Below are 68,015 nucleotides of genomic sequence, written 5' to 3'. Positions count from 1 at the left end.
ATTGGGCAACAATCAACGGTGAATGGGCTAAGTTTAAAACTATCGCTCGAACCAATCCTGGTACTTTAATCGGTGGACCTTCAATTGAACCATCGACATCTAATCCAATCGATTTTGAGACAAACTTAAAGGTTACCAAAGGGATACAAATTTTACAGAAAACTGGAGCGTCTTTAACTCGAGCTCAAATGATTGCCAAAGAAAGTGAGAACATTGGAACTGAGGTGATCGCAGAATTAGGCCAACAACGGGAAACATTAACTCGAGCCAGAGAACGACTTGATGAAACTGGCTACCAATTGAAAAGAGTCCATGTAATCCTAAGAAGTATTAATCGACGAGTGATCACTAATAAGTGTCTCTTAATTGTTATAATTGCCATCGAGATGGCGATATTAGCTTGCCTTATTTTTTGGAAATTTTTTAGATAATTTAGACTCAAAATCAATCAGATTGATACTGATCAATTTTCCGTTACTAATTCAACTTTCCAATTGTGATCTCAATCAAATATTTACATACATATTTAACCAAATGTTATATTTTATCATCAACTGATTGCTGTCACAAAACAATCAAGAAACAGATTATGATTATATTTCAAATTATCTGCTATTTACATTCAAAAACAAAAAAGATTGAAACTTTTGTTTAATTGTTGAGATGACCATTAACTAATCAATTTATATTTACACTTATTAATTCACAACTTTCTTAACCAACTTGTGATTAAATAATCGACAAAATCAATGATTTAATAAATCAATTGAAAAATTAAACTTACCTTGAATCTTAATTATTAGTTTGTTTCTATGGATACAAAGACGTACGAGTGAGATTTGAATGTTGATTAACTCTTTAAATATAGTAACCAGTTTTAAATTGTTACCTGTTAGATTGATTGTAAATTGTTAGTGATTTGTGTTAACCAAAATTTAGATGTTAAGTGTTAGTTAAATGATAATCATGTCCGAACGTGAATTCGACTTCATCATTTTCGGTGCCAATGGAAATACAGGTAAACATGTATTGAGAAATTTGGTTAAATGGTTGGAATTGGAAAAGAAACCTCGTTGGATAGCGATCGCTGGACACCACAAATCGCAATTAAAAGTGGCCTTAACTCAAGTGGCCATTCAAATGGACCGTAATCTAAACGATGTTAGTCTAATTGTGGTTGATTTTAATGACGAATCAAATTTAACAACAATTTGTGCCCGATCAAAGGTGATCCTTAATGCTTATGGTCAACTTAACTTACTCGAGAGGGAAAAACTTGCCAAAGCTTGTATTGAGGTGAGTTGATTTACTAATTGTTATCATTAACTAATCAACATATCGTAGTAATCAAAATCCATCCTAATACTTACAATTAGGTCAAATGATAATATTGGAAATTAACTGATTAATAATCTTTGATCATGATTCCAGTACGATTAGTTTATTACCTTGGATGTTGTTGGTTAGATTTATCATTTTGATTGATGATCAATTTTAATTGTTAAATGTAAACATTGATTGTTAATCTATACTTTAAATTAATCAACAATTTCCTCCTATTTTTGTTGATTAATTTGTCTTTTTTTTTACAATTTTTCCCTCTAACAAATTAAAGTAATTTAATTAATAAAAAGTTAAACACTTTCTCTCTGTTGATGATAACATTTAACTAATAGGAATTATTAATTCAGTGTTTTGATTAATTTAACAATTAGTGTCAAAGTCCTTGAGGGTAATTAGCCAACGTTGATTATATCAATTATCTTTGTATTCCCCAAACAATTTAAATTGTCCCCATCAGGTAGTGAATCATTTATTACAATCAAATATTGGATATAATTTACCTTACAATTAACATTAGAAGACACATTTTAACATCAACACCGAACAACAATTAACAAAGCAACAATTTAATTGCTTACCAATATCACACAAATCAATTCAATTGGTAATCAATAAAATGTCAACAAACAAAAATTGTCAACCGAAAACCAGAAAACTCAAAAAAAAAGGATTAGAGTTAAATAAAAAATTGTAATAACTAAATTAATCTTAATTACTACTCAGCTAATTGACTATTTAATCGTTGATTAAAATATTGAATCATATGGAAATTGCAATGTTTTTATCACTTAGTCGATTGATGATTGACAGTAATTGATGATTTAATGATTGGCCAATAAAATTAATTTCCATTGTAAAGATAATTGTGACTAGAAAAAAGTAATTTGTTTAATTGTGCTGATTAGGTAATTGTGATTAGAGTGAGTTTTTTTTTTGGTCTGTTAGCCTGGAAAGCTACAGATTTTGTTTAATTGTTTAAGCAAAAAGAGTTCACATAATGTTTGTCATTTCATAATTAAAGTACATAGTTTGATTTTTGTATATAATAGTAGTTATTAAATTGTTACCAATTAAGTCTCTTGATCAACTTTGATATAATGTAGATGATTAAGACGGCGGAAGAAGATAAACTAATTAAATTGTTTTGCATTTGATTATTTGAGAAAAAAGAAAGAAAGAGTTTGAGATAAACCTTTGTAAATGATTTAGATCATTTAAATCATTCGTTGGCTCATTGAGTTAGTCTCTAACTTTCTTGATTGATGATTATAATTAAAAGAGAAATATTGAGAAAACAAAAGAAAAAGTATTAATCACTTTCGTAGTTGCTGATTTACAACTAACACATAAAAGATAAAAAGAAAACTTCTAACTATTAAAAATTACTTAATGAGTGTTTAGACCCTTATGGTGTCTTTTAATGGCTGGAAAGATGCATTAGTATTAAGTGAAACTAATCATGATTAACTTGGACGATGGCTTCATAGCAACACACAATTAAAAGCTTCGAATCGTTAAATCTTAATTGCCAACGGTTTCAAATTGTCAGTTAAGGATTGGCTGAGATAGATGATCGCCAATAGTTGATTCCATTGATTGAAAATCTTGATTAACGAGGTCAGGATTATCGGATTCAGATTTTTGTTGCTGCTTTTTGTGGATTTTGATATGCTGTTGATAGATAGAGCAAAATTTGAGATGAAATTTTGATTAATGAGTAAAATTTAATGAATATTATTTAACTAACCTTGTAGCAGGCCGACATTTCCGAGAATTTTTTATGACAAATGTCACAATTATATGGCTTCAAACCAAGGTGGCGATTTGAGTGTTCATTGAGTGATTGTTGTCGAGTAAAAGTTTTACCACAAAGTGGACAAACATAAGGTCGCTCTCCAGTGTGTATACGGAAATGTCGCTCCAGGTCACCTTTAGTCAGAAATTTAGCCGCACAATTGGAGCAATCCCATTTTTTAACACCCTCGTGTCGAAGTACATGTAACCGAAGCTGAGATCGTTGTCGAAACGCTTTGCCACACATCTCACAGAGATATTTCCTTTCGTCCAAATGAAGAGCCATGTGAGTTTGAAGTACTCCAGTTTGGGAGAAGGCTTTGTTACACACTGTACATTTATAAGGTCGTTCTCCAGTGTGACGACGCATATGCACCTAAATTAGGGTTACATGAAACAAGAAAAGTTAAAAAAAACCAGGGAGCAAGAAAGAGAGACAAGATTAATAACTTGGAAAAGAAAGAAGCATAAAAATGTAATGAATTTTTTTCTTCTAATTAAAAACTCACCTTGAGACTTTTCTTCTCTGTGAACTTTGATCCACAGACTTCGCATTTCCATGATCTTTCACCGCTATGAGCTTTAATATGTCGTCGTAAATTTCCCTTGGTTGAAAATATGGCTGGACATTTGTCACAAGCGAAAGGCTTCTCGCCGGTGTGTCGACGCTGATGGACCAGAAGATTACCCTTGGTGGAAAATTTTGCTCCACATTCGTCACAAGTAAAAGATTTAGTGTGAGTCCATTTATGACTCGTGTGAGCAGAATGACTGTTGGATATTTTTCCACAGACATCGCAGGTATACTGTTTATCATCATCATCGTTCACCTTGAGAGAAACATTTCCATTCGATTGGATAGAATTTGATCGATCTAAAATCTTATTATTGTCAACTGTTGTCGCCATTAGGCCATTCGTGGTCGATTGGTTAACCATAAGTGTTTCAAGTGAATTAGTATCAGTTTCCATTTCTAATGAAACGTGAGAGACACCAAATCGATCTATATTTAGACTTTCTCCACTTTCACTGATGAAACTACTCTCACTTTCCGCTCCAAGATTTTCTCCCAGACTCGAGTTACTGTCTTGAATGGATGATTCAACAGTCGTATTATTGTTGAAATGTTGTTTAGGTGATGTTGATTGGATTACATTGGCTCGATCAGTTGATTCCAAACCATATAAGACATTTGCATCTGTACTTATATTGGTTAGATCACCAATTTGAGTTTCATCAACATTACCAGCAGAAAAGTGAAGAGATTCATTTTCCATTACTGATAATTGATCAACATCAATCTCGCAATCGTTTGATTCATTTAGATTTCCATTCATAGAAAGAGTATCATTTGCATCTGTGTCAACAAGTGATCGTGAGTGTGGTGGAGTAGATTGAATATTAGTTGTCCCAGTTGGTGATTGTTCAGAGCTGGATAAATTTAACGATAATGTTGGATCGTTAACTCTAGCATCTGATAAACTGTCTGCTGGTGAATCTAAACCTGTATCCGATAGATTAGTCGACGCAATATCAGGAAAATCGAGTGATTCATCTTCAGGCTGAGCAGTCAAACTTGTTCCACTGGTCAAGCTTGAATCAAAATCAAAATTTTTACTATTTTCAATGGTTTCTACCAATTCTTTCGTCTCTTTATTTAAATCATCATCCCCAAATTCATCAGGTATAAGCGCATTAATGTCAGCAGCACTGTCATTAACAATTCCCTGCAATTTTTCAGAGACAACATTCCAAAATTGTACAGCTCTAAGCTTTTCTTCAGCTGTCATGTCCGGAACCAAGGCCACGGCATCATCAATCTATTTAAAAACAAATGGAATAGAAAATGAATTAAAAATCACAATAAACAAAAGGCAAAATTATCAATTGAACTCAAAGAGAGAGAGAGAGAGAGAGAGAGAGAAACAGGCTGAGTAAATAGATCAAACTCTGCAAGTGTAAACAAAGGTATTAACACAGGATAGAGTTTGAAACCTCTCAGTCAAAATGAGAAGTAAACGAGAAGAAAAAAATGAAGTAAATTGAAAAAGAACAGAAAATGAGGTTACCTTTGTCTTGAAGCCTAACAGCCGAGAGCTGAGGCCTAAATCATCCATGGCCAGTAAATTGGGTAATTTTGTATTTTGAGCCAGGTGATATAATTTAATAATTAAGGCTCTAATTAACTTTTATGACACTGGAAACAGAAGATAAACGTTTTTTAAGGAATATGAAGACCAGTGACATATTTATTGATTGTTTATTGTAGAGTTGAATAGAGAAAAAAACGATAACAACAAGAGTCAGAAAATCATAGCTTATCAATTGAACAGACAAAAAAAGAACAGGAAAAGAAAGGAGAGAAAAAGATAGAAAAGTGAAAATTTAGACTTTGGTAATTGGTAATTTAGAGCCCAAATTTAGACTCTAAACAATTTTCACAGGTTAAGTAAGTGATAAGGTATAAATTAATTGTGAAAAATTAATAAAAGAGAAAAAGAATTTAAATTAGTTTAACCGTAAAGAACAATTAATTTACAATTCCAATCAAATACAAACCAAACCAAAAAACCAAGTGAACAAAAAATCTCAAAACCAACACCAGGCAAGAATAATGATCGATACATCGATTAACCGATTCGATTGTTAAATGTTTTCTTTTAAACGATCAACATATGAGTTTAATTGTTGGAGAAAATTTTGCCTCTTAATTAGTTAATTTCGATACTAATTAAAGTTTATTACAAGTTTAATTTAATTTAGAATGAGAATTAATTTTCTTCTCTCTATTTGGAAACTTGAAATTCTATGACGTTGACACTTGTTTATCTTTTGTATTGGCCATGTCAAAGGTGACCACCTAATATGTTACACTCTTGGTAAGTATTGAGAAAATTTTCTATTCTCTTTTTTTATTTTCTTTTCTCTTTTTGCTTCCATTTTGTTTTTAGTTGCGGTTTTGCGATTAAAAGAATTTTTTTTCTCTTTTTAATTCTCTTTAGGTTAGTATTGATGTTAAGATGATCGATTTGGTTGGACAACAATTTTGTCATCGTAAGTTGAGACAAGAATTCGTGTTGTCATGTAAAATTGTCTTTCTCAGTATTTCAATTTATAATCTCGGTTTTTAATTCGCCATTTTTTTTCTCACTTCCAACATTTTTCTTATTATTACATGTATGTTTCTTTCTTTACTTATGTATTATTATTTTTTTCTAAAGGTTTTAAGGATTAGTGGAGAGAGAAGTTTTTATTGGTTCCAATTAATCAAATGTTCTAAAAATTTTTTTTGATTCGCTGATCTTGGAAGGTAAATTTGACTTGACAATTGTAATTAGAGCCATTAAATGTGTTCTCAGGTAAACGACCTCCGTATGACCTTTAAGTGTTATTTTAAGAATGACCTTTGATTTTTTTTCATCTCTAATGGATTAGATTTAACAAAATCTTGAAAAATGACTTTCGACAAGTTGAATGGACAATTTAGCAATTTCACCAAACGGTTACGATTTAAATCAACATCGATATGGTTTAGTCTATCAAATGAATAATCTAATCGAATCAAGAAGAAATTTAAGATATGGATTGTTTCCAATTAATTTCAACTCTTAATTTGACGACGAACACGAAGAGTCCAAATGTTCATTTTCTTTCTCTTAAGGTTGTCGATGCAATTAAAATTGAAACCTATTATGATTTACCTTTTGATTGGTCGGAAAAATTAATCATGTAAGTCCACAATTATCATGACAATCAAATTAATTCACTTGTCACCTGATAATCATCTTAATTGTTGTTGTTTTTTTTTGTTTTTCTAGTACATGTTTCATTATATTAGGTTTACTATTGATCATCTCGACGTTACTTGATTTGTATCATTTGCCTTTTGAGAAAATCATTGAAACTAATTGTAAATTAACCACTAATTGGGATCATTTAATTGCTTGGTTAGTTTATTGTTTCTCAATTCGTCGCAATTTCACAATTGTACTTCAAAATAAATCGTCAAAAGATGAGATTAGTTGTCTTAATGGTTGGCGAACCCTTTCAATCGTAATCGTTATCTTAGGCCATGTTTGTATGGTCGCCGCTGTTTTTAATTCAGGTACGAATTTTAAATTGTTACCTGACACAATTAACTCAATCTCTATGTTATTTAATCGTCTAGTTAATAGTGAAAATTTTGAATCATTTATTGGTTCCCGATGGTTTCAAATATTTTTATTCTGTGAAAGAAAAAATTACCAATCGATTGAGACAAAGAATAAGTATGTAATCTATTAGTTGATCTGTTTTCTCTTTCATCTCTTCTTCTATTATTTTATAAGAGTTTAAATTAATCCACATTAATTATTTACTTTAATTCTCTTAGGTGAAGGAGTTTTGAATAATATGTTCACCGAAGGTGATCGAATATTAGATTCAATGAAAAGGGAAGTTGATCAATCACCAAGTCTAGTAAAAACTGAGATGAACTCTAATTGGGCAACAATCAACGGTGAATGGGCTAAGTTTAAAACTATCGCTCGAACCAATCCTGGTACTTTAATCGGTGGACCTTCAATTTAACCATCGACATCTAATCCAATCGATTTTGAGACAAACTTAAAGGTTACCAAAGGGATACAAATCAATTGTCATATTACAATATCAAGGTCATTCCGGTCATTTTGTTAGGATACGGTTTCAAGGTCATTTGATGGTCATAATCGATTCAAATTTAAAAAACTAACATGTACCTAAATGATAATGATTTCTCGACTCTCATGCTCTTTGATACGAGCAAATTAATGAAAGTTTAATGAAAAGGATTCTGCCTCAAAAACGCTATATCTCAGCAACTAAAAATGTCCACAAGTTGTAAACTCGTTAGGAGCCTCATGATTGCAAGTTAGTTATATTGTGACCATCAAATGACCGGAATGACCTTGATATTTTAATATGACAATTGAGTATCGCCTAAACTACCATAACTCGAGTCTAGGGTCTGAACACTCAAAAACAAAAAAGTTATTCAAAAAAACCTTGTTGTTGGAAACTTGGTGAAATGCCCTGTAGTTGAACAAGCAAAGATGACTAATAATCTCAACAGCTTTTTATTGGTCAAATCTGAGAAAGAATTAAATCAAACACAAAAGTTGATCATTGATTTTTCTTGACTCTAAAGGTGGACATCTCTTTTTTTGTATCTTTCAATAATGTTGTTCAACTCAGCCAATTCTATTTTTAATGAATAGCAACAAGAAATAATGTGTCGTGAGATCGAAAAACATAAGTCTATGAAAACTGTTCCAGTCCAGCGAACTTATTAATCCAGCGAATTAATTGCAATTCTCATGCCCATCTCATGGAAATGATAAAGATGATTATCGATTAGTTATCATCGGCTCATCTAAAGTGGGTAAAACGGCGATAATCAAACGATTCTTATATGATTCTTTTCTGAATGAACATAATCCAACAGTTGAAGAGCTCCACAAAGTGAATATGAGATTAAAGAGGTTGGAACGGTTTCCGTTGAGATATTGGATGAGTGGAACATTTTCATTTCCAGCGATGAGAAGACTCGCAATTAACTCTGGAGTGCGTTCATCTTAGTTTATGCCATTAACGGCAAAGAATCATTCGAAGAGGTGACACAATTAAGAGAAATGATATCAAAGGCAAAAGGTTCATCTGCAACACAAACAACAACAACATTCAAAATTCATCACCAATTAATGATTAACAAATTAACAACAAGTTACAGACTAATCAGCCCATTCAAGTACCAATTGTAATCGCTGGTAATAAGATTGATCTTACCGAAAGTCGAGTTATATCAAAAGAAATGGTTGAATTTGAGTATTAATCGACGAGTGATCACTAATAAGTGTCTCTTAATTGTTATAATTGCCATTGAGATGGCGATATTAGCTTGCCTTATTTTTTGGAAGTTTTTTAGATAATTTAGACTCAAAATCAATCAGTTTGATATTGATCAATTTTCTGTTACTAATTCAACTTTCCAATTGTGATCTCAATCAAATATTTACATACATATTTAACCAAATGTTATATTTTATCATCAACTGATTGCTGTCACAAAACAATCAAGAAACAGATTATGATATTTCAAATTATCTGCTATTTACATTCAAAACAAAAGATTGAAACTTTGTTTAATTGTTGAGATTAAACAAAAACAAAGATGACCATTAACTAATCAATTTATATTTACACTTATTGAATAATCGACAAAATCAATGATTTAATAAATCAATTGAAAATTAAACTTAATTAAAATTACCTTGAATCTTAATTGCGTGTAACGTAAATTTTGGTCTCTTAATTCATCATAATTACAAACCCGTACAAGGATAAATCCGTTCATTATAACAATTAACCCTTATTTAGGATTACTTCCTTCCATAACCAATGATTACAATTACTTTATTTGGATCATAATCTCAATTACTAATCAATCTAAACTTTATTACTAACCGACAAAGATGAATAACACACGTGACACTCGTGATCTCGATGATCTTGTATAAACCAGATCACCTACTAATAGAATGTTCACTTCTTTAGAATCAACATAACATTCAAGTTAAAACATTCTAATAGATTTCATCTTGTCATCATCTTTAATCAAGTTAACCTTCAATAATCTGTGTAATTCATTACAATCATTTAATCAACAATTGGATAATAAAGTTCATTTATATTAGTTAAAGTTCTTCTAATAACGTTTCTACATTATTTAATTCGTTCATCACTCATTCGTAACTTTTCACGTTACAATTGGTGGCAGCGGTGGATCCGCAATTTTCAACAATGAGTGAAACTAATCAGATTTCGTACACTTTAGAAGACTTTACCAAGACAATGAACCGAACCTTCCAAACTCATACAAATTCATCCGTTTGTAGGTCCTCATTCATGAATGTTCATGGTGGCTATCTACGAAAACCAAACAACACAGTCTAATTGGGTGATGACGATCGATTCAATAAAATCGGTTGTTTTAGGACCCGACCTACAAGCATGGTTGGAAGAGACCAAGAAAGTGAAATTCGGACCTGGCAAGCTTTCAAACAAGTTTTGATACAATGCTTCCTCCCAAAGAACATCAAGATTACAAATTTCCTTTACAATACGAAACAAGGAATGAACGAAGATCCAGTTGCTTACTGCAACAAGATGTACAATTATGCTTTGAAGACGAAAACACCCTTCAATGAGTTCCTCAACACATGTGAATGGATGGACATTAATATCAGTTATGAAATCAAAGATAGATACAGTATCAAAATCATCTTGAACTTATCACGCGAATAAGAAGAGCCGAAAGAAGCCGAATTGAGAAAACGCGGGCTCGAAATGACTCAGAACAAACTTCCTAGTTATTACGACGTATCGTGTTTACCGCTGTAACCCCAACAAGCGTTAAAAATGAAGTTCGCACTTCAAATCTGAAATCAAAGAACTAATTGAATTAGTCAAAACATATTAATTTACAAATGAGTCAAATGAACAAATCGAGACAGGACCCAAATCACGTGTTTATACTGTAAAAAGTAGGGCACATTGCAAGGGATTGTCGTGCAAAATGAGATCAGCGATCTCAGAACTCACGTAGAGGATCGAACCAGTACTCAAAATAATGAAGTACAACAGGCACAACCCAATATGAACAATATTGGACAACCCAACAACAACAACAACAACCACCATCCTTTTCTCAACAACAATCGACAACACAAAATTTGCCTCCTCAGTCTCATAACACTAATGTACAAACTTATTGTACCACCAGTGATTTACATCAAAAAACAAATAATCATATAAATGATCCTTCAGCGCCATTTACAATTGTTTCGCTCAATTCTGAAAGTTTAAGTGACACCAAATTAACAGGACCATTGATTCAAGTAAATGCTAAACTTAATGGACACGAAGTTGCAGGAGTAATTGATACTGGTTCGCAAATAACCATAGTTACTAAACTGGTTGCTGAGAAACTAAACACTCCAATGGAAGCCTACGTTGGACCTTCAATATCTGGTGTTGCTTCTACCAACATAACTCCTGTTGGCCAATTTGATTATGACTTAGGTCTAGAAATAGATAACGTCATTCGAACCATGAGAGCAACCGTTGTTGTTGAAACTCTACCTGCTAATATCCAACTCCTCATTGGACAAAATCAAACACCTCTATTGGCATCTTGGTCGATCCTCGAGGCCGATTGATCCTTAAAGAACTCGATGGTAATTTATATCTAAAAAAAGATCTAGTTTTACCTCCAAGAACAAGAGTTTTAACTACAGCCACTGCATCTAATAAGCGACATTTACCAAAAGGTACTTATATGGTATCCACTAATGACTCAACTTTTACAAAAAACAACATAAGTGTTGCTAATACAATCACTAACATTATTGGTGGTGAAACAATTGTTCAATTATGTAACTTTACCCCATCTACCGTCAATTTAACCGGCGGAACTACAATCGGAAACTTTGAGAGCAAACATCCTGAAGATATCATTGAGATACCGGATGAGAAAACTGATGAAAACAAAGGAATCAAAGCTCAGCAAAACTTTAAAAAAGATTCCACTCTCACTGAAGAAATGGCTTATTCTGACGGAAAAATTAAAATTGGTAAACAACTTGACGATAAACAACGTGAAACCTTAATCGCTTTACTCAAGAACTATCGTCAAGCATTTGCATTCAAACCTGAAGAAGTTGGATTAACCAATAAATTTGTTCATGAAATCGACACTGGAACACACAAACCAATCTCAGTGGCACCTTATCGAGTATCTCCCGAGAAACGAAAAATAACTAACCAATTAGTTCAAGAGCTTGTCGATACATCAATCATAAAACCATCATGTTCACCATGGGCTTCACCTATCGTGTTAGTTAAAAAGAAAACCGGAGATTGGCGTTTTTGTATTGATTATCGAAAACTTAACACCATCACCAAGAAAGATCATTACCCTCTACCAAATATTAATGATGCTCTCGATTATCTTTGTGGCGCCAATATCTTTACAGTTTAGATCTGAAGTCAGGATACTACCAAATTGGTATTAAAGAAGAAGATAAGGAAAAAACAGCTTTCACAGTCATGGATGGACTTTATCAATTTGACGTGATGCCCTTCGGATTAACAAATGCTCCAGCCACATTCCAACGATGTATGGATGTCGTTCTATCCGGATTAAAATATAATTCATGTCTAGTATATCTTGATGATGTACTAATTTTCAGTAAAAATTTCGATGATCATATCGAAAGTCTTCGTCAAGTTTTAGACCGAATCATCGATGCTGGTTTAAAACTAAATCCGTCTAAGAGCATGTTTGCCATCCCAGAAGTTACTTACCTTGGTTACAAAATTACTAAGGATGGACAATACCCAGAAGATACCAAGATTGAAGCTGTCAAGAAATTCCCTGTACCTAAGTGTGTTCGGGATGTTAAATCGTTCGTAGCCTTTTGCGGTTATTATCGTAAGTTCATCAAAAATTTTGCTACCATCGCCAAGCCCTTAACTTACTTAACAAAACAAGATGTTAATTTCGATTGGGGTCACGATCAACAAATGGCCTTCGAAACTCTAAGAGATGCAATGATCAATGCTCCAGTTTTGGCTCATTACCAATCTGATTTACCAATTGAAGTTAGAACTGACGCTTCTGGGACTGGAATTGGCGCTGCTCTCTTACAGAAACATGGTGACAATTGGAGACCAGTAGCCTTTGCCAGTAGACAAATGAATTCCCATGAATTGAATTACCCAATCTCAGAGAAAGAGTGTCTCGCAATCATTTTTGCTATTGAAAAATTCAAAATTTATCTGGACCAAAAGACATTCAAAGTAGTGACAGATCATTGTGCACTTTCATTTCTACAATCTAAAAGGAAACTTCCACCCAGATTGACTCGTTGGGCTTTGCTTCTACAAGAATTCGACATGACTATCGAATATAAAAGTGGTAAACATCATGCCGATGTCGACTGTCTAAGTAGATACCCAACAGGCGAACCCGAAGAAACTGCTGAATACGAAGATCGAGTACATGCTTTCACTGTACAATTAGAATTAAATTTAGAAAAATTTAGAGAAGAACAATCAAAAGATCAATTCTGTGTTCGAATAATGGAAAGTGTCAAAAATCATGATTCACTTTCTAACAAGAGAAAAAAGAAGTTGGAGAAATTTTTAATCAAGGACGCGCTATTGTACAGGAAGATTTGGAAAAATCAAGAATCCTTTAATTTATTGGTCGTTCCAAAATCGTTAAGAAAAGAAATCTGCCAAATCCACCATGATTCCGTTTATGCTGGTCACCAAGGAATAACTAAAACTTATGAAAAAATTCGTAGTAAATATTATTGGTCGGGAATGACGAGTTATATTAATAATTATGTTGCAACTTGCTTCCTTTGTCAAACAAAAAAACACCCACGAGAAAGAGAAGCAGGATTGTTGAAACCTCTCGCCGCTACCTATCCATTCGAACGAGTACACATAGACATTCTTGGACCACTTAATAAAGCTCATGGCAAAAAATATATAATTGTCGCTGTTGACGCTTTCACCAAATACATGGAAACCGCCGCAATTGCATCACCATCTTCGCAGAATACAGCCAAATTTATTAAACAACAAATTTTCTGTCGCCATGGTGCTCCCACGTTCCTCGTTTCAGATAATGGAACAAATTTCACGAGCAAACTGATCAAGGAACTGGCTGATAATCACAACATCAAACACTGTTTCACTACACCTTATCATCCTCAATCAAATGGTCAAGTTGAGCGTGTAAATTCTAATTTAGCTTCAATGCTATCCATGTATGTCAACGAATATCATAGTGACTGGGATGAATATTTACCTTATGTCACTTTCGCTTATAACATCTCAACTCATTCCAGTACAAGAATGTCACCTTTTGAACTTTTATATGGAAGAAAAGCTCTTACCCCTGACGAAGCTAATATTCCCGTTGACACACCAACATATGAAGAAGAAGAAAGAGTTGAATTTATCAAAAATACCTGGCCAAAATTAAGAGAGTTTGTCTTAAATAACATGGAAGAATCTCGCTCAAAGAATCTTGACGATTATAATTCAAGACATGAGAACAAAGAGTTCAAAATTGGAGATCTCGTTCTTGTGTATTATCCAAATCCAGTTACTACCGGACTAGTCAAAAAATTACTTCATAAATATCATGGTCCTTACGTTATCATCGAGAAACCATCGTCTTTAGTCTACGTTGTTCAAGAAATTGGTACACAAAAGAGACAAACTGTTAACATAAAACGATTAAAACATTATCAACAAAGAGATGAAAGCTACGACCATGAATCACACGGGACCACTCCAATCACCATCAGGCCTAACCTTTCATTTAACTTTAGTCGAAATCAACTAATAAGTAATCAAGATCTGTCACAATCATCAAATGATAGCTGGCATGATACTTGTGACTTTGCAGAGACACGAACAGGACCAACTTGCAGTACGCCCGCAAATAACCGGACATTCACAGTACAAAACCCAAAAAGAATCATTTTTGATAATTCTTTCTCAACCGATCCATCTACAGATAATGATAATTCAATTGATAGTAGAGAAAACTGTCCTCTTTGCAGTGAGTTATCTCAAGAAGTTCAAACTCCAAAAGAAAAAACAACTACCCCTGTACCAAAAAGAGTACGATTTTACGACGAACTAACCGACGAAGAACATCTCCTCCAAGAAAATCGCAACATGATCCTGATTTTTCACCTCCTAAGACTTCAGCAAGAAACTATCAAACTGATAGAAGAGTCACCCGATCGAAAAGCGCCGGATTAACAGGACTCGTCTTCACCTTAGCTTGTCTAATTCCACTTCAAACTAACGCTGATTTCAATGTCATGAATCCTCTCTTATGGCAAAAATCAAACAAACCTGTCATCGATATGGAAGGAGAAATTTTATCTGAAATTTCACTAATCAACACATGTCCCTTCCTTTCGAAATCACTTAAGCTTCCAGAGCAAAAACGAAAAGATTTCCGAGATTGGTGTAATAATCAGTACCAGGAAAGTACGATAAAAACTATCGTAAAATATTGTGATACCCGAGTGATAAGACCTAAACGAGAAATTATATTAACTGCTTCAACTCTGGTGTTTGTAGGAATATCTGCTTTCGCAATTATAAAAAGCTTTTCAGACAAGACAAAGAAGCTAGAATCAGAAATTGATAATACAAAGATAAATATGGCAAAATTAGAAAGCAAGGTAAACGAACTCAGTGCTGCGATAGACAAAGCTATCGCACGTATCAATAATAACACAATGCGAATCGATGAATTAGAAAACTCGATATTACCAACCATCTTATCAGCTACAGGAATAGCAAATTATTTTACCACACTCAAAATACAATTGGTTGATATATTTAAAGAAATGCAACAATCTAAAGTAAGTCCTCAAATGTTTAATTTACTTAATATCTCCATCGAGGACGAATTCAGATACCCCGTTGAGTTGATGACAGTACAATAATATTCTACTAATATCTATATGATGGACCCATTTCAAATAATTGGTGTAATGAACAGAATCAGACTCTGATTCATGGAAAACTTGTGATGTAAAACACTTTCACCGATTTACAAATCAAATCCACTTCAAATGGCAGGTACATCTACTGCTTTGGTCACAAAATCACAATAGCTGGCAAAGAATTCGATTGTCCTAATTGGGTCTTTTCCTTCCCAAAAGATGTTAAACTTGTTATCGACGGTGAAACCCACGAGTTCTTTAAACTTCATTTCAAGTACAAGGCTGGTTTTCAACAATCTGACTTGGATGCTATAAATCACTTCTTTTCAGCCGGCCAAGTACACACTCAACTCCTCGAAAAACTCGAATTCAAAAATGAAACATTCAGTGTTATTTTGAGTGATAATCCTACCTATTTAACATCGTTAATTATCTCCATCATCATTATTTTGTCTATCATCACTTTCCTCATTTATCGTTACATCTATCCAACAATCAGAGCTCTCTATCTTCGTCCCCCAACTATAACATCAACTAATGACACAAACGATCACCAAGAAGAATTAGCTCTAGATAATCTTGAAACCGAACAAGATTCAACAAAAGTAACCGATAAAAAACCAGTCATTTTATTCAAATTTTGATAAACATTATCATCATCATCATTATCATCATCATCATCATCATCACCATAATTACAATATAAGTCAATCCGATAAATTTCAATTCAACTAAAAATAAAAAGGAATGATTATTTCAATTTAAAGTTTAAACTTTAATTTTCGACCAATTAAATTAATAATTAAGGTTTAACGGTACCTTCAGGATAAATAATTCCGCGGCCATAAGATGGACACATAAGTCTAACATAGAAATTTTCATAAACTTCAACTCCCTCGATTTCGTCCAGATAACTTTTAACCTCCTCGAAACCTTTATCCTGATTTGGAAAAAGACATCCCGTTAGTTCATTCCATTTCTTGATCAGGCAACCAATAGAAACATGTTCTTTTTCCCAACTAGCATTCCATTCCAGAGTAGAAATACACAGTCGAATAGCGTCATCTAAACAAAACACAAAACACAATAACAAAAAATGAAAAAATGAAAGAACGAAATTCGATTAACACATTGAATAGAAAAGGTAAAAACACTAACCCATGGTGATAAAATCAAAGTTACAATGATGCGAAAGGAGAAGCACGAAATTAAGATAAAAGTTTAACAAATTTTCAAGTTGTTGCTCTAATGATTTTACAATAAATGTGAAATTACAGACAACAACAACTTTCATTATCATCACCTTAAGAATTGCGCAGAAAAAAGCATAGCCAAATTAAGAATTAAATTCTCTTCCCATAAAAAAAAACGATTAGAGAAAATAATAGCTTTTATTATTTCCGGTAATAAAATAGTAATTAAAAATAATGATAGTCTAAACAATTAATAGCTTCCAATTCAAAAAATTACACAAAAAGTAAAAGAAACAAAAAACAAATAATTGAGAATATATAAGTTATGTCTTTTAATCATAACTTTTCGAAATATAGAGTTAGCATTTTTTTGCATTTTATATAAACTAAATGGACTTAGCTGAATACGAATATGAAATCAGTTTTCATTTTTTTACTGTCCCTTTCTGTCCCTATCAGTTTTTTTTTTTCAAATATAAAATATATCATATAAAATAATCATCACGATGTTTTATCGTTTCCTTGGCCTACCACGAGATGGTGTTCGTCTTTCATCGACCATCTCAGTATCCCATTGATCTTGAATATTTTTCGGAATCTCGAAGTCATGTTCTACGTTTCCGGTCACGGGGTCCAGCCGAGGTATGAATTTTCTTGGGTCGGTGCAAACAATATAAGCCCAAGGGAATTTCAACGGGCGAGTAGTAGTACCTATTGCATTTGGATTAGATATTTTATCATCACGAATACGAGCCAAACAACTCACTTCCAAATAACGTTGGTCGCCACTTCTCAGTCTACCCACTGTGTGTTTTTTGAGCTCCTTTAAGGTCGATTTTCTGGTTTCGCAATACGCACATTCAAAACAAACGGGATTCTCGTCCGCAAATTTCTTAGCAGCTTCCTCTTGCTTATCAATATGCTTATCCTCACCCCCTGCCCATGCGACTAATTCTGCTTCCGTAACCTTTGTTAATTTGGAAAGATCCTTAGCGTTCATGAAACGACTATTTGGAGCCATCGAACGCTCATATTCAACTCCTCTGATTGGCTCTCCATCAATAACTGCATAAATATCCGACTTACAGGGGTGATAAACCATTTTTTCAGATATTCCAATCATTTGCTGACCAGAAGGACCTGCTTGACTTTCATCCAATGGATCTACCTCTTCTTGAGACTCTGAAGATGGACTTGGAGGTTGTTGTTCCAGTCGCTCAATCTCTGTCCGAGGTGCACGTTTCCGGGAACTAGCACGTTTCCTTTTTGGTTTTCTTATTATTGGAAGAGTATTCCTGGTAAGCCCCTGAGTTTCAACATCATCCTGACCACCACCAGAATCTTCATTTCTCTGCTGTTGTTCCCGTCGAATCCTAATTTGCTCATTTATTTCCGAAGTACTTAACACTTCCCGATCAGTTAAACTAGAATAATCAGGATCCTCCTCAAGCTGGTCACCTGGTGCAGTCTCGTCACGTCCTAAAAGTCGCCCAAAGGTCCGATACCTTGAAGTTACTCTCTCTCCATTTTCTAAAAAGGCTTCAAGGTTTGGAATATTTCCTGAAGCAGGAAACTGACGTCTTTCCTGTGGAACACAGGCTAAATAAGGAAAACGGAAAGAATAAAAAACAAATGAGTTAATACTAAACCAATCAAAATAAGAATAAACAAACACTAAAAAGGAAAAACTGAAAATTTTACTTACATGTAGTAAAAAGACCCAAAATGATACACGAAATAAGAATTAACTTAAGCAACATTTTATTTTTAGTCGATAAATAATTTTCTCAATGAAATCAAATTGAAATTGAGAACAAAACCAGGTAAAACCAAACTAATACAACGTGAAATAATGTTATTCACATAGGAAATACTTAATTAAGCTAAAATGGCTGACAACAACAACATCCGTTCCATAATATTATGCTGCCACCTGTCCTGACTAAGCAAAACCATTTCCGCCAATTTTAAATACCAAAAATGGAATTAGAAACACAATGATCCATATAAGGTATTTCCGATTGAAATGTCGCAGGATAATTTATTTTCCACATAAAAACGGTCGATTATTAATCAAACTCATCACTCAACCTGAATCCACAACCCAGTTAACATCAATATCACTTCAAATATTAAAAAGTTTAACATCAATCCTACATCAAATCATAATTATTAGTGATCATCTTCATTTAATATAATCATTAACTCAGTTTTCGTTCATCTCTAAAACCAAAACAATTCACCATGAGTCTCAGTAAAATATTAACTGTTAATGTTAAAGTTCCAACCTTCAATGGATTCGAACCATCGATAGAAAATTGGATAAGTGACTACGAACAAATCACAAATATCATTGGTTGGTCCGATAAAGATCGTCTCGTTGGATTTCCCGATTTTTTAACTGGAGTTGCTCAACTTTTGTTCAAAGAAGAATATTCTTACGAATATAACTTCCCGCAAAGTTGGTCAGAAGCTAAAGAAAGATTGATAAAAGACTTTACTCCAATAACCAACAACAACGATCAAAAATGTGAACTTCTGAACAAACCTAAGTCACCTTTCTCGGTTTCACCCGATGAAATTTGCCATAATATTGTAAAGGCACAACGAGAAAAGGGAGCGTCTGGATCTGCTACTATTGAAGTGATTTTGGACATATAAGTACACTGGTTGGGACCGCTAGACATCTCAATACTCTATCCAACGAAGGACAGACCAACAAGAACGTAAGATTATTTGTTACTTTGCAAAGAACCTGGTCATATCCGACAGAACTGTCAACAACTTAAATATGAACACATTGTATATCCTCAGTCCAACATGCGAAAGCTCATCTTCATCATTGAATTGGCGTTCAACTTCCTCTAAGACTAAAGGACCCAAGAAATCAACGACTTTGCAACAGTGAAAACTGAAACAAGGGACTGTTTCAACTTCTAGTCGGGGGAAATGTAACGTAAATTTTGGTCTCTTCCTTCATCACTGGTTACAAACCCGTACAAGGATAAATCCGTTCATTACCAATAACCAATTAACCCTTATTTAGGATTACTTCCTTCCATAACCAATGATTACAATTACTTTATTTGGATCATAATCCTCAATTACTAATCAATCTAAAACTTTATTACTAACCGACAAAGATGAATAACACACACGTGACACTCGTGAGTCTCGATGATCTTGTATAAAACCAGATCACCTACTAATAGAATGTTCACTTCTTTAGAATCAACATAACATTCAAGTTAAAACATTCTAATAGATTTCATCTTGTCATCATCTTTAATCAAGTTAACCCATTCCAATAATCTGTGTAATTCATTACAATCATTTAATCAACAATTGGATAATAAAGTTCATTTATATTAGTTAAAGTTCTTCTAATAACGTTTCATCTACATTTATTTAATTCGTTCATCCTCATTCCGTAAAAAACCAAAGATGAGAATTAGATGGTAGAAAGAAAAGTAAGACTATGGAAGATAAATCTCATACTATCCTAAATTTGCTTGGTTCCTCTTTTTTTATCATTATTATTGTATCAGAAAATAATGAAACCACCACATTTACATTGTTGTTGTTGTTGTTGTTGTTATACACCATCATCAGCACAATCAGTGAGAGGAATCATCAGCATCACCACTAAGCAGGAAGAATATGAAAAGATCAAACAATCAGTTGATTTTTGTGTATTTATAACAATAGTTAATGATATTGATGATACAAGGGGAAAAATTTATCTATCAATAGTATAAAAGTCATCAGTAGAAAATAACATGATATATACAAATATCAACACTCACATTATGAATTTCATGATAACATCATAATCATCAGTGTATTTGTGATTATTTCTTATTATCATCAGTTAACTAGATAAATATAGATGATTAGAAATGATTAGTTGGCAATATAATAAAACTGTAATCGCCACTAGAATTCAAATTAGCACAAATATTAGTTCATAAATAAAGATATCAATCTAATTATTAATCCAAGAATCAACCTGATGTTTATTATTATGATACTTTAATTTAATACAACTTGTTTGTTATTTCAATGGAAAGTGAAGATTTCCAATCCAACTTTTGAAATTTCAACTACAGGGTAGTTCGCCAGGTTTCCAACAAGTTTTTCTTGAATGAATTTTTGTTTTAGCGTACCCTAGACTCGAGGCTTCCAAAATAAAATTAAATTTTTGAATAAAATTTACTAAAACCGTTATGGTGACTAACCACAAATGACTACCCACACTAGACGATCTACCCAACAGTTAAACCTTTACTCCTCATAGATGTACTGATTCCTAATAAGAAAACCGAAAATAAAAGAACCAATTATTATATGATATTATAAGATATACAAAGGCAAGTGTAGTCGTGCTGCTCCAAGGTGCTGCCCATCGACTATCAACCTATTATCATATGAGTTGGGCTTTAATGGTCCAGTTATGAACTGGTATCTCCTGTTCTAATGAATATTCACCACATGCTCTAGCTATCTGCTGTTTGATTCGGCCGTTTTGTTTGGATTGATCCAACATCTTCAAGGTACAAAAAACCCTACAATTGGAAAGTGGAAGAGCTCAAGTCCCATTATTGGACATTTGTTATGGGCTATAAAAAATGCTAATTGTGCTGTGGAAGTTTCCTATTATTATCTAAAACGTTTGAATAAAGACTTAAATCAAGAAAATATTCAACACGATGACACGATGAAATAGAAAACTGATTTGACTAAAATGTCATTTTATAGTAACTTAAAAATTTTATGTTGGATAGAGGTTATTGTGTAACACAACCAATTCAAACACTGTGGAAGCTCCTGTGCTTCCCCCCTCTGATTAGGTTAGCTGACAAACGGTCACCTTGTGAACTACTATAAGTAGAGAGTCAGTTAAGCTAAATAATATAATCAATCAATCAGTAATTGTCATTGTTTAGGCAACTATTAACCTTACCCTTTCTTTTATAATGAACGCTTTTAAACTATAAACGTACTTAACAGTCGTACTTAACATTTTACACTTGTGTTGGTATAACTAGATCCGGAATTATCCCCAACATTTTATGAAAAGGATTCCGAATCGAAAACGCGTTATCTCTGCAGCTAAAAATTTCCAAAAAATGTAAAATCGTTAGGAGCTTCATCATTGCGAGTGAATTTGGTTGTGACCATCAAATGACATTGAAATCGTGTCATAACAGAACGAGTGGAATGACCTTGATATTTTAATATGACAATTCAGTACCGCCTAAACTACCATAATTCGAGTCTGGGGTCTGAACACTCGAAAACAAAAAATTTATTTAAGAGAAACTTGTTGGAAACTTGGTGAAATGCCTTGTACATTATAATCTGAGGAGTGAAGTAAATGTGATACAATAGATTCAACAATCGTGATAATCATGTTGACGGTGTTGAAAAATTTGATGAGATCAATTTTATTTATCTTTTTAAAAAGAGTCTCAGTCTGTAAGGTTGAAGCTTAAAGGAAAAAAAGTTTAGATTGAGATGTTATCCAGATAATTATCAGAATCTTAATATTATATGTTTTTTTTTATCATGTTAACAAGCAAATAATTGTTGATTATTTGATGATTATGATGATGATTTAGTCTTGTTATTTACCTTGAATAGTGGAAAGTTAAACATTGACTCATTCTTAACAAAAAGGTTTATGGAATAAAATGAAAAGGAGAAACGTTTTCCTACCAAATCAGCAATTAATTTTGATTGTGGTTGCAGAAAATGTAATTGCAATCATGATTACCCTGATTATCATGTGGTATCATGAGTTTGATGAGGAATAGAGTTTGTAAGCCCTGTGAAATTTTCTCAATGAAAAGAGTAAACAAAATTTCTCCATTTTTGTTTCTCTCTTTTCCTCCATCGGTCAGCATTTGCAAGCACATATCGATAGAGTAAAGACATTTGCACTCCTTGCCTGTTAACTGATCAGGATTAGCAAACTGACCAAGAGAAACAAACGGATCATCAGATTAGCAAAAGAGCGAGAGAGAGAGACAAGTTAAGAACAAGGAAGTTGATAAAGGAGAAAAAATACGAAAGATGTTGATTATGATGGAGAGAGAGAGAGAAGAAGAGAGTAAAGAGGAGAGACAGAGAAAGTTTGATGCAAGCCGATTTATAATTCCTTAATCTCATTAACTTAATCCAATTAAAAGGTCTATTTGATCAGATGACAAGATAGATGAATGAATATAAACACAGATAGACAGGCAAGATTAAGGAAGAGGAGGTAAAATGTGTGGGTAACCTTTGAGCAAGTTAAATGAACCATTTTGTTCAATGAAAAGGTTTTATCATCACTTACATTAACTATCTAATAATAAATGTTGTCAATGGACATGAGAAAGAGTATGAGAAAAATCGAAAAAAACAGTCCACTTTAACGATTAAAGTATTCATAACGGATAATGAAACGCATACACCTTGAACATTTATTATAATATGATGCATTTAGATTGAAGGTTTTTGCATTATTAATTTAATCTTATTGATAAATTTACCTTGATTAATGAAAAAGGTTACGCAGTGATAGTGGTAATCATTTAATCATTAAACTGCAAAGTTGCTTATCAGCTCCAGTTTGGCAATTAGTTATTGATATAATTGACAGGATTATTGATTGTTATATATCAACCTTGAGAGAAAAAGTAAGAAATAAAGAAAACAAGAGAGAGATTCATATTGATTCTGTGCTTGGAATAGTTTTCTCATCTCTGTTTTTCCTTCTCTTTTCCTATGCTTTCAGGAGTTATCAATGTCCAGAACTGTCAGAATGCTATTGATTGATGGGGTGAAAATGAATCATCAAAAATATATATCATCAAACCCCATTAGCCTGAAAACTTACTATTCATGTAGTGTCAAGATAATATTAACTGATAAAGGTTAAACTGGGAAGGATGCAACAAATGTTATGATAGCAACAGCAGGAGATGAAAAGTAAAAGATAATAATAACTAAAGGATAAGTGTAAGAGAGGAAGTTAAATATAATTGGCTTTTTGAGCTCCTTATTTCATCTTCATCTTCATCTTACTTTTCTTTCTATTTCTGTCTGTTTCCCCTTCTGCTTGTTTCTTTTCTCTTCATGATCGAAATGTTGATTAGACATAACTCAATCATGCATTTAGATAGAAATAGTTGATCATTATTATCATTATCAACGAGAATACCTTCAGGGTATTTAGAGGTTGTCTATCATCTTCTTACAGTTTTCCTCTGTCTTTTTCTCTTTCTCCTTCTTTATATTTATTTCTGCCTGCCTGTTGACATCAAATGGTGATGAAGAGATTCAGAGAGGATAAAAGTATGAAATAGAAAAGATAATCAGAAACAATACTGATTATATTTCAATGTTCTTATCGACAAAATGATAACTGTTATTATCTTTAAGATGATGAAAAGGTGAATAAGAAAGGGGAAAAGATAATGAACAATGGAGAGAGAGAGAGAGAGAGAGAGAGAGAGAGAGAGAGAGGAAGGGAGGGAGGGAGGGAGGGAAACGAAAATTTCTTATTCATTCGACTTCCTTAACCATAATCATCACTCTCACTTTTTCTTCCTGTTTCTTATTTTCTCTCTTCCTTTTTTTACACTTATTATCTTATTTCTGCTTCTCCATCATCCTCATCTTCATCCCTTGTTCATCATATTGGTAAGCTATGAAATCCCAGAAGATGAAGCAAAAGAATCAATACTTTTTTTCTCGTTCTCTTTCTTACTCTTTCTAATAAAAGTTTGTATTGTTTTCTCTTGTATATTTTTTCCAAATTCGTATTATTCAGAATTTTTGATGAAATTTTTGGCAATGAGAGAGAAAATAGAAAAGGGGAATGAAAAAAAAAGGAAAATGATACTGGAGAATATATTTTTCTACTCTACTCTCTCACTTTCTCTTCTCAAGTTATGAACAAAAAAATTGGAGAATATGAAACAACACATGAATATCAGATGACATAATATTTATATTCCTCTTGTTGTTCATTTCTCAGAATTCAACACACTTGAAAACTCACAAGATTATCAACATCATCACCCAAACAACAGCAACAACAACCAGAGAAACACCTCAAAAAGTGTATATATAATACAATATGTATGATAATATTAATTTCCATCTGAGTTGATATGAAAAAAAAGAAATACCTTATGTATATAAGACTTTACATTTCTTTATTTTAACTAGTGTTTCCATAAGAGGGTATTCACTTTATGTTCTCATTGTAAAAAGGTTAATCAGAATGTGAAATAATATAATCAACATGTAACAATATTGTATGATTATCGTCTTTGATGGTCATGGTTCCTCATTTCAACCTTGCAATTATACACTTTCACTTATAACATGTTAATATGTATCAAAGATTATCATTGTCTTGCTAATCCCAATTGAGAAATAAAATAATATGTTACAATTTATTACAGTTCATGATGATAAATCTCTCTCTCTCTCTCTCTCTCTCTCTCTCTCTCTCTCTCTCTCTCTCTCTCTCTCTCTCTCTCTATCTATCTATCTATCTATTTTTCTCATCAGCTTCACTCCTTCTTTTCCACCCCAATCTCCATCTTCCACTTTGCCTAAATGTGATATGAAATTAGGTTTTCAGGTATACACTTTTTTGCTACTCTACCGATAATTACAACATGTCAACCATGTCTCTCATTTTTAGACATGCTATCGTAGTAAAATATATAATATAATATAAATTATATTGTATTCTATCCCTAGCATCTCAATATTCAAGTATTTTCAATGGTTACTCGAGAATCAGCTGAATTGATATCCATATATACATCTCACAAGAGTGTCTGTAACTATTAAGTGAGGATTGTAATGATAATAATCAATGTGTTATTATGATGTGTATGTGTGTCTGTGCAGTGTATTAATACATATCTATGGAAAAGGTAATTGAAGATTCAGAGATAGAAAAAGTTTTATACATAAAATAATATAAATAGTAAATGAAATGAGATACAAATTTACACGCAAGTTTAGATTCAATTGATGAGGTTTTTTTTATTCATAAATGATTGTGAAATTGTTAAAAGAAAATAAACTAAATTAAAGTAAATTTGATACAATTAGTTAACTTTTTTATGGATATATACATAGATAGATATTCAAAGTAAATGAGATGATAACCAATTTATCAATGTCTATTGTGTTTCAAAAATCATTTGATAAGAACAACATTATTACAAAGAAAGTGTCATAATAATTAATTGTTTAGATTGTTCTGATTAAGTTTATTGTTTTCTCGTACATACAAACAATTCAATCAAGATTAAGATGAGGACAAAAAAAACAACAGAATGAGCAGAAAAGTATTATAATAGCAATAGTCATGATAAACATCATGATAGATGATAATCTGAAAAGGGAATCTGTAAATTCATTTGATGGATTATATTATTTGATTATAAATTGTTTGCAATTTAGTTCATCGCGATGCACAATTGTGATTGTTTATAATACTAATTTACAAATGATATTCATTGATAAATATCAACTGGAGAGAGAGAGAGAAAAAAAAAACTAATAACATTTGATGAGAAAGGAAAGAAAAAAACTCATATCAGAACTAAAATGATTAAAGTTTTGCTCTTCGATGCAAAACAATTACATTTATCGTGTCTTCTTCTCATTTAATTCTGCATTTGATAAATTGTCCACAATCACTGTAGATCTGAACACTATAATATGAATGTAAGTGTATTTGTACAAATGACAATTTCGAGTTTCAAAATTGTCGAAATTGTGGAAAAATTTTCTCCTTATAATCAGAGCGATTTTTTTTTCTTTGCTAACAATTTCTGTATTAAATTAGCTTCCTCATTCACACTTATATTCATCGAGTAGATGATGATGATGATGATGATAGTTTATTATCATGATTATCATGTGAATCAAAAGTCAATCTACACAAATTGACGAAATTAAAGTTGACACTTTGTTGATTATCACGATTCACACTGAGAGAATCAGATAGAGAGATAAAAAATACAATCTAAATAATGGATAATAATATTTCTTTGTGAAAAGAAACCCAAAAATCATCAATAGAATCATCAGCAACTCTTTTTTTTTGCGAAAAAAATCATGTTCATCAATAACTATTCATCATCCTCTTCTTTTCTTCGTCGTCATCAGCGCCTCATCCCACCTTTTTCTTATCTCATTTTCGATCATCATCATCCCTTTCTTTCTCTGTCTGTCTCTTATTCTTCTATTTATCATTATACATGATGTACCTTTTGATTCATCTCTTTGCTATTTCATTCCCATCGAAATCATTGCGTCTTTTGTATTCAAAGAAAAAGAAAGAAAGAAAAAGTTCTAACACTGAGTCTAAGTGTATGACTATTGGTTTCTGTCTGCTGTTGATAATAGTTCAGCATCCAAAGGGATAACAATACAATTTTCAAATTCTCTCACCTCTTTTCCTCTGTCTTTCTCTTTCTATTTTTGATTATCTTCATTATTGGAAACTATTATCTGATCGTCAGATGGAATCGACATTCATTCAATTCATCTATGTTTCTTCAATTGATTATGATGTTACTGATAATGACGATGATGATGATAATGGTGATACTGATCATCATCATCAATTTCATTCTCATCATGATGATTTCATACGGCAGTTTCTTTGCTAAATTATTTCTTTCTCTCTCTCTCTCTCTCTCTCTCTCTCTCTCTTAAATTATCAGTTCTGTTTCCATGAAAATTACTTCAATCTTGAACTTTTATCTTGTCCAATATCCAGTTATCCAATAAAGGTGACAATAATTTCATTTGGTCAATTCTTTCTCTCTCTCTCTCTCTCTCTCTCTCTCTCTCTTTTCTTTCTCTTTATATGATGACCATTGGTTTATCTTTTGACCAACTGCAGAAAAATAACCATTCTTTGGGGTGTAAATTAAGTTGCAATTGGTTTCAAGTGTATTAGATTAATGATAAACTTTTTTATTTATCCAATTCATTTTCCAATTGTTTTTATATACTATACAAACCTTTAATCCATCAGATATGCTTGAACCCCCACCAACAAAAGTAAAAAGGAAAGTATTAACTAGTTGATGGACCAATCAACAATCTCGAGTGACCGACTATCAAAGGATAACTGATCCTAAAAGATCACACAAGTAAAAAAGTGAATTGAAACAAGCGAAAAAAAGTCACAAAACTCATTCTATTAACAACTTTTCATACTCATGAGGTTTCTCATCAATCTCATTGTCCAGAATAAATCATCAATCCTCCAGAAAATCAGCACTTTACCTCATGGAATCGTACTAAAGTAAATGACTGACCATCGACACTCATCTCTTGATGATTGAATAACCGTTTTTTGCACATCCCTAACTCAAAAGTATTACAATCATCAAATTACTTCTAATTGCACCTAATGAATAAAATCCTGATATTAACCCCAAGGTGTATTAAAAATTAAGTGAAAAAACAAATTCGATAACTTAAAATATTCTAAGTTGCGCCATCTATCATTAGAATACTGTAAACTACCAGTTCGATGTGAACTGTTTACTATCTTAATCAAGAGACAAAAAGAGAGGAGTATTTTTTTCCCCTACAAATTAATTACCTGACAAAAATGAGCAATTAACCATTCGAATTGCGTACCCTGCTTGATCTACCTTGATCTTTAAATTACTAAGGGACAATTAATCATGAAACAAGAACCAAGGGATCAAAAAAATTATCACAACTTTCACCATTAAACCAAATAAGGAACCAGTAAACTTTTATATGTGTGTAAGAGTTTCAACAAGTATTTATCACTGAATAAGTTTCAATGAATGGAGACCTGTCTTCTCATGATAATCACATGCAATGGAAAAATGATTGATTCATTTGAATGAATGTGAAGAAAAAGAGCAAGATTATGATGATGATGGTGATGGAAAAGAAGAAGGGAAAAAAATTTTGTGCCCAAACAATACACGGAAATATGGTAACAATGAAATGGAAACTGAATATATCTCTCGTCACTTTGACATTCTACACACTCGATATTTTTCCCTATTATTGCAAACTGATTGAACTTTTCTTCTTATTCTCTGTATAAAATCAGAACATCAAACAAGACATGATAAGAGAATCAAAGAGATATATCTCTCCCTCTATCTCTCTTTTTCCTCTCCCTGATGATAAATTCAACTCCCAGTTTGCTCTTTTACCTCTGCATCTTTCGCATTTTCCAAAGGTTTGCATTACTCTCTTGTATCTCTTTCGATTTTTTTTCACACTCGAACAGACCTTTTCCGCTTTTACTATACACTTTTCGATTTGCTGATGAGTAATTCATTCAATTCATTTCATTCATTCATTCATTTTCCATCCTCTGTCTATATTTTTCTTCATCTTTCTATGTGCTTTGTGAATTGAATTGCTCAAAGTATCAAGAATGGAAATGAGATTTAACTTTCTATTTGCAACTCTTAAAGATTTTTATTAGATTTGATTGTATTGATATTTTCACCCAAAGTTACATGTTGAGAAATAGATTTCATTTCTTTCCAAATGTTCAATTCATTAATGGTCTTGATGTCAACTCTTCAACACATTATCATTTTCTGTCTCATCACCGTCATCACCATCTTATCAACTCATTTTCTTCATTTCTATCATTGCATCTTCCATCTTGGAAATTTTTTCTTCTCCTTTTTCCCTTTACCCATTGAGACTTTGGCTTTTTTCCCTTCATCAGATGATACAAAACTTTTTTTTCTTCACTCTGTTGAGTCTATTGGTTTGAACAGTTTTTTTTTGCTCAAAGATGAGGAAAGAAAAAAATAGAGATGATGATAAAGATGAGGATTCTGAGATGAGGGATGATTCTGAGAAAGAAAGAAAAGAAAAAAAACTTCAACCTGTAACTAGATGATATTTAATGTCAAGTTAAGACCTGGATGAAAAGAAATGAAAACACTGAGTGAGTGAGTGAGAGGCAAAAAAGTACTGAGGGAGATGATGATGATGCTCATGTTGATAATGAAAAAGAAACGAAATGAAGTATCAGCAAAGAAAAAGAAAAAAAGAAATCAAAATGTCAATAAAATGAGATTTAGTTTCTTTCATCATCTTTTTCATCTTCCACTACCAAACATTTCATATCAATATCACCAACAGAGAGAGAGAGAGAGAGAGAGAGAGAGAGAGAGAGAGAGAGAGAGAGAGAGAGAGAGAGAGAGAGACAAGTGAATGAAAAAAGCGCAACAGTCAGCAAACAGTACATTAAGTGTATATGCTACAGTTATGAACAATATTTTCCTACCTTACGATTCATATCTCAATCTGAAATTCAAGTAGAACTTTTTTTTACTTCTTCATCTTATCTTCGTGTTTATCATCTTTTTCTCATCATTATCCTTGCAACACATTGGTGAATTTGAAATGCATTTTACTTGATGCAATTGAATAAGCATTTGATTAGAATCAAATATATATATAATAATACAAAACTCTGAAATGAAGATAAGCAAAAGAAAGAGAGAGCGATGCAAATGTGAGTAACATTTTGTAATCATTTTCATTGAGAAATGTAGCTTGAATCTATGAATGAATTTGCATAAGATTAGGGATCAAATATAATACTTTTTTCCTCTTCATCTTCTCTTTTTGGCAGAATTTGAAGAAAATCTGGTAAGTGAACGATTACATGGAGCAAGAAGATAGAAAATTGTGTGAGAAATCTGTCAACAATGAAATGAAATTTTACCATGAATTTTTCAAATAACCAACAACCAAAAAAGATCTACAATCAATATCATCAACCTTTAAATCAGAACCAACTATTCACAAGGAGAAAAACAGTAAACAGCAATTCTTCTAGTTGTGAATCGATTATATCAGGTAAAATTGTTACCTTTGTGAAATATGATTTCGATTAAAAATGAATTCAGCCTTGTTTTATCAATAGTAACTCAACTGAAGCTCAAAACTTAAAGTTTATGGTGATCACTGAATTAACGAGTAATCTGTTTATTTTGATTAGTACTATTAGGTTTTGCCTGGTGGTAACTATTTGTATCCTATTGATAGTTTTAGAGAGAGAAAGAGAGAGAGATTTTGACGATTGAGACTTTGGGGCGTTGGTTGATTCACTTGAGTTCATTAATACAGTTAGTTTGAAGAAAAATGGATGAAATCATCATGAATGATCATCGAGAAGAAAAATGTAGATCTAAACAAGACAAAAGATAAAATTAAGAAAAGTTAAACTCCCATGATAATAGTCTGAATGAGGAAACAAGATTAATTAAGGATACACACCTCATCAGCCAGTTTCTTGTTCTAATGGTGAATTCAACTCATATCCTCCCCCTATCATCATAATCATCATGGCATCATGTTTTCTATCTATTTTCTCTCTCTCTCTCTCTCTCTCTCTGAAAAAGATTTCGATAATTATAAATTTTATCATTTTATCCTTGAAAATGATGCTAGAATTTCCAATTTCAAACAAAAGCATTTTCTTTATTTTAAATAATGGATTAGTTACTGGAAGATGAAATTTTAAAAGAGAAAAATTCTTAAATAATGATAACAAATTCAAAATCAGAATCAGAATAATCATGAAATAGTAAATTTCCTGGGGGAGTTTGTCCTTTGTATTTCCTGTTCCTATTTTTGTCTCTTCTTCCTGTTTTAATGCATATTACGAAAGAGAATATTTTCCTTTCTTTCTTGTCTCATTTTCATCTTACCATCCACCATGTTGTTCATCTGAAAATCTTCCTGTTGATGCTTCATTTTGTTCTTTTCTCTTTTTCTTATTCCAAATTATATTTCCTGAAACATTTTCACTTGAATTTCTTCCTCATGATTCTTTCCACCTCATTGTTTCCATTATCTTCCCTCGATTTTCTCATTTCTTCTTCTTCCTCCTGTTTTCTGTTTTGTTTTCAAAATCATCGAACAAAAATGAGAGAAAATTCAGCAGTACATAGAAACATGAAATTGTAGCATGAAAAGAAGAAGACTGAGAAGAGAGAGAGAGAGAGAGAGAGAGAGAGAGAGAGAGATGAGGATGAAAAACACAGAAATTCCGTTCTCATTGAAAATCTTTGTACTCTCATTATTTTCTGTGGTTGTTACATGGTTACTTTAATGACGAAGAAACAGTTACGATTACAGTTCAATTGCTTTTAAATCTCTTTATCTTTCAATATGATTTTACCTCGAAAGGAAAGCTAACTTTTCGAATCTTTTCCTCCCTTCATATTGTATACGAAAAGTAAACAAACTTGAAGACAGCAAAAAAGAGTTCAACTTTGTTCAACAGAATCAACACTAAATTAATCAAATTATTTTCATTCGATATGTCAATAGCAACTGACTGTTTAACTTTTTCATCTAATATCTTATACTAAATATACTTTGAAAACTTTTTTTCTTCACTTTCACTGATTAATTTTACTCATCATCACCTAACATCATCTTCTCACAATCCTAATGATCATGATAGTTTCAATTTCAATCGTCTAATTGTAATTATAATAATGATCAATAATAATCAATATGATGATGATGATGATGATCGTAATTTAGTTTATTTCGTTTATTTGATTTTATCTATTCACAATTTCACCATCATTAACTTGTAAAAAATAATTAAATGTTAAATTAACGATCAATCAATAATCAAATCAATGAGAAAAAGAGAGATGAGATGATCAAATTGTTCAAAGGTAAACTAAGTGGAAGAAGAAAATTTTTTCTAATTTCTTTCTCCTTCTCTTACTTGTTAGTCTCTTTTCTTTTGTTATTTATCTTTTCTTTCTGGTCTGTATGATTCTCAATTCTAATCGATTACTAAATCTTGTTTCTCTCATCATCCTCATCCCCATCTTCATCTCTCCATCATCATAAATTTTCAACAATTCACCCTTCCCTCATATGTTGATTGTTTCATAATTTCTCTCTCTCTCTCCGATTTCTCATCCTCTTGTTTATCATCATCTGTGTTAATTTCTGTTTAACTTTCAATATTTGTAGTATTTATTAGCACCAATATTAACTAATAATTCGTATTAGTAAACAATCAACATCATTTTCATCATCATCTTCATCAGCTCATCTATTCCTCTTCCTTTTTTTGACTTGTGTTGTTTTTTTTTCTTCTTCCTTCTATTGAGAAGAAAATTAAACATCTTCGGGATGTTTTTCTATGTGTAAATAATGACCTGGTGATAAAAGAAAACGAAGGAGAAATTATCTCTCTTTTCCTTGTGAAAAGGTAATAAATTATTTCTGGTTTTACCATGAGTGAGGTGGAAAAATTATCTTCTGAAAGGGATGCCCTTAAAAAGGAGATTGAAAGGCTTCAAGAGGAACTCACCTTTCAGCTAAAGAGAACACCAATCTGCTGAGTTGGGCCTTCATTTGTTGGATGAAAAGATAAACTTCAAGTGCGATACGATGAACTGGAATCTTTACACGAAGCAACTCGAACAGAATTGGAAGCCTTGCGAAATGCTTTCGCATTTCAGACAAGTCAAAAGGTATCAGCGGACAGAGGGATCGAAGAGGAGAGTTTACTTAAGAATCTGCATCCAAGGAGGCCAAGTTTGCGACCGCTTTACATGAGCTTGAAAGAGAATTGAAGTTGGTTCGTTCGGAATTGGCTCGAGGAAGCAGAAAAGGAAAGGTTACTCTCTGAGCATAGCGATCTATCCAAGCAGCTGGAAATCTCAGAATGGGAAGGAAAACATGAGAATAGAGATAAAAGAACTGAAATGAGAGAATCAAGATTATCTAGTGACATGAATGAATTGGAAGATGAGAATATAAGTTTACAAAAGACCGTTTCTAATCTTAAATCGAATCAAATCGATTATGAGACTGCTAAACACGAAGTTCGACGTTTACATGAAGAGATTGAACTAAGACGACTTCAAGTTGAAGAATTTGAAACTTTGAAAAATATCGCCGAAAAGCAGATGAAAGAAGCATTGGAAGCATTAGAATCGGAGAGAGAACAAAAATACGAGCTAAAGAAAAAACTAGACGAACGATTAACCAGTGATCCAATGTTAAACATGACCAATTTTGGCCTTCGATTTCCAGGGTTAGCTGTTTTCGAGAGTCAAGTGTCAGCTGATGCATCGGCCGGCGAGGTACTTGACGAGGAAGGATCTTCACCTTTACTCCACCAATTGGAATCTGATATGTTAAATGCAAGGAATGCATGTGAAGGATCTGAACACGATTCTTATGGCCATGATGGATCAACCTCACAACCTTCATCTCTTTTCGGTGAAGTTCATCTAACCGAAATCAAGAAGCTAGAAAAAGGTTTAGAATTGGCTGAGAACGAGAAAATCAACTTACCCTTAAACTCAGTGAGACTCACAATCTGTTGGAATCAACGAAAGCTGAATTATTGGCTCAACAGTCACGACTTTCCAAGTTAACCAATCATATCAGCAATATAATTAACAGTGAAGGCAATAATGAGATGGTTAATTCATTTGAAACTGAATTCCCTGAATGTAAACAATTTATTGGTCAATTGTGTGATAGAATAAGAAAATCAAAAGAAAGTCCCGAAGGAGAAGATGAACTCAATGAAATTAAACGACAATTAAAAGAATGTGAACTCATTCGTGATAGTCTTACATCGGATCTTGACCTTTTAAACAATTTTGCCGATGAAACAACTTCCGGTTCCATCGCAACCGTTGAAGATCTTAACCGGATATCGGAAAAATTGGCCACCCTTTATTACCATATTTGTTCCGTTAGCGGTGAAGAACCATATCGAATTATTTTAGATCATGCAAATAAATCGGAAGCACCTTTAAGCCTACGAACGGAAGGACTTAAAGATCGTTTAACTGATGAACGAAGTCGTAAACTTTTAGCCAATTGGAAATCTGGAATTCTAGCCACCTCCGAGTGTCGTAAGACAATGGATACCATTGACGATCAGATGAGACACTTGAACAATGCAGTTGAATTGATTATCGAAATGAAAACACCCGCTCGAACCAAAATTACCACCGAAAATAATAATACATCATCCGCCTCTCAACAACATTCCCTTTCCACCAATTCTTCCGGAATTGCTTCATCACCTTCACCCTATTCGGTTGGTGATGCATCGGAAGAGTTGATCAAATTAAAAGCTCTTTTGGCGACAAAGAGAGAACAGATCGCTACCCTTCGAACCGTTCTCAAGGCCAATAAACAGACCGCCGAAGTGGCCCTGGCCAATTTAAAATCTAAATACGAAACTGAAAAGGCCGTGGTAACCAAAACCATGACAAAATTGAGGAAAGAATTGAAAGCGTTAAAAGAAGATGCTGCCACTTTTGCCTCTCTCAGGTCAATGTTCTCTGCCCGATGTGAAGAGTATGTCGCCCAAATCGATGAATACCAGCGACAATTAAAATCATCCGAAGACGAAAAGAAAACCTTAAACTCTCTCCTACGAATGGCCATCGGTCAGAAATTAACTTTAACCCAAAAAGTTGAAGAAATGGAAATGGACCGAGAACGTAATTTACTTTCATCACCTTCAAACAGCGGAGGTAAAAATGCCACAATTAAAGATGGAGCCTACAAGTCAAACTTATCTCGTGGTCCAAATCGTACGAGCTTTGTTCACTCGCAATTTAGGCGGTCCAAGGCCACCTTCATCGCCCAGTAATCATGCATCTAGACCGCAAAGCGGACGAGGAGATTGAAAATCATTAGAAATAAATTATAACTCAAATCAACCAAAAAAATGGATAAATTGTGAAGGGCAATTACAATCACGCTGATCAGAGTCTCAATGAACATTTAAACAGAAAAAAATGCAATCAAAACAAACAACAAATTCTCATCATCATCATCATCCCGAATGTAAAAGAAAAAGTGAAAATCTATTCGCACCCAAAAAAGTAAACTCACTCGAGAATCTAAACGATTAACGGATTAATTGTGGATGATAACGATCAACAAAATCGACAACAATCAAAAGTTATCATCGTTAACCATCTTTACCATCATGATTATCGTTATCAACTCATCATCATGAAACAGAATCAAATCAATTTAAACAGATAAACTGAGTATGAGAAGAAAACAAAAAGCTGAATAGTTTCAATTCAAATGAAAATCACAATCAGACAAAAAAATTGATCTTCTCAACAATTTGCCTGCTTGGTTTACCTCTACTCACCCTGATTTTAAATGTTACCTTTGCCCCTCCCCAAACAAATTGTCACCATTATGATGATGATAATCAACAATTGAGAAAACTACTTGAACTGTCATCATTTCATGTTCATCCCATTTTAATTGTTCAATCTCCATGTCAAGCAAATTTTTTTACAATTCACTTAACATAATCAACTTCTTTATTGTTGATGACAACGTTGATGATTATGAGTATCATCAACTATATAATTATTATTAATTCATTTTAATTATTATTATTATTATAATTATAACTACTGTTCTCGAGGCTTCATCAAGCACGATGTAGGTTATGATTTGCATCAAGTCAATACCGTCCACAGAATCAATTATTAATCAACTGATGATTTTAATTTAAACAAATTGAAAACCAAACAAAAATATTGTCTCTAATCATTTAATCAATTGATTGCTAATCAATTGAACCAAAAACAAAATGGAAAACCTAAAAACAAGATTAAATCATCACCTTAATTGTGACCAAATTTCTCTTAATTAATAATTTTTTGTTTCTCTCATCAACATATAATCAATTTCTAAGTAAACTTAATTAGGATGGAAATTTGGTAATCAAGTTGATAATTTTAATTTGATGTTGATTATTTACTTTTAATTGATTTATTTTGGTATCAATACAAATTTAGTTATAATTGTTGTAAGAGAATCGTTTTTTTTTTCATCACTTTCCTTTTCAAAGATTTGATTTAAACTCAATCAAGTTAATTGTTGGGTGGACCATTTTTTTCCGCTTGTTCCAAGGCTTGAGAAATTGAAGCTCTTTTGTTTTAATTGGAATTTTTGTTTATGTAGTTGTTTTCTTTTCTCCTTTTTTTTTCTTCTTCATTGTCTTCTTGTTTAGAGTGCGATTTGATGAATAAAAAAGCGATAAAATTGTAAGTATGTTTGTTGTGATGAATTTTGAACTGGAAGTTGATTAACTTCTCGGTTAATGAGAGGTGACAGAGAGAGAAAGAGAGACATTAATCCATATTCCTTTTGTGTGTAATGTGTGAGTGTTGAATTGAAAATTGTTTTATATAAAAGTATCGCAATTGTAGAGGAAAAGGAAATAGTCTTTTTCTTGTTATTTTGAATACTTTTGTTTCTTTCATGGTCTTTTTGTTTGTCTTTCTTTTTCTCAAACATTTAGTCAATCGATTTTACCAAGTGCTTTAAGTCTCTCAAGAAGAGGTGGATGAGAGAGATTGGTCGCTGAATAAAGCCAATCGTATACAGGGAATTCAAGATTATCGTTTCCTAACTTGATTAGGGCACTTCTTAGATCAGATGCTCGGTTCATTTTCTTTGCGAAATTATCAGCTCCAAATTCATTACGTCGAGTAAGACAAGTCATCAAAAATCCAACAATCTGTACGAAAGAATTGAGCAAAACAGAAACAGACAGATAATTAGTTTTAAATTATAAAAATAATCTTTGATTATCTAAGATAAAGTCAATTTAAATACCTCATTGTAAGGAGCAAAAATGTATTGAGTTATCACTAAGAGTCCAATTAGAATTGGTTGATCATTGAAGCCAAAAGCCCGATAAATTACTGGATCTTTGTAAAGGAAACCGAAAATCATGAAAGTTAATAACATTTGGACTTCGGCGATAATTAAATTAATGAAAACATGGTTAAGTTTCCAATGACCAAGTTCATGACCAAGAACAGCTAAAATCTCGTCATCATTGCAACCTTTTTTCTTCTTTTCTTTTATATCTTTTCCTTCATCTTCATCAGGTGAAATGTCAGCTGGTGAATCGCCGTTTCCTTCACTTAAAGTTTCAGTTGCTGAAACTTTAGCTGGTTCTTGATTTGATGGTCCATCTTCTGGTATATTTTCCTTATCCTCGTTTGTTAACTCTTCGGTTGATTCACTCATTTTAGGAGGATTTTCCATGAGAGTATCGAAAAGAACAATTCTCTTATTCTTATAGAAACCATATAAATAAGCGTTACTATGAGATGAACGTTTAGATCCTTCGACAATGTAAACTTGGGTTAACGGGAATTTAAGACTTTGTGCCATAACGTTGATCTTTTCTCGAAGTGATCCTTCTGGTAGAGGAATATACTTGTCGAAAAGAGGAGCAATAAAATCGGGATAAACAGTCATCATAAGGAGTACGATAAGTGAACAGAATCCCCATAGGTAAAGGAAGAAATAATCATCACCCTTTTGTATAATCCAAATAATAGCTGGTAAAATGAGACTTGTGATCGCTTGAGAGACGATAAACTTTTTGGCCTGATCTTTAGCGTAAAAAGGTTTGGTTTGCCGGTTAAAACCGTGTTTCTCTTGGATAACAAAGTTTGAATAATAGGACCAGGGAAGATCGATAATTTTTGAGACACAAGCTCCAACATTTACAAACACCAATGTTCGTGTGATTTCATAAGATTTGTCAAAACCAAAAGGTTCCATAAGTGTCAGTGAAAAATTCCATAAAAGTGGCATCAGATCATAGAGTAAAATAATCTAATGAAAAGAAAAAGAAAGTCAGCAAAATCAAACGAAAATTAATCAACTAATTCAAGGCGTTTTTTGCATCTCTATGATCAATAATTGCGACAACTAGTGCTCATAGATTGTTACTTTGTTTGCACCTAATGAACAATGTATAAGAGAAACAATTGTTCACAAGTAGATGATTGGTAATTTGAATTGTACTCTAAATCAAATCTGTCAAATATGAGCACATGTTATGTTGCATTAATACAAAAAGTGATTCATCATAAGTGGAAAAATTATAAATTACCGATGAAAACGATTGACTCCATGCATGATAATATAGAGTAAATTTGGTTCTATCAATACTATAAGCTCTAGCGTTGTTAAATGTTTCTCTATCCATGATTCCAGATAATTCCACAGGCATTTTGGTTGTTCGCAATACAATACGAAACTGTAAACATAATAAAGAAGAGAAAAAGGAAAATCAAAACACAAAACCATTAGAGACATTAAAGACAATAGAATTAGAAAGAGACAATTAACCCAAATGGAAGGTAATTACTAGATCAACATTATTAACGATTTAACATTGATATTAAAAGATCATTGAAGTCAATTAGTTAATTAATTACCTGACGCCATCCAATGTAAGTATCCCAAATAAAAACGATCCATGAGAAGATGAAAATTGCCCAAAAAAGTGTTGGTGGATTCCAATAATTGTCACGTAAATTGAGAAAAGTTTCCCTTGCAAAGTCAAACATGTTCAGTTTGAAGAAAAGAATCAACTAATTAACTAATTAATAATAGAGTAATAAGAAAAAATCAGACACAATTGAATGAGAAAAAATCAAATTAAATGACTAATTCAAATAAACCGAAAAATTAATTTTTCCAACAAAAGAACAGCTTGAAAACCGGTTGGATCCCGATACCAATTCTCTTGGATTCGAATCTTTGTAGAGCTCAACGAGCTGATCTCCTTTCGGTTGACGATTTGACGCCTTTCAGAAAATTAATTATTCCAATTAAATGGACAATTAACTCAACAATCTTAAATTATGTGACACCTTTTGAATACAACAGGAACAAATTAGTCAACAATTAACAATGAAATAAAAGCGTACAGGTAAGAAAAGGTTGATTAGCTGTTGACATCTTTAATTACTCTATTTCTGTGTTGGTTTGATAGTCTCAGGCCCTCTGCCCTTTATCAATTGTGAATTATTAATAGTGTAATACTGATGTCTAATCTAATTTAAACAATGACAATCAAGTGAACAATTAAGTGGATAGTTATTTGTGGTTGTGATCGTGAGCCGAAAAAAACAGCTTAAAGTGTAAATCGTGAGCTTTACCAAACAGCTGACAAGAGGATTTCTTTTGTTGTAAAATTTTAATTTCGGTTTATTTTGTTTGGTCATTTACTTGGTTTTCTTGGTTTAAATTGTGTATTGATTTTGTTTTATATTACTCTAAATACTACGAAAAATGGCCTTATCCAAAGGTACATCTCATTACAATCGGCAAGTTTGGGAAGATTCAGAATTTCCTATTTTATGTGAAACTTGCTGTGGTGATAATCCCTATTTGAGAATGATGAAAGAACAATATGGTTCTGAGTGTAAAATTTGTAATCGTCCATTTACCGTTTTCCGATGGTGTCCAGGTCATAAAATGCGATACAAGAAAACCGAAGTATGTCAAACCTGTGCTCGAGCTAAAAATGTCTGCCAAACATGTTTATTAGACTTAAACTATGGACTTCCAGTTCAGGTACGAGATAATGTTTTGAATATAAACCAAGAAATACCTAAAAATGAGGTAAACCGAGAGTATTTTAACCAAAATTTAGATGCAGCAGTTCGTGAATCAGGTAAATATCATTTTTAATACATATATAAACTCCAACATCCTTAATAAGCCATCATTTAAATACTTTAACCTGTGATTGTTTTATCCCTCCAATTATTATATAGATCCAAGTGAAGCCTGGGGACCTCATAAATCTCAACCTCCAAGTGATGTTTTAGCAAAATTAGCTCGTAATTCACCTTACTACAAAAGGAATCGACCTCATATTTGCTCTTTCTGGGTTAAAGGTGAATGTAAAAGAGGAGATGAATGTCCATTTAGACACGAGAAACCCTCTGACCCTGAAGATCCTCTATCAGAACAGAATATTAAAGATCGTTATTTTGGTAAAAATGATCCAGTGGCCGAGAAACTGTTAAAAAGGGTCGCTGAAATGCCTCGACCTCATCCACCTGAAGATAAATCAATCACAACCCTTTATCTTGGTAATGTCGGTGAAATTATGACAGAGAAAAATTTACGCGATCATTTTTATCAATTTGGTGAGATCCGTTCAATTGCTATTCTAAGGAAACAAAATTGTGCATTCGTTACCTATGTAACTCGAGAAGCTGCTGAATATGCTATTGACAAATCTTTCGGTAAACTTATCATTAATGGACAGAAACTTGTTATCCGTTGGGGTAAAGCTCAAGCCAAACGAGGAACCATGGGCGAAGGAGATAATGAAAAATCTAAAATGAAACTTGCTCCCGTTCCTGGATTACCAATTGGATCACCTGATTATCTTATTCCTACTCCTTCAACCTCATCTTCAGCTCCATCAACATCATCATCATCCCAAGTACCAATGATTCACTATCCATCTCAAGATCCAAATCAAATGGGCTCACATGCTTTAAAATAATGAACGAAAACAAAGCAAATTTCATCAAATCTTTTTTCGTTTCATCATTTAATCGATCAATCAATCAACTACCAATTTTGTATGCTTATTTTTCTGTAGCATCAAAATTACAGCAATTAATCTGTAATTTGTACAACTAAATTAATTGCATCGATCTACACAAAAACCAACTTATCCAATAACATAAGTGTAAATAACAATAAAAAAAGAAATCAAATCTAAATTGATTGTTGATTGATTTTCAAATGCTGTTAAAAAAAACTAAATTAAGTTAAATTAACTTTTCTAATGATTCCAGACATTAAATTTGATTCGCAATGAATCAACTCACTAATCAGTTGCATTCCAACAATTTAAGATAATTGAAATCTTGAAAACATGATGAAAAACTCGTAGAAAATTAATTTATACTTAATTTAATTGTTAATTGTAGGAGTCGAAAAAGTTTCACAATTTCATTTGATTTCTTTAAATGAAAACTTATTACCTCGATTCCAAGACAATCAGTTGATTAAATAATCACATCTATAAAGATTATTGATTAAATCTCTTGATTCAATTGTGATCAACGAACTAAACTTTAAGTCTAATCAAATTTCCGTTCAGATATTTGATTTGATTAATCATCTTATAAATAATTGTTCTTTAATTAATCTTTGATAGAAATTGATTTTTGTTTTTAATTTCCAATGGTAAAACAATGTATCTTTTTTTCTTGATTACGATGAACATTAATTGTTCACAATCATTAATAGTGAACTTGATTATTGCGAAAGTGATAATAATATAAAAAGGGAAGTTGAATTTTTGACAAAGTCAAAGTTGATTAAGTTAATCGTTAAATTAATGAATCAATTGCGTGATTAATCATAAAGATCAGTGATTGATCCTGAGCAGAAATCAAAAAATGAAATGTTGAACATTTCCAAAAGACAATTACAATTAATGAATTACAATAACTTCGTTAACTATGTAAATTTAAATACACTTTTCTCTGCTAATTAAAGTTTGTGGTGTTGATTACAATATAGAACTTTTAATTGTTATTTATGATAAATGGAAAATACAATACGACCAATCAAAAATATCGTGAATTTGACCGGACCGAATCAATTATCCATCGGTGGTTAGCAATTAGATCAACACCAATATTAATTGTCCAACTACTTAATTTGATTGAAAAATCTGGACTCCGTTGGTGCTGTACCTTTCGTGGGTACCAACAGGTCAATCGGATAACACGGAAACATTACATTATCGGACTGACCCTTGATTTCGTCGGCTTGTTGACCATCGCCAAAGGATTTGTCGCTCTCTTCGTATCGAACTCAAATGTCCAAATGCATCTGGGTGACCTGTTCATCGGCTCATCGGTTCATAATATCCAAACAATGATGATCAATATGCTTCTATTATTGGCCTGTGGTCTAAGATACTTCGGCTTTTACACTGAAAGAAAAGGTAGAGTTGAACCCTTGACACTTTATTATCGATTAAAAAGTTCGGCAATTAATTGTGAACAATTTAAATTAACACCTTCTCATTGTTCGAGTATGAGAAAAATTTTCTATATTTTTGGACAGTTTTATCTCATCGTAACACCGATAACTTGTTTCGCAATTTCGACCTGGATTATTTATGCCTTTACACCAATCAGATCAACTTTTCGAGTACAATCAGTTTACTGACCACTGGTCTATGGACGATTGTCACTTGTACCATTTTCACCTTAGGCGCTTACCCGACAATCTGGTTGTACATTCACATCTCAATGATAATCACTTTTGTCACCTTTTCATTGGCATCTAATCAATTATTTGGTAAACAATTGATTGTCGATAAAGATCAGACCAATGAAAATGGTCAATCGGTCAAATATTTAGTCCAACAGAATAAAATTTACAATTTTATCTATCAGATGACCATTGGAATGGGTCAAGTTTTCTGCTACGGGATAATCATCGTAACGGGTACCGGTAATTTCGCAATGTTTGTCAGTCTTTTCATTGGAACGGAAGTGGCCTATTCGATTATTTTATTCTCGCAGTTGGTTGTATGTCATTTAATTCAATTGTTATAATCAATATGTTATCATCATTCACAGCGAACCAGGTAATCAAATTCAATTTTCCACAATCAAATCAACAATCTATTAATTGGAGAAACTTTTTCCCTCCCATACAAATGATAGGCTTTAATTTGCCAAAAAGTTAACTATCAAATCGGTAGACATTGTAAACTGGATTTAAAGACGCAATTAAAGGTTAGTATTAAATTGTTGATCTATCAGTTAGTTAATTGTTCAATCATTAGCTTTTATCAACTTGTGAACGAATCAATATTCACAGAATTGGATTCAGTCTTGGAGGACTTTACACTTTAGATTCATATCATTTTCTTTTGGTAAGTTAATTACAATTAGCGAAAATGTTAAACAATCAAACTTAATTGCTAATGGAAAACCAAAACTTTTAATCAATAGTTTCTATTGGAAAATGGTGGACTCATGTTAATGTTTATAACCAATTTAAACAAAAAGACACAATAATCAAAATCTAACCTTAAATTGTAACTATTGAAATGAAAAGTGTTTATTATAATTAACTAAAATCTAAAGAGATGTAATTAAATTAAACAATTTAACCCTTTACCATCAATAATATGAGAAGAAATTAAAATTGTTGCAAAAATTAAGCACAACCAAATCAAACACTAACATTGGCTGAATTATTTAATGAATGGTAATGATGATGGAAATAAATTTAACTAAATTGTTAATAGTTAACATCAGATAATCAAAACTAATCATCATAAATGTAAAAAAAAGTTATAATCATAATGATAATAAACAGAAAACCGGATTTAACTTAGTCCGGTCAAAATTTCATTCTTGTTGCAACGTTATCATTATTATTTCCCATTCTCATCATGATTACAGGGTGATTAGTTCATTTTGGCGATTTCGATAACGATAACTTTATCCTGATGAATTTCAGATCGAAACTATGATTAAACCGATTCCAGAACAATTTGTAAATTGCTCAAGAAACTCAAATTCGTAACTACTCCAAGTGAATTAGTTATCAACTAAATGAGAATCTTTTAAGTTTAAATTTCATTTTTTCAGCGAAAATTGTATCAGAAAAGTTTAAACAATTAACTAATTGACTTGACAATATTTAATCACCAATTGCTGATTAAATTAAACAACAATCGGATGATTGGTTTTAATTTTATTCTCAAAAGAAAAGCTCGAACCAACTAACACCCTGTAAGTTTTGTTTGCTTTTCTGTTGTTATTTTCATGATAAATTCATTTCGCCATCAGTAACTTGCTAAGCAAGACCATCATCATCATCATCATTGGAATAATCTTCATCCCTTTCAACCGATTGAATTTTTTTCTTCTTCTTCTTTGAAAGTGAAACTTGCCCTTAGGCGATCAGTTTGTGTCGTTGCTTCTGGTGATTCTCCTTTTGTATTTCTTCATAGAAACTTTGTCCATTCTCCAATCTAAATCATCCAAATGAACAACAATTTAAACAAAAATGTTCACCCAACTAATATAATTCGTAATCATCCTCATCATCATCTCATCAACAATTCTAATTAACTTATTAACATAAAGGTAACTTTCAGTTTTCTTACTAAAAAGTGTTCACTTTTTTTTCTTGTTTGTTTACCTTTTTGTCTGTAAACATTTTCCACTCTTTTATTTGTTCATTGTCCTTGTTTTACCTTTTCTTTTAATTGTTGTTAACCATCATTAACAATTTAATTATATTGTGATTCTCTACAATTGATTGTGTTTAGATTATAATCAATTAAATGGTTTCTCATAATCTTCTCAATCTAATATTTGGATAGAATTTAAAATTTTCACTTTTCTCTAATTACACTTGTTACTCCATCTTTTTATTAATTATCTTTTCATCATCAATTCTTTCACTTGTTAATTGTTCTTTCTAATTAATTGTTTTGGTCAATCAATATTCTAAATTGTGTTAATCAGGTAAGAGAAAATTCAATTCTCATCTCTAGTTTTCTTTTCCTTTCTCTCTATAACTTGACAAAACTTTCTCCTAATGGGCTTGGTCCATTCTCTTCTCAAATCTTGACCATCTCCAATTTCCATTACCGATTTAAATTATTAATCATTTTCCAATAATTACCATTAATCCCAATAGAATATTGATCCTGATTCTATATTCTAATCAATAGATCAACACACATAAACTCAATTGAACAACATAAACCAAACGATCTGAATATTAGGTTAACCTATCAACTTGACCTTCTTTCAATTTCTCATTGAAATGTACCTTTGTTTTTGCTTAATTTTAATTGTTTTCTCTTTAATTGTCCAATTCTATTGATAGAAATTTTTAATTGCTCACAATCAATCAATTAATCATTTGATGGGAAAAAGAAACACGAGAAACAATCTTATTGGGTAAGTTAATTTATCTCTTTGTTTACAACGTTGATGGTCATCAGATTACCATTGACATGATGGTCACTTTATTTTTGTTTATCTGGTTTACCCAATGCTGGTTTACCTGTGTAAATTGTTGCCAAATGATGAGATATCAGGTCAAGTAATCGTACAGGTAGATAATCATAGAGAGCAACTCTTATCCTTTCCAAATGACCCATAACCCTGTAAGCTGGTGATACAAATGAATGAGTGACCGCAATGACCATTGTATCAACAACCGCTTCAACCTGAGGTCGAGCTGAATCAAGAATAATGTTCAAGAACTTTTGATAACCTTCAAGATAATCTTGACCATAGTCCAGTTTTACCGAATCAGGTGTAACTTTCCATGCTTCGTCTAACCATTTTTTCTGTACCTGATCATTGGTTAAATTTGTTTTAAACAAATGAGGTTCAATTGTGATCACATCGATTGACCATTTTTTCAATTCTCGTCTTAGCCCTTCACTAAATGAAATGACCGCAGCCTTTGAAACCGAATAAGCAACCATACCGGGAATACAATGTCTACCAGCAATCGATCCAACGTTAATTACCCTTCCACCAATTGATCCACTTGATCTGATCAATGGTACAAACCTTTGTAACCCGAATTGTTCCCAAACAATTAACCTCCATTTGCTTAGTGAAACTAGTCATATCTCCCATTTCAATTTCCGTTGAGATTAAAATACCAGCGTTATTAACGATAGCCCATAAAGAACGGCCCTTAAGACCATCTTCGACAATCTTAATCGCTGATTTAACATCTTCATCGCTTGTTACATCTAATTTCAACACTTTGACATTGTTTCGACAATTTTTTCGCAATTGATTAGCACCCGAACCTTCAGGCTCAAGGCAACCAGCAAACACATAGAAACCATAATGAGCCAATCTCTGGGCTAATTTATTACCGAACCCGGTATCACAGCCAGTAATTAGAACGGCCTTGTTTTTAGCATCGATCATTTCCTTTGGAATAACTTGAACCTCAGGCCAAATTAGATTTCCAATGTTAATCGAAAGGTAAACAAGTGTCGTGATTAACAATAACCAGGTTACCGATTCGTAAACTGTTAACCAGGTAAACAAAAATAACACTGAAAAAATGGCCAAAACCAAAGCCAAATAATAACCAATAGTTTTAATCATTTTGATGCTTATAAATGAGAGGAAAATATTTTATCCAATCAAAACAATTAACTTGGTTAACAAAGTTTTCACTAATGATCAAAGTTGATGAAAGAAAAATTAATTGTGATTCTGTTAGTAAAATGGTCAGTTAAACTTTTGGACACGTAGTCAAAATGATTTAACTTTCAGACTGTTGTTAATAACCCAATCAACGGAAAACCAGACTGACCTGATCCAACTTGTTATCGGGGCTGAGATCATGAAAGAAAACAAATTATTACTGGTTCCTCTTTTCCCCCTTTTCTCAGCATCCTCATCCTTACATTCATTACAAGTAAATATTAGTATTACTAATTATTGATTCATTTCTCTAATTTTTTTTCCTTCTTAGTTAATGTTGATTATTTTACTTTGATTTGTATTGAACGAGATGAAGCAAACTGATCAAATAATTGTCCAAGATAATCAATATGAGCTTGACCTCTCACCTTGATTGAGATACTTTAACCAAACCATTAATATGGTCAAAGAATGGCAAACTTTTATACTCCTTTGAGAATCAACGAATCAATTAACGTACAAACTATTCATTCGTCTATTAATTACTTTAATAATCATCTAATTGCTGTTACAATCGGCAAAAAATCATGCAGAAACTTCAACTTTTCATCGTATTCATAATCTGTAGCATGGTTATGGTCATTTTACAAAATGGACTAAATCAAACATGGGATTGGTCAAGATTCAGTAATTTAATGTTAACGCCACGAAATGTAAACTCTAATGGTAATCATTAACTCACAATTAATTGTATTAATTTTTGTTTAATCGATTGATTAACTTGGAAGTTTTTTCGTTTCTTTACTTTGAACAGAAATCGATGTCGAGACTAATCTTGTAAGGATAAAAAATCTTCTCGCCAATCGAACGAGTAACTTTAAGATTTACCTGAATACCGAGAATTATGATGTACTAAAAAGTCTCGAAGATGAAGTTCGATCGAACCATAAGAAGCGCAAAAGACCCAAACATCGTTCGCGTCTATCATCGTACCATAAACTCTCATCAATTGAAATGCTGTTGAAAGTTTTATCGACTCGTGATCATCGTCGTAACTCATCTGGTTGGCTTGATAAACTCAATCGTCGAGCTTTTTTCCGTACCTTTGACCCACTGGCAAGTTTCCCGATAATCAATGGTTCCTCGGCCTCATCACCTATTCGTTACATTCTATTGGTCTCACATTTCCGTGCGGGTTCATCGTTCATTGGTGACCTTTTACAGCAAAATTGGAAAACATTTTACTCCTTTGAGCCTTTACACTTGTTTCAAATCAACTATAAAATTCAAAGTGATCAAGAAAACGCTGCTCTCTCTTTACTATCAAACATTTACTCTTGCACTTTCACCTCTGAACCAGGTTATGTTAATTGGATCAGAAAAGAAGAGAATAAATTTCTTTTAACTTGGAATCGTTTTCTGTGGAGCCTTTGTAATATTCATCGCTATTGGTGCTATGATCCCGATTTTATAAGTCAACTTTGCCTGCGAACCAAATATCGTGTAATCAAAGTGACCCGTTAAGTCTCGAGTCAACGGAAAACTTTTACAATCTTTACCTAAGTCAATTGACCTTAAAGTCGTCTATCTAGTTCGTGATCCTCGTGCTGTACACAATTCCGTTCTAAACTTGAATGGTGCACCAAAACACCTTGTGGCGATTACAATTTAATGTGACGATTATAATTCTGACCTGGTTGCCTATCGACGTTTGGTCGACACTTATGGAGATAAAATCATTGCCATTCGACACGAGGATCTTTCCCTTGATCCTTATGGAGTAGGGAAAAGTTTATTCACTTCTCTTGGATTACCTTTCACATCGGCCGTTCGTCGCTTCCTACGAATCAATACTGAGGCCGAATTACCCGATAATCGAACCATTGATCCATATTCAATTCGACGAAGCTCTAAACAAGTAATAGCCAAATGGACGAAAGATTTAAATGGATCAACAATCAATGAAATTCAAGATAAATGTTCAACTGTTTTCCAACAATTAGGCTACAAACCGATTGATTTAAACTCTCAATCTATCGAAAACAATTCAATCAATTTTAACGATATACTGGAAGATAAATTACCTTTACCTAATTCTTTATGATGATGATTAGCAAATTAACTTGTAAACAAATTTAGCTAAAGGTAATTACACTAATTGTTGACCCAACGATCTCATCTTGCCATTTTTGAAATGTTTTCAATGTGTTTCCATTGATTAATATCATTCATATCGACAACAATTAATGTACAACACCCTAAAATTAGACAATTACTAAATTGATGTAATAACTATTTACTATCAATTTAATTCATTTGCTTTTGTATTATATTTTGTACCATATTAACTTGTCATTCAATTAACTATTGTAATTGTTGTGTATAAATTTCATTATTATGTTTAATCATTGAGCAAAATTTATTTCCTTTTGTAACAAATATTAACGACAACAATTGATATTCACCAAAGGATTACTTTAGTTAATTCATCACTAATTGCAATGAAAATTAGTTTGAAATCATGTTTACCTTTCAGGTAACAATTTAAACTCAGAAAAGGAGATTAATTTAATTGAAAGAGTTGCGGAAAATTAACTCTTCATCAATGATAATAATAAAACTAATTGTTTGTTTCATAAAATTGTTCATATACATTTAGATGGAAAGTTAATCAATTGAAACAATTTCGATTGCAATTAATTATCGTTGTTTACCCATTCGCACATCGTCATGAAAAGGTAATTTATCCAAATGTGGCCTAACGTGGTCGATAAATGGTTCAGTGTGTTTCCGTAAAGCGGGCATCAAGTACTTTAGGTACAAATCTGTCCGATCGATACACTGGTCAAGGGTAAATGGACCTTCCTTGGTTCGAAGTATTCGAGTGAACGATCCGCAAGTGTCCAATTCGGTGAAAAACTTTTCGGCAAATGATCTCACCGAAAACGGAACATCACAACTTAATTGTAACGTTAAATCAGGCGGATTAAATTTGATTACTTCGATCGAGTGGCAGGTTACTTTTCGATGGTGTTGACGATCACCGGCTACAAATCTCATCTGATTGTTAATATGTAAGAATTGATCCCATGATTTAATTTCTTCGTCATTAGATTGATCATAGTCTCCGTAATAAATTCCTAGTGGACGTAGGAAACGGGCTTTTGGCAGTGCTTGAATTTGAGGTCCAATAAATGATCGGGCCACTTTTCCACATCCTCCAGTTTAATATGATCAAAGGTTTACTGTCAATTGTTGGACTTTCAAAATAATCGGTAATCGTTGATTGTCCCATTCGCAGATCAAGAGTGTAATTAGAATCACAGAATTTTAAATATTTCATATAGAGATGGTTTACCGATAGCGATTGCTAATAAATGGAAAAAGAATCAAGTATATTATTAGTTAATTGTCAACAAGGCAACAACAATATTCTGATCAAAGAGAGACTTTAATTGTAACAATTAGGACTCTAATTGTTGACTTACCTAAAACTCGGATGCAAATGGCTCCAGGGCTCGATAAATATCAACATAGGGATTGTACCATTGATTATTCATTACGCATTCTAAATAACAATCAACAAGATAATTAGAAATTGGATTAAGTTAATTTGTGGATAACAATTTAATCTAAATTCGTGAAATAATCAAATAAATCTCACCATAAGTAATGTGAAGTTTAACCCATTTAATTATCGTATAATTGTTGATTCCAGGCTCTTTAAAGAAAGGGAAAATTCCTTTAACTGTTGGGGCCAATGATTTACTAATCATAGTTAATAGCAAAATCACAATTAACACCAATTAAGGTTCAACATAAACGAGAAAATAATATAATTACAATGAGACAATTAATCTTAGATAAATGTAATCAACTCTATGGAAAAGTAAAGCCCATAATTAGTTCAATTCGTAGTCCGAAATAACAATTAACTTTCATTTAATTGTTTCCAAAATTAAATGAGGAAAATCAACTCTCGATAATAAAAAATCTAAACAATTAAAAAAAGAGAAACAAATAAACAAAATCACTAAGAAAAAGGGTCCATGTGTTTGAGAGACTCTAACATGTGATCCAATCATTGACTCTCTCATTGGAACAGCTGATTGAGAGAAATCATCAGTATCAACATTTGAAGACTCGAAATTGTAATTAATTAATTGCGATGAAAAAAGCGAGACAAAATTATATGATTGTTTTTAAGAAAAAAACAGCAATTGGAAAATTTTAATGCGAAAGTCATTTTTTCCCAGAAAGATTTGTTTAGATAGTTAATTGTGTTGGCTGAAATTGATTTACGTTAAGTTTGAATGTTTATCCAGTTTTTTTTTGTTTGATTAATTATCGATTGAAATCAATTGTTGTTACTATTATTGTTGTGGTTATGGTGGTGGTTATTATGGTGGCTATTGTGGTGGTTTTTACTGTTTTCTCTATTATTATTAGAATTAGAGTTATTATTGTTATTGTTGTTGTTTCGGTGATAATTTGATCTTCTATTGTCTCTATTTCGCTCTTGTCTTTGACCGTATTCTTGGTAATTCTTGTTCTGATGTTCTTGATTACGATTCTGATAACCAGTTCGTTGTTGTTGTCCAAATGATCCGGTTGATTTAAAGTCCCAAAGTCTTTCATTTTGATCAACCAAATTGGTTACCTTGTCAGCCAATTGTAAAGCTAATCCTTGAGTTCGTGAGGGTTCAGTACGATGCATGATCAGGGTTTGAGTAGGTTCATCAAGAGAAGCCTGAAAAAAAAGGGTAAACAAAAATACAAGAGAGAAAAAAAAAGTTTTGTTTAGAATATTGTGAGAAAATATGGAACATAATTAATCGCTTTAAAGTGTAACTGACCATCAATTCTTCATTGATTATCATTTTTGAAATAATACTATGGACGATGTTTGTTTCCAGGTCAAACATTTCACTGAGAGTTGACAGCGAGATGACATCGTAAACATGGCTGTAGGTGAATAAATAAGCACGAAGAGATTCCTCTCGAATCTTTTGGACCAACATGTTTCGTACTTTATCAGCCTGATAGAATAGATTCCAAACTTTGGTGTTCATTTTATCATTGATGATAAAATCTCTACATGCTTTCCAATTACCAACTCTCATTGCCTTTGAAGCAGCAACAACGTGCTCTCTCATTGACTCAGGTAAACCAACTAATGGTTGCTCTTCATTTTTCCTCAATTGATTGTAAAACGAACGAGAAATGACCTTTTTTCGTACACTAAATTCATTCGCAGCCACATCGGGTATTTCCAAAAGCATCGCTGAAACCAAATAGACACATTCAATTAACTCTAAGTTAATGTGCTTATGGAATGGTAACAATCGACGTTTCTCCATTTTCTCTTGTTCGGGAGTTCGCTCTTGCGGTTTGGGTAATAACCCTTGGGCCAAAAGTTCTTTGGCACGTCCGAAAAATTGAATATCCAATAGGTCTTGATGAGCATCTCGAATGTTACCATGTCGAAATGCACATAATCCAAGTTGAACTAAGGCTCGATTATAAATGATTTGTAAAGGTATATCGGCTTTTTGAATATTATGCTGAAGTTGAGACATAAGCATAAGATCACGAGCTTCAAACCAATTGTCATGAAGAGCATGATGATAGATGTGACATAAAATTGCCTGAGTTCTCAACCTATCGGTTGTATCTTTAGCGTAGATAAATTTGCAAAGTCGATCAATAACTTCAAGACTTGTCTCTCCAATTTCAGCTTCTTCAGGTTTAATCTCTTCTGTTTCACCAGGAGCAGTTTCTTTTTTCTCTTCTTCTTGTTTAACTTCAGAATCAGAATCACCATTGACAAGATTTCCATTCTTCTGTTTTGCTTGGATTTGCTCTCGCTTTTTGAATACAAGTGGATCAAATTTAAAGTAAAGATGATCAATTCTCAAAATGTAGGCTCGACACAATTCAGAAGATGTACCTTTCTGATGGGCTTCAAGGTAAGTTTGAAGTCTCTCAATGATTGTGCAAATATTTTTCTCATCTTTTAACCTTTCAATATAATCAGGTGAATGAGGATCAACCGCTTGAAGAAGTTTGGTAAATTCTTCGTCCATTTTTTCAACAAGGGTTAGTGCACATCCATGAACACGGTAAGAGGGAAGAGAGAAACTTTCAGATTCTTCAGCGATATTTTCACTAACAACAATCTCTGGATTCTCTAATAGAATATCGAACAATGCATTGGCAAATTTAAGACATTTCTGCCAATTTTCCGACTTCATACAAGGTGAGACATTGGGATTGTATTCAAAGAGAGCAGCGATAATACCGAGGATAATTTTAGTGTCCATTGCAGGGCCCAATTTATGGAAAGCACAAATTTCCAGTAATTCAACAAGCATTTCAATCTGATCACTACGATGGATCCTTTTTTTACCTCTCATGGCAAGAATTTCAAGTAATTTCTTGATAACTGATTGATGATTTACTTCTCATCTTTACTGAACATTTTCGGCTTCTCACCTAGAATACCACCTCTTGATACCTCTTTCCATCTTCCCTCATCTTGTTCCTCTTCATCTCCATACATACGCTGTTTACGATTATCACCTGAGAATTGGTAAGAAAAATTTGGAAAATTTAAATTGATCCTTGATTAAATTGAATATCAAAGGGAAGAGAAATTTAAATTACCTTCTTTGGGTTTTCTTCTTCGTTTAGCAGGTCCTTTGGTTTTGTCGATATCTCTTTCGAAAACATTTTAGCCCGATTGCCACCATACTTTTCGTCATCACTAGAAAGTGAACTGTCATCAGAATCACCTTGCCAGTAAGTCGTCACTCTCATCGTCATCTTCATCATCCTTAGCAGCTTTGAGTTCCTCCTTGGCTTCATCTTTCATATCCTTTTCCGAGGGTTTTTTAAGAAAATTCATTTGATCATCATCAGAATCACTTTCATCTGTTTCCTCTTCTTCAGATTCTTCCTCTTTGTCATCATCAATTGGATTTTCTTTATATTTGTTAATCTCGTTTTCAAAGTCTTTGTTATACTTTTTCAACTTTTGTCTTAAAGTGGCCAAAGATTTGGAATTTTGTTTGGACATAGTTTTACGACCTTCTCTATCCTCCCATGTTTCATGGACAAATTGTTCCAATTCAACCAAACACTTCAAATAGAAAGCTGGTATCTTGTTGTTTTCATCTCTTTCAATGACCAGTTTAGCTTTTTGAAAGGCACGAGTCAAATTTTCAAATCCACTGAGCATTTTTGAAATATCCTTGATCTTTTTGTGATTCCTGATTTGCCTGATGATTGTATTAAGCTCTTCATACCGTTTTTCCTTAGCAGTACGAACAACTCGCTTTGACTCTTCCTCTTCATCACTAACAGGGAAAGCTCTGTAAAGATTGAGAACAAAGAAATAAAATTGATAAGCAAACCAGAGAGAGAGAGAGAGAAAACAAAATGCCGGCTCAGGCAAAAAAAGAGATAACCAAATGTTTTCCTATACACAAATACTAATACACTAAACTAAATACTCTGCAAAAGCCCACAGAAAACTAGCCCATAGAATATATATAAAAACATATTCAATCAATTTAACAAATTAACTAAAAACAAAACCAAATTACAAGATGATTTTAAGATGAAGAAGCAAAAATAAAATCTAATTAAAGACAACATGGTGAACCCATTCAATGAATGTACTTACGAGGTAACAGCCAACGGACGGGATGGTAAAATATCTGATTCGGCCTCCGAAGACTCAGTCTCCGAGTCGGAGACTCCTTTGAAGAAACGACCACTCATGATGAAATTGTTTAATCAAAACAATTAGAATAAACACAATTAAATTAATTAAATTAATTAGATTAAAAAACAAAACGTATTGTCACAAATTCTGAAAAATTTTTTTTCTCACGTGTACATTTAGGGAACGTCTCATAATAATCAATCTTTTTAGTTCTAAATTTAAATTGGAAAAATTAATTAATTGTTGATAGAGTTTCATTTGATTAATGGAAAATTATTTAATTATACAAATTGCAATTTAAATTGTATCAAAAATATAGCAATGGAAAATTTCAGGAGAAATAGATTGTTGTATTAATATTAATTTCGAGTTTGTTGTTGTTGTTTTGTTTTTCATCGAAAAAATGACAAAATTAATTAATTTTTATAATTGATTTAAGATTTAACTTAATTGACGTGAAAATTGTTTCAATCTCTATGAGATGAAGGAAATCTTCATATCGTAAATTGTAATAATTGTTTTGATCGTCGTTGATTGTGATTGATTTTTTCATGATGAGGAAAATTGGAAACTAATTGTACAGGAAGTTAAATTGATGATTAATCAGACAATTTATATTGTGATGATGAACAAAATGATGTCCAAATTTCCTCATTAAGGTGATTATCGTAATGATTCATATGAATGATGGTAGATCACAATTGATTCCAGTTCCAAACTCTCTCTTTCTCTCTCTTTCCATGTCAAGTAATTAAATTTTTCTGAAGTAGTTAATCATTGAACCAGTTTCAAGATCCAGTTTTATATTCAATTAGCCAAATTGTACAATCATCAGCAACTTGAATGATTTAAGTAAATGAATTGAAGTAAACAAAATACATCAAGAGTAAAGTAAATTTTGTTTGTCAATAGTAGTTAACCATAGCAATAAATTTGAACTAAATAAATTTGATTGTTAAGGAAGGAGAGAGAGAGAGAAAAAACTTGATTAAGATATCACAGTTTGCAATTTTATCCTAATTGTTCAAGTTAATCGTTAAACTTTTCCTTTACTAATTGAGTGGTGAATTATTGTATCGTCCAGACAAGAACTGATTCTTGGAATTGTCTACTTGTATATTTGAGATCAAAATCAGGGAGAAAAGTTTTAAACCCAGCGGAAGAATTGGTTCCAAATAGGTCGATAACATTACGATTGAGAAGACGTAAACATTGATGAGTAAATCGATCTAAAAATTTCATGTAACTGGGACGTAAATGAGATGGACAAATAACAGCGACATAAAACAATTGAGAACAGGCAAGAGCGTAAGTTAAACATATAATTGTTTCCGAGTGTTTAATTTTACCGGTGGAAACATTTTCCCAGAAAAGTGTTTCCATCATTTTCCAGAAAATGTATTGAGCAATTGTTTTACTTGGATATAAGGCCATCGACGATCCAGCAATCATACCGGCCACAGTTCCGTGCCAGTGTTTAGATGAATTGTCCCACCATCGTAAAAGACAACTACAAGCTTTGAAGGTTGATGAAAAGAGACCCAAGAAAAGGCCAAAGTTGATATTTTTCCGATCTTTAAGACCTTTGGTTAAACTTGACATTGAGGTTAATGATGATGGTGATCGTAAGATTGTCGGTATGATTGAGATTCCAGTCCAACCGATGAGAAATCGTTGGAGAAAAGTGGTAATTGAATAGCGAAGACAAGAAGATGAATGAGGACAAGATGGATGATTTTTAAAGAGAAATGAAGATAATCCATTGACAGTTTTAACAAGTAGAGAACGAATTGAATTTGATTTGGAAAGTTTATCATTGCAACCAGAATTTATTCGAGATGATGAAAGAGTTGATTTTGTAGAATCAAATTTTTCCTCACATTTTTCATCACTTTTACGTTCAATTGTTAACGGTTTGTTTCGAGCCAATTCATCTTTACCAATGATTGATTTAAGAATTGTTGAGATCATGTCATGTCCAATACCATTTTTCTTGATAAAATAAACCAGAATTCCAGTGCTTAATGCAAATAAAACAACTTCACCATTTTTGATTGGTTTGATAATACGATTGAAACTGCGATTGAGAATAAAGTTTCAGCAGCAATATTAGCGACATAAAAGGCCAATGGTCCTCTTCGAGATGGTTTCTCAAGGTGTATCGCCATGTAACTACCAATAATTGAGGGAACATGACCAATTAGTGAGAGATAAAGTTTACCCAAGGATCTGTAGCTGAAGCAAAATAGACAGAGAACTGCGAAAGCATTAAAACCAAGGAATGTTGATGAACGTAAAATTGATTTAACTGTTTCCCGGAACGATTTATAATCATAACGACGAGCCAACAATTGACCAAACAGGTAAACACCAGTGTACATTTTAAGTCCTTCAAAAAAAACCGAACCACCAATGTCAAGAGCTGCACGGGAACAAAATGGTGTCCAAGTATGTCCAACCTCGTAACAATTAAACTGTAAAACCATATCAGGAAAAGGTAACAATTTACTAAGTATCGAAGGCATTTTCAAACAATTCCAATGAAACAACAACAAAAAATAATAAACTTTAAGCAATAAAACAACGACAAAAAGAGAGGAATCCAAAGTTGACAAAACCAATTTGTCAAATCTCAATCAAATTGAAGATTCCAAATTTAGATGATGAATTGAAAGGATAAGATGAGAAAATACTTGATGAGTAATTAGTAACTTTAGAAGATCAGGTAAATCATCTAGGGACATCAATTAAATTGATGGAAAAAAAAGAGGAAAAATTAACAATAGAAAAACAAGTTAATTGAGTAAATTAACTCTCAATTCCGAGAACATGAAACAGGCAAGATGAGAAATAAATAGAGAAAAGGTTACAAGAAGATCACAATCGGCGATACTGAGAAAATGATGACGATGAACACAATTGCGAGACTAAATCACAATTTAGATTGTATGTTTACAATAGAACACAATTAAACAAAAATTAAAAAGAGAATCAAATGAAAATGGAAACGATGAAAGAGAAGGAGAAAAAAAAACAATGAATCAAATATTGGCTAGAGAAAGAGAGTAGCCACCATTTTCTCATCAACAATAATTCAACTCCAATCATCTAACTAATCATTTAACACACACAAATCATTTTCCATTCTTTATCGGGATTTTGATTATTTAATCATCGAAACTGGAACCCGTTAGACAAGAGTGGACAGGCCATTTTGATCCAACACACGGAGAGAGACCAGGACGTTAACTCCTTAACCTAAATAAAAGAGAACTTAAAATAGTTTCTCTCTCTCTCTTTCTCTCTCACCAATTTCTCTTTTTGTTTCATTTTTTTCTTCTTCTTCTTCTTCTATTTCATCTTCATCATCATCTTTCCATCAATCAACTTATTGGAAAGATAAATAAGAATAATTGAGTAAATAAAAGAACTTGATAACAACAACAGTTGGAAAAAAATTTTCTTTTCTTTTAATTGAAAACGAAAATTAAAAAAACCTCTAAGCCGAATTATCAGCCGATAATAGAAAAGAAAAGAAAAGGCTTAGCCGAAAAAAGAAACTCACATGGCTTAGATTTAGTTTGTTCCAAAAGTAAACAAATTGTTAATTTTATTTTCTTCCTCTTTTTCATTATTTTCCTTGCCGATTTAATTAACTCAATTATTTTATTCTATTCTAGTTTTGGAATATTTTTTTATCGCAATTGTATCAACTAATTGTGTCTTAATTTAATCTATTGATTTGTCTGGATGGTGCTAATCCTTTAGGAGGTTAAATTGACTTTTGACAACATCGACACAGAGACAACTGTAATTTAGTTTAAATTATTGGTCAATATTTTATCACAATGTCATTGGAGAAAACATCTTGTGAAGGTAATTAGTGTTCTTTTTTTTTTGTTAATTTAAATTCTATTCTATTTTATTTGACTCTTTTTTCTTCTATTATTTCGTTGTTTTCTTTTTAGATTTGAAGGCGTTTGAAAGAAGATTACAAGAGATTGTCAATGGTATGAATTCGGATACGAGAAAATATCGATTAGCTTTAGCTTTTACAACTGCTTTCACTACTTATGGAGCTTTCCAATGGTTAACTGATCCATTAACTTCAAGAATCTCATTGTTACAATCACTGCTAAATCATCCTTTCTTCACAATTAATGCCATCATATTGATACTCTTATTTGCTCTTACTAGTATTCATAAGAAAGTCATCTCACCTCAAGTGTAAGTATCATTTTTAACCGTTAATCGGATTAAATGATTTGAAATTGATTATCCTTAATTATTGTCATTTGTTTTCTTTTGATTGTCCATAGGATAATGGCAAGAGCTCGTCAAGTTTTGTCTGATTTTAACATGACCTGCGATGATCATGGTCGACTTGTTTTAAAGCCAAGACCGAAACCCAAATTATGGTAAATGTAATGTGAAAATATGTATACAGTTAATTAAAGGAAAAATTTATTATTTTCTCAGTACACACTTGATTAATTTTAACAATTTATAGAAAATGAAAGATGATTAGCAAAAGGAATTGTTTATTCCTCAGCCTTGGCACAATCTTCACAAGTTTCAGTCTTGAGACAATCAATTGAATCTCAAATCAGAGAAAAGAGAGTTTTGATCGTTAATTTCTCTGATTAATCGAAAATTTTGTCGACAAAAAATAATTACAATCGGATTAAAGAGAAGATCATTTGCCAAGAAATCAGATTGATTAAAGAAAAATCAAAATAACGACCAAGAATCACAAAAATAAATTAGGTGAAAGAACTCATCAAATTAGGTAAACATTAATTGTTTGGACAAAAAAAAACTCGATTAAATGTAAATCTCGTGACAATTTAAGTAAATCTAAAGTAGGATTAATTTTTTCTCTATCTTTTGGACACTAGAAACAATATTTTCATTGGGATAACGGGAAAGTGTTTTCAATTTTTCTTTAATTGTTTCCACCGCTTGAACACCAAATAATCCAGAGTAAAGTGTTTCCGGTGAGGCCACTTTATTAATCGTTGGAAGATGAGTGTGTTTAATTGAACGTCGAAAAACAGATTCAACCAGATTACTGATAAATGAACATAATCTTATTAAAATTTCCTCATCAGTTGTTGGAATTAGTAAATTGTAAAGGTTAACCGGACATCTAGCAGCCAACAGGTAAACAATTGAATTTTGATTACATGAAAGATTAACCAAAATTTTAAGAGATTGTAATTGAACACGAGTACAACCCTTTTCAATGAGAACAATTAATTCATTTAGATGATCAAGAAAATCGATATGATTAGAATCACGATGAGCTAAATTGGCAAGTGCAATTAATGACCAAGTTAATTGTAAATGTGATGCAGTTTTCAATTTATCCATTAATGGAATGATAAATGGTCTCATTAATTCTTGTGATCGTTCACCGTTTGCCAAATTACCGATCGCTTGAGTTGTCGAGGCAATTACGGCCGGAATTGTACTAGAATTAAGTAAATGTAATAACATAACTAAACAACCGGAATCACAGATTACATTGATATTTGGTGTGAAAACCGCACAATCAGCAATCACCGTTAGTGTTTTAACCAGAACCTCATCATCATCACACATTAATAACATCCCAAGGACACTGGCCTCTTGTTGGGATAAATTGGGATTCTTTTGACCAAACAATTTGTCCAATATTTTCTTATAATTAATCATTTCTATTTCACTTGGTGGTTTAATTATTGGTCCATCAATCAAATGGTCACCTTGGTGTAAATGATTGTTATTGTCTTTTGATAAATTGTCAACCGATCGGCTCAAACTATTTTCCTTAGATAAATTGTTCGGACTTCGGCATCTTGGTGAATTTCTCGGTGTATTATGGGAACTTAAACTGGTACCATTGGTGGTAATTGATTGAATTCGACCTGGTGATCTAAAGATAACATTATTTGCCGTTGATTGTAGATTAAGCTCCTTGATACGATCTTGGATTGTTTTAGCCCATGGACCCCACATTTCGGGAGGTAATTTGTACCATCTTTTGTCCTCTTTAATGGGAACCGAAACTTCCGTTTGAACACATTGACTTGACTTTCGGCCATTTTTATTATTGTTATTATTGTTATTCGTAGACGATGATTGATCCTTTGAAGGTGAGAAGACATTACGAAGAACCGATAAGCTAAAGTAAGCGAATCCAGCAAATAATGCTGAACATACAACTACTTTTTTCGCATTATCATGTAGATCCATTTTCGATATGAAATAGTTACAGGAAACCAAATACAATTAAAAGAAAGTAAATTACAACCGATAAACAATTGAAATGGTTAATCTTATCCACAGAATTTAATGACATCATTGTTGTATCTGTCCAGTGGTTTCGCTTCAAAGATGAGATTCAAAGTAAATTCAGTTTCAGTCAAATAATCATCCAAATAGAATATGAAACAATTAAAGATGAGAGGTAATATTGAAGATGAAAAATTAATCCACAATTAGAAGAACAGGGATAACAAGATCAATTAAATTGTAGAATTTTTTTAAATGAGATCAGAAAAACATCCAGAGTAATATAGAAAAAGAAAAAAAGAAAACACGTTCTTTTTGGTGGATCACTTTGGTTTCTTTTCTTTGGAACTAATCTAATTGTCGATTAATTTAATCTTAATTAGAATCCAATGGTTTAAAGGTGAAGTTAAATTGTTTTGGAAAAAAAAAATTATTCTAAAATAATAATTCACAATTTAGAAAATAACAAATCACCTTTTCAAAGAGACAATGTTATTGTTTTTGTTTTCTGGTTTATCCAAGACAATTAGTATCAATTAACTAACTAAATGTTTAATTATTGTGGACACTGAATTAGTTGAACTGATAATAAACATGGTGATGGTGATAATTGATGATAATTAGTTAAATGATTAGAGGTGAACACTGAGCTAAATGGAAATGTTTTCATTTCTTCTTGGTTGTTTTTCCTACTAAGAGAATTTAATTTTCTCTTTCTATTTTTTTTTCTTCTCTTTCTTTTTTTCTCTTTCTCTTTTTGTCTCATTTAAAATCTAATGGAAGAAATAAAATTAACCTTGTTGTCTAATTATTTCTTATTATTAGCAAATCCACAGCATAATTCATGGTCGATTGCAAACAATCAATAAAAAATTAAGTGTGAAAAAGAAAAGGGTAAATCAACAATTCCTTTGATGTAACTTGTTGTTAAATCTAATTGAACACAAACAATCAGTTGATCATTTTGGATCAACATGGAAATTAGTTGATTACGAGAATTTTTTTTTCTCTTCATTCTTAACCAATGATGAGAAAATTAAATTTCTAACTTGATAAGTGTTTCTATTATTGGTAATTGTTTTGTTGCCCGAAAAATCAAAATTCAATTTGGTCGGTTTGGTTAACTACGAAAGTGAAACATTGCCAATTGATTGAGTTTACTGAAGATGAAATCAATTCTTTAATTGTTAGGATGGATTAAATTGTTGGAGATGTTTAAATTGATCCTGGATAAGTGAAGACAATTTAAGAAAGATAGATTGAGTAGATTCAAGTTAATTAACCAGGAGGCCATGACATTTGCCTTCCACCAATAACATGGACATGAAGATGGTAAACCGATTGAGCTCCCTGAATAGAATAGAAAAGCAAATCAAAAAAGAATAGAATTTAGAACAATAGAAAGACAATTAACATGCAATTTAGAGTAGAATTAATTAACTAACCTCAACACCATCATTGATTACAATTCGGAAACCTTTTTCCAAACCTTCTTGCTTAGCAACTTTCCGAGCAACAATCAACAGATGACCAAGAAGCTATAGAAAAGCACAAAAGAAAACAATTAGTCAATTTGTCGCCATTTTCCAAAAATCACCAACAGAATTAATCAATTGTCTACTTACTTGTTCATCTTCATCCTCTGATTTAGACAATTGACTGATTCTCTTTTTAGGAATAACCAGAAAATGTTTAGGTCCACAAGGACTAATATCATTGAAAGCTACACACTGAGAACAAAAAAAAAAGGAAAAAGAAAACACCAAAGAGAACAATTAAAAAGAGTAAATTGCTGGTAATTAATTTAATTCTTCTTACCTGATCATCTTCATAGATGAAATTAGTTGGTATTTCTTTCCTCAGTATCTTACCGAAAATTGTATCTTCTTGATTATCGGCCGATGATTGTTGAGCTTTTTTCACTTCCTCACTCATGTTTCTTTGTTTGAGACAAAACGACAACTGAACCAACCGTTTCCTATGCAACCAATTTAAAGCTTCTGAATCTTTGGTAACCAACTGTAAACAAATCTCACCTTAAATTTAAATCATTCTAATTGATTAGTGATTAAAATTATCTACTTACCTTGTGAACATTAAATCTACTTGATTTGTTAACATCCAAATTAACTAAACTGTGATAGTGTTGATTGTATTTTCCAATGTTATTGTTACAATGCCGACGGAATAAATAATTACTCAAGGTAATTAAATTTCTCATATTTTCCTCTCACCTTTTAATTGTTTACACTATTTATAGATGTAAATTCACTTTAATAACAATCAATTGACTTCCAATTCTTGTTTATTAATTTAAATTTAATTCTCTTTCTCTCTCTCTCTCTTATTTAGATTTGAAAGACAACAAGAAGGAGATTGAGATACAAACAGAAATGAAGACCATATGATTTGGATTGATAATCATAATTATCTACATTTAGATTATTTTATTGGATTGGATTAAATATATTCTTTGGACAATTTGAATGATCAAGCAGCACCCAAGAGGTAAGCTAATTGTAGGCTACCATGGAGAGTGAAATTGTCCCATTGTTGTTGACAGAATTGAACTCGTTCTCGATCAACTTTACCGAAATCGGCGACATTCAAGATCATCGCTGATTCATCGGAGTCTAAAGTTTTCCATTCGGTTCCACCAACACTTGGAGGTTTACTGTAATGATGAGAAAGAAAAACGATAATATCAAGAGGAAAATATCAGCATTATCGTAATAATAATATCGTTTTCGTAACTTGGTGAAACTTACCCGAATTCAGCAAAATGAGCCCAAATTTTCATGACCTGTGAACTTAAATCTCTTTCAGATTGGGTAGCATTAGGGTCAAGGAAAGGAAACCAAAGACGAACGGGATTTCACCGGCATGACAAGTTCCCATCCATGAACTTGCATCACAGGGAGGAAACATCGTCGATTTGGCCTTTTGTGTATGATAATATCCGAATACTTTACCACTTTGCTGACCATTTTTGGCAAATTTAAGGCCAAACATATAAGTTGGACAAAGTAAAGCGGTATCACTATAAGCCTTTTCCAATTGTGACCTTAAAAAGGCGGAATCACTGGTTGGTGGGCCGAAATAAAGTTCACGGAAATAATCAAGAGATTCTTGTTTGAAAGTTAACGCTAAATAACCAAGAGCAGTTTGATAATCCATTGGTGAAGGATCAACTGGATTAAACAGTTTGGCGTCAAGTTTGGCCATGAAAATGGAAAATTCATTTTTCTCAGTACCAACCAATAGATCAACCGAATCATCGTATAAACCTTGATCGAAAGCTTCGTTTACAGTGAAGGGAAGAAAATCATCTCCGTAAACCCAACGGAATCTAAGTAAACCATCAGATTGATTGTCAATAATTTGGTACCGATAAGCCTTGTAAACAGGTCAGAATATCGTGAGATGAGGCACATGAGGTTCGATTAAGAACTGACCAAGCATTGCCAATGAAGAAACTTGGATCATCGACTGGATTGTAAATCGTTCCTGATTCGAGAATTGCTCGTTTGAACAGACCTTTGGTCAGTGGGGACAAGATATGAGCCGAAACTGACATGGAACCAGCAGATTCACCAAAAATGGTCACTTGATTAGGATCACCGCCAAATTTTGCGATATTTTCTCGAACCCATTGCATGGCCATAAGTTGATCTCGAAGTCCAATATTGACGGAATCCTTGGTTCGCCTGCACCGAAATACATGAAACCAAAAGCATTAAGACGATAATTATGGGTCACCAGGATCACATCTTCGAAAGGTACCATTGAAGGCCAGGATAGAATTCATTGCCCGAACCCATGGTCAAAGCACCGCCATGTATCCAGAAAAGAACAGGTCGTTTTCGAGTTGCCGATGAATTAAATGTGGACTGGTAACATAGACATTAAGGAAGAGACAATCTTCATTTGTTTCTTCAGGTTTAATATGTTCACTTCGTTGTGGACACGAAGCACCATAATTAGTTACCGATCTCACTTCGGTCCAGGGTCAACTTTTTCCGGTGATTGGAATCGTAATGATTTGATCGGTGGTTTAGCATAAGGAACACCAAGAAAATGAGCGACTTTGATTCCGTTAAAATCAACAAATTTGCCTTGAACGGGACCACTTGAGATCGATACGATTGGTGTTAAATCATTGGCACTAATTAGTGTCCAAAGAAAACACGAGAAAATAACAAACAACATATTTAGTCAACAATTAACTCGTAACTTATTCAAGTTCAATTTAATTCAATGTGATCTCAGCAATTAACTTACGTTTATATATCCAATCTGTTTTTTCACTGATTTTCTGATTAACTATCGTTAATTTTTCTGTGTCAATTAGATATTGGTTATTAATTTGTATCAATTGTATTCCCATTATCATCTTTGATTGTTATTATTGATTGTATAATTTAATTGATCAACAATTAATTTCAAAGTTGTTGTTTTTTCCCAAACAATCAATTACAATGAAAACCTTTCCGTCAATTGGATTCAATGATTAGATTGGATTTTCATTGATTAGCTAAACACAATTAAGTGATATTGGTTCAACTGGAGCTTGAAAACCTAAATAATGAAATTTAAATTAATTGGTTAGAGCACAAGAACTGAGATTATCTAATCATAAATTAATTAATCTAATTGCTTTTAAAAACAAAACATAAAATTCAATTTTCATTGGCTTAATTTGTTTAATGGTTTAAGCTTCTGATTTGCATTATATTAAATTGCACTTTTTTCATGTTACAATTAGAATGGATGATTAATAAATTGTTGGAAAAACAGTTGATTGTTTGGTCGTCAATTTAGTGTCATAACGATTGTTCAAGTTAATTGATCTTGATTCCGGCAATGTTATTAATAGTAATCAACCAAGAGTTTTTTACTTCATTTCCAAAGGAAAAGATGATTAACTTTGACGATTTTTTGTTAACAATTAAATTATAGAGATGGTAATTGATGGAGGCTTGATTGTTGTTCGTCCATTAAATTGTTGTCTTCGATAATGTATAATAACATGTTTGGATCAAATTATTAACTTTAAAGGAAACAATTCGTTAAATGGCTTCAGTTGCAATTTGATAGCAATTTAAGATTATCATTATTAAGGTGATATAAACATGATCCCAATGTAGTTGTGGTGGTTAATTTGATTTGTTTATGGTTGAGTGATAAATATGAGAGTTAAACTGGAATCATTACAATCATCAGAAGTAATGTTTTTTTTATCCTAGAAATTGGTTTAATCATCAAACAAGATGATGATGATTTTTGTATCCCCATCCAAAGGCACAGGTAATAATGATTTTCTTTTGGAGGTAAATGTAATTTCAACGATTAAGTCGCTTTGGTTAATTCATTTTTTAACATGGAATTTGGAGTAGCCATGATGAAGCAATCGATTAGTTGAACGGAGAATTGATCGAATTGGGTAAATACTTTAAATATGGAATATATGTGTTTCCTTATGTGATTGAAGGAGAAAAAAAAATGTAATAACAAGAACATGATCTCATATCTTTCTGGAGAAAACAACAAAAGTCAGACAGCTCATCAGGAAATGGAATAGTGGAAGATTCAGAAAAATGATTCAGGTGAGATTGGTAAATTGATTGACAATTCCAAAGTTAAATGACGATGATTATCAAAGATACAACAGGTTGTTCAACAGGTGGAAATCGATGAGCTCGAAATGGGATAATTTTGGTCTTTTCTTTTTCAATAAGTTTCAGGATCAGAGTTTATCGGGTGGCCATTAGTCTAAACATTTCGCCTTTCAAGGCAACTATATGATGACGAATGAGAGAGAAGTGTTAATTAGAGGTGTGTTTTGATAAATATTGAGATAAGATTCTCTCTCTCTCTTTCTGAAGGATATAAATATATGAACATGAAATGAGATTGGAGTTGAATTTGATGCCAGGTCTAAGCTGGTGAGAATCCACCAGCTTGGAATCTCATGTCATCTTGATTAGCTTTCTGTCCAATCAGTATTACACCATAAATTGCAGTGGTTCCGAGAGCACAAAAGAAGCCAAAGAAAAAGAATGGTCCATAACAGCCAAATAGACAAGGTAAAATGGCTAATCCCGCGTAGGTGACAACTTTAATCCACAAAGGTTTTGCCTCGAAAAATGCTGTAATAGGTTGAGCGAAACGGATGAAAGAGACAAAAGCAGGAGCCTCGATAGAAAGGACAACAATTGCTCCGAAAACAAGTGAAAGTCCAGTAGGTACACAGGCAATAAAAGAGAAAAGACTGAGAGAGGTAATTATCCCAAAGACAACTTGGAGTAACGACAAACCAGTAACAATTTGATTTCTCCAAGAAACGACCCACCATTCAGCAGGTACTCCTTGTTGACTTTCTGATCCCATCATGATGATACCAAGGACAAAAGAGTAAAACAATACAACAGGTCAAGTAGAATAGTTTTAATAATTTAGGTCCGTGGGGCAAAAAAAAATAGAAAACAGGATCAGGTTTAAATTCTCAATAAATGTTCCAAAGAGAAAAAAACTGAGAGTTGGCAGTTGATGGAATTTTTGGTAGAAGAGAAGCAAAAACAAATAGAATTTCTCTTGCAAATTGATTTATTGAAGAATTTACAAGTGAAATAGGAGAATTCCAATCCAGATGGAGAAGCAAGAAATTCAGTGATGATTCAGGGAGATAATTGCAATATAGAATTAATTATAAACAGAGCAAAATTACAACGCCTTTGCAAAGGGAACTGAAGATGAGTAACAAACTGGAAGATTTGACAATTAAACCACTTGCATTACACATTCACAACAAGGAAAATCTCAAGGTTATGATGATCTTTTCAAATGATAAAAATAAATTTCTCAATAATCATCAAACCAGGAAGAAAAAGCCTACAAAAAAAATTAATTACTAACGAAAACAAATCAACTAAATTAATTTAAATTGAGAAAATAAAAAAATAAAGTTTCCAATTGTTCCAACGTTAACCAAAAGAACCACCAGAGGAGTAAC

At 32.4% G+C, this 68,015-nt stretch overlaps 16 protein-coding genes, 1 long non-coding RNA gene and 2 pseudogenes across 21 annotated transcripts in view; 8 read left to right on the top strand and 11 right to left on the bottom strand.

The window, feature by feature from the left end:
* LOC128397634 (vesicle transport through interaction with t-SNAREs homolog 1B-like) overlaps window positions 1–796 on the top strand; it is a 2,366-nt gene extending 1,570 nt beyond the window's left edge. For all 3 annotated transcript variants that reach the window (XM_053358372.1, XM_053358373.1, XM_053358374.1), the window contains one exon: window positions 1–796. This exon is cut by the window's left edge and continues 108 nt beyond it. In XM_053358372.1, the coding sequence (XP_053214347.1) occupies window positions 1–431 (431 nt within the window). In that variant the 3' untranslated portion in view covers window positions 432–796.
* Window positions 797–823: 27 nt separating this feature from the next.
* LOC128397637 (uncharacterized) lies at window positions 824–2,113 on the top strand. Of its 3 annotated transcripts, none has more exons than XM_053358376.1 (2): window positions 824–1,296; window positions 1,802–2,113. In XM_053358376.1, the coding sequence occupies exons 1-2, from the start codon at window positions 958–960 to the stop codon at window positions 1,853–1,855; spliced, it is 393 nt and encodes a 130-aa protein (XP_053214351.1). In that variant the 5' UTR covers window positions 824–957; the 3' UTR covers window positions 1,856–2,113. The 3 variants fall into 3 exon arrangements, with proteins under 3 accessions (XP_053214351.1, XP_053214352.1, XP_053214353.1); XM_053358377.1 differs by having other exon boundaries at window positions 827–1,296; window positions 1,716–2,113; XM_053358378.1 differs by lacking the exon at window positions 1,802–2,113 and adding an exon at window positions 1,377–1,656 and having other exon boundaries at window positions 828–1,296.
* Window positions 2,114–2,630: 517 nt separating this feature from the next.
* Window positions 2,631–5,804, bottom strand: LOC128397633 (zinc finger protein 782-like). The gene is made up of 4 exons (XM_053358371.1): window positions 5,208–5,804; window positions 3,648–4,958; window positions 3,092–3,514; window positions 2,631–3,015 (listed from the first exon to the last, which is right to left on the bottom strand). The coding sequence occupies exons 1-4, from the start codon at window positions 5,253–5,255 to the stop codon at window positions 2,890–2,892; spliced, it is 1,908 nt and encodes a 635-aa protein (XP_053214346.1). The 5' UTR covers window positions 5,256–5,804; the 3' UTR covers window positions 2,631–2,889.
* A 186-nt stretch (window positions 5,805–5,990) lies between these two features.
* Window positions 5,991–8,610, top strand: LOC128397636 (uncharacterized). Its single transcript, XM_053358375.1, has 7 exons — window positions 5,991–6,017; window positions 6,141–6,192; window positions 6,360–6,497; window positions 6,574–6,867; window positions 6,957–7,243; window positions 7,307–7,406; window positions 7,511–8,610. Exons 4-7 carry the CDS (start codon window positions 6,719–6,721, stop codon window positions 7,512–7,514), a joined length of 540 nt encoding a protein of 179 aa, XP_053214350.1. The 5' UTR covers window positions 5,991–6,017; window positions 6,141–6,192; window positions 6,360–6,497; window positions 6,574–6,718; the 3' UTR covers window positions 7,515–8,610.
* Window positions 8,611–15,892: 7,282 nt separating this feature from the next.
* LOC128397617 (uncharacterized) lies at window positions 15,893–17,004 on the bottom strand. The gene is made up of 2 exons (XM_053358357.1): window positions 16,863–17,004; window positions 15,893–16,769 (listed from the first exon to the last, which is right to left on the bottom strand). The coding sequence occupies exons 1-2, from the start codon at window positions 17,002–17,004 to the stop codon at window positions 16,507–16,509; spliced, it is 405 nt and encodes a 134-aa protein (XP_053214332.1). The 3' UTR covers window positions 15,893–16,506.
* A 148-nt stretch (window positions 17,005–17,152) lies between these two features.
* Window positions 17,153–19,380, bottom strand: LOC128397616 (uncharacterized). Its single transcript, XM_053358356.1, has 2 exons — window positions 18,603–19,380; window positions 17,153–18,496 (listed from the first exon to the last, which is right to left on the bottom strand). Exons 1-2 carry the CDS (start codon window positions 18,655–18,657, stop codon window positions 17,409–17,411), a joined length of 1,143 nt encoding a protein of 380 aa, XP_053214331.1. The 5' UTR covers window positions 18,658–19,380; the 3' UTR covers window positions 17,153–17,408.
* Window positions 19,381–33,057: 13,677 nt separating this feature from the next.
* LOC128397622 (protein bicaudal D-like) lies at window positions 33,058–35,675 on the top strand (annotated as a pseudogene).
* Window positions 35,676–36,724: 1,049 nt separating this feature from the next.
* LOC128397618 (CAAX prenyl protease 1 homolog) lies at window positions 36,725–39,517 on the bottom strand. The gene is made up of 4 exons (XM_053358358.1): window positions 39,235–39,517; window positions 38,907–39,053; window positions 37,610–38,626; window positions 36,725–37,511 (listed from the first exon to the last, which is right to left on the bottom strand). Exons 1-4 carry the CDS (start codon window positions 39,364–39,366, stop codon window positions 37,293–37,295), a joined length of 1,515 nt encoding a protein of 504 aa, XP_053214333.1. The 5' UTR covers window positions 39,367–39,517; the 3' UTR covers window positions 36,725–37,292.
* Window positions 39,518–39,607: 90 nt separating this feature from the next.
* On the top strand, window positions 39,608–41,547 carry LOC128397619 (pre-mRNA-splicing factor RBM22-like). The gene is made up of 2 exons (XM_053358359.1): window positions 39,608–40,478; window positions 40,582–41,547. Exons 1-2 carry the CDS (start codon window positions 40,094–40,096, stop codon window positions 41,322–41,324), a joined length of 1,128 nt encoding a protein of 375 aa, XP_053214334.1. The 5' UTR covers window positions 39,608–40,093; the 3' UTR covers window positions 41,325–41,547.
* A 1,791-nt stretch (window positions 41,548–43,338) lies between these two features.
* Window positions 43,339–43,748, top strand: LOC128397623 (uncharacterized). The gene is made up of 3 exons (XR_008326984.1): window positions 43,339–43,436; window positions 43,516–43,587; window positions 43,638–43,748. It is a non-coding gene; the product is annotated as an uncharacterized LOC128397623 (long non-coding RNA).
* Window positions 43,749–45,010: 1,262 nt separating this feature from the next.
* Window positions 45,011–49,403, top strand: LOC128397620 (carbohydrate sulfotransferase 3-like). The gene is given in 7 exon segments (XM_053358360.1): window positions 45,011–45,336; window positions 45,704–45,777; window positions 47,330–47,724; window positions 47,813–48,518; window positions 48,520–48,614; window positions 48,617–48,668; window positions 48,670–49,403. Coding segments are annotated over 5 exon segments (1,425 nt in total). The 5' UTR covers window positions 45,011–45,336; window positions 45,704–45,777; window positions 47,330–47,585; the 3' UTR covers window positions 49,103–49,403.
* Window positions 45,771–47,088, bottom strand: LOC128397621 (estradiol 17-beta-dehydrogenase 2-like). The gene is given in 2 exon segments (XM_053358362.1): window positions 45,771–46,401; window positions 46,403–47,088. Coding segments are annotated over 2 exon segments (1,110 nt in total). The 5' UTR covers window positions 46,957–47,088; the 3' UTR covers window positions 45,771–45,845.
* A 1,791-nt stretch (window positions 49,404–51,194) lies between the features above and the next one.
* LOC128397631 (eukaryotic translation initiation factor 3 subunit C-like) lies at window positions 51,195–54,901 on the bottom strand. The gene is given in 7 exon segments (XM_053358368.1): window positions 51,195–51,748; window positions 51,855–53,464; window positions 53,467–53,580; window positions 53,665–53,733; window positions 53,736–53,803; window positions 53,805–54,371; window positions 54,686–54,901. Coding segments are annotated over 7 exon segments (2,919 nt in total). The 5' UTR covers window positions 54,784–54,901; the 3' UTR covers window positions 51,195–51,355.
* A 132-nt stretch (window positions 54,902–55,033) lies between these two features.
* On the bottom strand, window positions 55,034–57,305 carry LOC128397632 (transmembrane protein 135-like). Its single transcript, XM_053358370.1, is given in 2 exon segments — window positions 55,034–56,802; window positions 56,805–57,305. Coding segments are annotated over 2 exon segments (1,455 nt in total). The 5' UTR covers window positions 57,253–57,305; the 3' UTR covers window positions 55,034–55,795.
* Window positions 57,306–58,339: 1,034 nt separating this feature from the next.
* On the top strand, window positions 58,340–59,208 carry LOC128397630 (nuclear envelope phosphatase-regulatory subunit 1-like). The gene is made up of 3 exons (XM_053358367.1): window positions 58,340–58,603; window positions 58,696–58,954; window positions 59,047–59,208. The coding sequence occupies exons 1-3, from the start codon at window positions 58,576–58,578 to the stop codon at window positions 59,147–59,149; spliced, it is 390 nt and encodes a 129-aa protein (XP_053214342.1). The 5' UTR covers window positions 58,340–58,575; the 3' UTR covers window positions 59,150–59,208.
* On the bottom strand, window positions 59,170–62,002 carry LOC128397626 (uncharacterized). Its single transcript, XM_053358364.1, has one exon. It carries the CDS (start codon window positions 60,962–60,964, stop codon window positions 59,585–59,587), a length of 1,380 nt encoding a protein of 459 aa, XP_053214339.1. The 5' UTR covers window positions 60,965–62,002; the 3' UTR covers window positions 59,170–59,584.
* Window positions 62,003–62,154: 152 nt separating this feature from the next.
* On the bottom strand, window positions 62,155–63,372 carry LOC128397627 (adenosine 5'-monophosphoramidase HINT1-like). Its single transcript, XM_053358365.1, has 5 exons — window positions 63,090–63,372; window positions 62,822–63,022; window positions 62,629–62,733; window positions 62,449–62,541; window positions 62,155–62,353 (listed from the first exon to the last, which is right to left on the bottom strand). Exons 1-5 carry the CDS (start codon window positions 63,222–63,224, stop codon window positions 62,282–62,284), a joined length of 606 nt encoding a protein of 201 aa, XP_053214340.1. The 5' UTR covers window positions 63,225–63,372; the 3' UTR covers window positions 62,155–62,281.
* Window positions 63,373–63,417: 45 nt separating this feature from the next.
* Window positions 63,418–65,380, bottom strand: LOC128397625 (cholinesterase-like; annotated as a pseudogene).
* A 296-nt stretch (window positions 65,381–65,676) lies between these two features.
* On the bottom strand, window positions 65,677–67,949 carry LOC128397629 (calcium channel flower-like). The gene has a single exon (XM_053358366.1). The coding sequence runs from the start codon at window positions 67,394–67,396 to the stop codon at window positions 66,941–66,943; it is 456 nt and encodes a 151-aa protein (XP_053214341.1). The 5' UTR covers window positions 67,397–67,949; the 3' UTR covers window positions 65,677–66,940.
* Between the last annotated feature and the right edge of the window lie 66 nt (window positions 67,950–68,015).

Source organism: Panonychus citri, unplaced genomic scaffold (assembly GCF_014898815.1).
Source record: "Panonychus citri isolate SS breed McGregor unplaced genomic scaffold, ASM1489881v1 Contig00034, whole genome shotgun sequence".
Taxonomy (NCBI): Eukaryota; Metazoa; Arthropoda; class Arachnida; order Trombidiformes; family Tetranychidae; genus Panonychus; species Panonychus citri.
This window is presented reverse-complemented; position numbering and strand designations above follow the sequence as displayed.

Excerpts from the sequence above, each read along its gene's own strand:
- LOC128397630 (XM_053358367.1), top strand. The coding sequence starts at position 58,576 with ATGTCATTGGAGAAAACATCTTGTGAAG. Across the intron at positions 58,604-58,695 it reads GGAGAAAACATCTTGTGAAG|ATTTGAAGGCGTTTGAAAGA; the intron begins GTAATTAGTGTT and ends TTTTCTTTTTAG. Across the intron at positions 58,955-59,046 it reads AAAGTCATCTCACCTCAAGT|GATAATGGCAAGAGCTCGTC; the intron begins GTAAGTATCATT and ends GATTGTCCATAG.
- LOC128397626 (XM_053358364.1), bottom strand. The coding sequence starts at position 60,964 with ATGGATCTACATGATAATGCGAAAAAAGTAGTTGTATGTTCAGCATTA.
- LOC128397617 (XM_053358357.1), bottom strand. The coding sequence starts at position 17,004 with ATGATAATGAAAGTTGTTGTTGTCTGTAATTTCACATTTATTGTAAAA. Across the intron at positions 16,770-16,862 it reads CTTTGATTTTATCACCATGG|ATGACGCTATTCGACTGTGT; the intron begins GTTAGTGTTTTT and ends TGTTTTGTTTAG.
- LOC128397636 (XM_053358375.1), top strand. The coding sequence starts at position 6,719 with ATGGATTGTTTCCAATTAATTTCAACTCTTAATTTGACGACGAACACG. Across the intron at positions 6,868-6,956 it reads TGGTCGGAAAAATTAATCAT|TACATGTTTCATTATATTAG; the intron begins GTAAGTCCACAA and ends TTGTTTTTCTAG. Across the intron at positions 7,244-7,306 it reads CGCCGCTGTTTTTAATTCAG|TTAATAGTGAAAATTTTGAA; the intron begins GTACGAATTTTA and ends TTAATCGTCTAG.
- LOC128397618 (XM_053358358.1), bottom strand. The coding sequence starts at position 39,366 with ATGTTTGACTTTGCAAGGGAAACTTTTCTCAATTTACGTGACAATTAT. Across the intron at positions 39,054-39,234 it reads CTTACATTGGATGGCGTCAG|TTTCGTATTGTATTGCGAAC; the intron begins GTAATTAATTAA and ends TTATGTTTACAG. Across the intron at positions 38,627-38,906 it reads GGAGTCAATCGTTTTCATCG|ATTATTTTACTCTATGATCT; the intron begins GTAATTTATAAT and ends TCTTTTCATTAG.
- LOC128397629 (XM_053358366.1), bottom strand. The coding sequence starts at position 67,396 with ATGATGGGATCAGAAAGTCAACAAGGAGTACCTGCTGAATGGTGGGTC.
- LOC128397619 (XM_053358359.1), top strand. The coding sequence starts at position 40,094 with ATGGCCTTATCCAAAGGTACATCTCATTACAATCGGCAAGTTTGGGAA. Across the intron at positions 40,479-40,581 it reads TGCAGCAGTTCGTGAATCAG|ATCCAAGTGAAGCCTGGGGA; the intron begins GTAAATATCATT and ends ATTATTATATAG.
- LOC128397633 (XM_053358371.1), bottom strand. The coding sequence starts at position 5,255 with ATGGATGATTTAGGCCTCAGCTCTCGGCTGTTAGGCTTCAAGACAAAG. Across the intron at positions 3,515-3,647 it reads CAGAGAAGAAAAGTCTCAAG|GTGCATATGCGTCGTCACAC; the intron begins GTGAGTTTTTAA and ends ACCCTAATTTAG. Across the intron at positions 3,016-3,091 it reads AAATGTCGGCCTGCTACAAG|CATATCAAAATCCACAAAAA; the intron begins GTTAGTTAAATA and ends ATCTATCAACAG.
- LOC128397627 (XM_053358365.1), bottom strand. The coding sequence starts at position 63,224 with ATGAGAAATTTAATTACCTTGAGTAATTATTTATTCCGTCGGCATTGT. Across the intron at positions 62,734-62,821 it reads TCATCTATGAAGATGATCAG|TGTGTAGCTTTCAATGATAT; the intron begins GTAAGAAGAATT and ends TTTTGTTCTCAG. Across the intron at positions 62,354-62,448 it reads TAATCAATGATGGTGTTGAG|GGAGCTCAATCGGTTTACCA; the intron begins GTTAGTTAATTA and ends TATTCTATTCAG.
- LOC128397616 (XM_053358356.1), bottom strand. The coding sequence starts at position 18,657 with ATGTTGCTTAAGTTAATTCTTATTTCGTGTATCATTTTGGGTCTTTTT. Across the intron at positions 18,497-18,602 it reads TTTGGGTCTTTTTACTACAT|CCTGTGTTCCACAGGAAAGA; the intron begins GTAAGTAAAATT and ends TTCCTTATTTAG.
- LOC128397637 (XM_053358376.1), top strand. The coding sequence starts at position 958 with ATGATAATCATGTCCGAACGTGAATTCGACTTCATCATTTTCGGTGCC. Across the intron at positions 1,297-1,801 it reads TTGCCAAAGCTTGTATTGAG|GTAGTGAATCATTTATTACA; the intron begins GTGAGTTGATTT and ends TGTCCCCATCAG.